The sequence below is a fragment of the Neopelma chrysocephalum genome, unplaced genomic scaffold, assembly GCF_003984885.1.
Source record: "Neopelma chrysocephalum unplaced genomic scaffold, ASM398488v2 Primary Assembly neopelma1_76, whole genome shotgun sequence".
Classification (NCBI taxonomy): Eukaryota; Metazoa; Chordata; class Aves; order Passeriformes; family Pipridae; genus Neopelma; species Neopelma chrysocephalum.
The window spans coordinates 1,471,498-1,543,167 of NW_020897737.1; the positions used below are offsets into that span (position 1 = coordinate 1,471,498).

At 40.0% G+C, this 71,670-nt stretch overlaps 2 protein-coding genes and 2 long non-coding RNA genes across 13 annotated transcripts in view; 2 read left to right on the forward strand and 2 right to left on the reverse strand.

The window, feature by feature from the left end:
- Window positions 1-12,886, forward strand: part of ZRSR2 (zinc finger CCCH-type, RNA binding motif and serine/arginine rich 2) — a 19,427-nt gene extending 6,541 nt beyond the window's left edge. Inside the window, exons 2-11 of the mRNA XM_027689108.1 lie at window positions 226-305; window positions 464-560; window positions 857-965; window positions 1,287-1,373; window positions 3,616-3,654; window positions 5,751-5,866; window positions 8,667-8,880; window positions 11,120-11,175; window positions 11,342-11,451; window positions 12,109-12,886. Coding sequence (XP_027544909.1) covers window positions 226-305; window positions 464-560; window positions 857-965; window positions 1,287-1,373; window positions 3,616-3,654; window positions 5,751-5,866; window positions 8,667-8,880; window positions 11,120-11,175; window positions 11,342-11,451; window positions 12,109-12,590 — 1,390 coding nt within the window. The 3' untranslated portion in view covers window positions 12,591-12,886. The remainder of the gene's footprint in view (window positions 1-225; window positions 306-463; window positions 561-856; window positions 966-1,286; window positions 1,374-3,615; window positions 3,655-5,750; window positions 5,867-8,666; window positions 8,881-11,119; window positions 11,176-11,341; window positions 11,452-12,108) is intronic.
- Window positions 6,470-10,096, reverse strand: LOC113970311. Of its 3 annotated transcripts, XR_003535126.1 has the most exons (4): window positions 9,914-10,096; window positions 9,137-9,228; window positions 8,186-8,236; window positions 6,470-7,290 (listed from the first exon to the last, which is right to left on the reverse strand). It is a non-coding gene; the product is annotated as an uncharacterized LOC113970311 (long non-coding RNA). The 3 variants fall into 3 exon arrangements; XR_003535127.1 differs by lacking the exon at window positions 9,137-9,228; XR_003535125.1 differs by lacking the exon at window positions 9,914-10,096 and having other exon boundaries at window positions 9,137-9,741.
- A 4,360-nt stretch (window positions 12,887-17,246) lies between the features above and the next one.
- Window positions 17,247-48,391, reverse strand: AP1S2 (adaptor related protein complex 1 subunit sigma 2). Of its 8 annotated transcripts, none has more exons than XR_003535120.1 (7): window positions 48,251-48,391; window positions 47,075-47,253; window positions 39,498-39,606; window positions 38,456-38,593; window positions 31,260-31,354; window positions 20,091-20,099; window positions 19,132-19,237 (listed from the first exon to the last, which is right to left on the reverse strand). XR_003535120.1 is itself a non-coding variant. In XM_027689109.1 (6 exons), the coding sequence occupies exons 2-6, from the start codon at window positions 47,251-47,253 to the stop codon at window positions 19,190-19,192; spliced, it is 483 nt and encodes a 160-aa protein (XP_027544910.1). In that variant the 5' UTR covers window positions 48,251-48,391; the 3' UTR covers window positions 17,247-19,189. The 8 variants fall into 8 exon arrangements, 3 of the variants coding, with proteins under 3 accessions (XP_027544910.1, XP_027544911.1, XP_027544912.1); XR_003535122.1 differs by lacking the exons at window positions 19,132-19,237; window positions 20,091-20,099 and adding exons at window positions 22,828-22,989; window positions 30,720-30,934; XR_003535119.1 differs by lacking the exon at window positions 20,091-20,099 and having other exon boundaries at window positions 17,247-19,237.
- A 2,749-nt stretch (window positions 48,392-51,140) lies between these two features.
- On the forward strand, window positions 51,141-54,116 carry LOC113970310. Its single transcript, XR_003535124.1, has 4 exons — window positions 51,141-51,248; window positions 51,760-51,805; window positions 52,159-52,562; window positions 52,723-54,116. It is a non-coding gene; the product is annotated as an uncharacterized LOC113970310 (long non-coding RNA).
- Window positions 54,117-71,670: the final 17,554 nt, after the last annotated feature.

The following is a 71,670-nucleotide window of genomic DNA, read 5'->3' on the forward strand; positions in this document are numbered from 1 at the left end:
GTGGTGTCTTGTTGCTGCTGCCCATGTGCACCTCTAAGAGCACAGCCACAGATCTACAGATTTCATTGTCATGTCAGATGCCGCTGCAGAGTTACTGTTTCATACGAGTGGCTGTTAATTTTGCGTTTTGTGGGATTTTTTTCTGCTGAAGGAAATTAATTGCATGTATGACAGTAAAAATTAGTTGTTTGGCTGTTTTCTCATCTTCATGTTCCTCATCTTCAGCCATCAAAAGTACAGAGCTATTCTGAAGAAAGAGAAGAGGAAAAAAAAGCGGCAGGCGCTTGCCAAACTAAGGGACTCAGGTAACTGTGAAGTGCTTGATGCTGTCAGTGGAACTAGAAGTGATTGGATTTTTTGGTTTTTTCCTTTTTTTTTTTTTTTTAAGGATATAATTCTGTGTATCCTTTGCTGGCTGTAGCATCCAGTTATGTAGATGCATTGTTTTGTGTTTTTTTCTCAGAAGCTACAGAAAAAGATGAATCTGTGTCTGAGGAGGAAGAGGAGGAAGTGGAGAAAGAGGAGGAAGAAGAAGAAGAAAAAAAACTTGAGGCAGAAAGGTGAAAAATCTTGGAAATGGCATATATGCAGTAGACACTTTGGTAGTCAATTCCATTTTTATACTTCGAAAAGTTTGAATATATTCTGTAAAACAGAATATTTCTTAATATTTCAGGCTACACCATTCTTTTCTCTAATGCCTGAATGATTCCATCTGAATTTTCTCTTTTAAGGAAGATTAGATAAGCTGCAGTTATTGCTGGAGCAATAAATTTGAATTGTGTGCATGACAATCGCGTCAGTTCTGGATACTCATTAAATGGAGGGTCTGAGTTGTGTCTGGTTTCCTTGGTAGACAAAAACTACATGAGCAGTGGTTGCTGAGAGAAGAAAAGGCCCAAGAAGAGTTCAAGCTAAAGAAAGAAAAAGAAGAGGCTGCAAGAAAACGGCAAGAAGAAGAAGAGGTGATGTATAAACTGACTGTTACTGTTGTGCCTGGAAATAAGGTAGACTTAGGGTAATATTCTTACTGTTTTGTCGTGGACCTATTTTTCTTGATCCTGGTGTGTTTGAAAGCACAAGCTCTTCTGTCTTTTATTTAGAAGAGCAAACTTGAAAAGGAAGAGAAAACAGCAACTCTTTAAAAGAGTTTTTGTCCAGAGATTTAGTTGCTTGTGATTGGATGGAAACTTAATGATCAAGGAGTTGTTTGGGTCAAACAAGATAGTTTTGACTTGGATTATAAAGCATTATTTCCTTAAATAATTAATTTTTTTATCATAAAGAGGAAGATCAAAGAAGAATGGGAAGAGCAGCAAAGAAAAGAGAGAGAAGTGGCACAGCAGAAGCAACAGGAGAAGAAAGAGAGAGAGGTGATTCCTGGTGGTGGGAGGATAAACATGTTACATATCCTGTTACATGATGAGATGCAACAGTTATGCATGTTGAAGAGGGATTTTGTTATAATTAGCAAATGTATAAATGTGTTGGTTACTCCATTCTATTTGATTTCCTAAAACCGTTAATCACTGTTAAAGAGCATCTAATGAATCCATATAAAGGGTAACTTGTTTTAACACATCTGGTTATCCACAGTATGTATTTGCTTACATCGGTTAAATACGAAGGCACACTGCCAATGCAGGTTCTGATATGTGCACTTTCTGCATCATGTGTTAAAGATGGTCCTTCCTTAATGTCTCAGTTGAACACAGTCAGTGCTGAAGAAAATGCCCAAAGAGGATATGGAATATGGAAGTACATTGCTGCTGTTCCTTAACACAGTTCTTAATCAAAAGATGTGTTACAGCTCTTCTTTACCTGACTCATCCAACAGGACGTATCTTTTTTCAGAGCTCCTTGGGTGGAATAAAAAATTATACTGAAGATACAAGTCATTGATGACGTTTCTGTTAATGATACACTCTTCTTAAGTTTTAGAAGTTCAATGACCTGGATGTAGGATGTCCTGTAGAGAAATCCAGTGTGAGGACTGGCCTGTTATTCCCAGTGAAGGGTGACTGCAGCTTTCTAGGATCTGATCATTTTTGATTCTCCACAATCACAAAAGTTTCGAGTTGTTTCACTGGGAGATGTCTTGCTACTGCATCTGGTAACCACAGCAGGAGAGGAGCCATGAGCAGATAGTTCTGTCTCCCACAGTTAATAGCTGGTTGTGCCACTGATGATGTTACACTTGCATAAGGAATGCCAAAGAACAGCAGTTGTTGTATTTCCTGTCTTACTTCCTCTAGTGTTGAGTCCATTTCTCTCTTTGCAGAATAGGGAGAGAAAACGATGCTTGTGTCCTTGATTTAAGGTTGAGATATAGTTCAAAGAGAGTTGAACCATGGTAACAGCAGGATTTTGTTGCTCCCCTCTCTCCTGGTGCCTGGGTTTGCCCAAGCCCTCAGTGGGATAATTTGGGTCTCTGAACTAGATGGAAGCTGCTTTCTTTTTTGCTTCCTTGTTGGCTTGTTTGCTTTGTGTTTTTCTAGGTTACTGTTTTACTGTTAGTGAGTTAAATTGGCTCATAGAGGGCATTGACAGGTACCCAGAGGGAAACTGATTACCCAGCTAGGAGCGGAGCCACCCATTCCAGCAACAGAGAGTTTTTAATTGATTTTGCCTGTGTCTTGAAACAGCAGTTTATTCAAATTCTAGCAGTGATTTATAAAAGAAACTGATTTCCCTCCCTAAGATGAAAAAATAGATTTTCTGATTTGGTGACTGGTGGTAGTTTGGGGCTTTATTTGTGTTTTTTTGTTTTAGCTTGTTTTTCTGTTTATGTAGTTTGGTTTTTTGTTTGTTTGTTTGTTCTGTTTTGGTTTTCTTTAATAGGATGGATAATATCTGACATACGTGGTGATTAGTACCAGATGCTCTCTGGGTTCTCATCTTGGATTGCATTTTTTAATTTTTATTTGCTCTTTTTTAATTTAATTAATTCTCTTCCAAATTAGAACAGTGCTAGCATATTTTCTTGTTTTGGTTATGTTTAAATGTCTTTTTTTCTTTCAACTTCTTAGAATAATTTGTTATAACCAATTTCCAGCCAGATTTGGAGAGTGATATAGTTTTGCTCAGCCCAGTTAGAAGAAGTAAGGGAAAGAATATCCTCATTGTCTTCCTGTAATTGGAAGGCTAGATACAGTTAACTTATGATGTTTAGGTTTCTTAAGAGTTACATCTTTCGCTTTAACAGAGACTCACTGAGCATTGTGTTTTTCTGTGTGTTACACAGAATGCTGAAGTTAAAAAGTTTAGTGCAACTAAACAATTATGGACTTACCTGTAACTAGGCTGTGTGCTAGAGCAGGAGATACATTTAAATATTCAGTAGTTCAATGACAGTTTTAAAAAAGAAAATTAAACTTCTAAGTTGTCCATTGTTTAGTTTAGAAAATCATCTACATAAGTATGTATCCTTTAATAACTTTGTAGTACATGAACTGCTACAGAGCCAAAGTAAATCTCCTGTTTTTCAAGCAAACCCCATCAAACTTTCATTATGCATAATCACTGAGTATTGTAAATTAGGTTCTTAACTAAAGACAACAGATGTTTTGCGTGTCCTCAGGGTTTTCACTAGTCCTGTGTTTGCACCATTTATAGGCAGCTGTGCAGAGGATGCTGGATCAAGCTGAAAGCCAGGTATGCTCAGAGACTTTTTGAAAAAGAACTGAAAAGTAATTTAATTTCCATCCGGTGTTTGTCTTCTAGCATGCTGTCCATCTGCTCTTGAGAACCTAATGGCCTGAATAAATTTAATATATAGTGGCTTGCATGAGCTGTAAACAATTATTTACTGGGTAGAACATAATTAAGCATATTTCTGGCTGGTTGGTGGCAGTGCAGCTGTGCATGCTGATGACTGTTCAGGAGATCTCAGTCAAAATGAACCTGGAAATACTGCTGTGTGTTGTAAAAAACCACTGTGCATGATGGTTTATTTGTGAATTGTAATTCTAAATAAATCTGTCAGTCCTGGGTGGCAAGACAAACTTGTCTTTTTAAGCAGATGGCAGGCTCTAAATAAGAGGATTCATTGGTAGAGGAGGGCACAGATTCTTAAGGAAAAGAAAAGAAAAAGATCGGGGAGGAAGAAGCTGACTGTTCAGATGCCTGGAAGAGCATGGATCACAAGCTAGCAGTGTGTAGCAAAGAAAACTGCAGTTTTCATTTGAATCTTAGAAATTGCCTTAAAGAATAATTTGGCTTTTTATCTCTGTCATAAAATTAAACTCGTGAGGATTCTAGCTCTGTTTAAACCACTGCATGAATCTGAAAAATAAGTTTTAACCTAGTTAATCCATTGTGTGTTGATCGCCACAGCTACATTTGGTTCCAAATCATGTTTAAACAGTTCTTTAGGTAGGGATCTAACTCTGTTTCGTAATATGTGTAGAAGAATGCTCTGAACTGCTACCTGCCCAGAGCTCAAGATGTATTAGCAGCCATGTCTGCAAAGGAATAGGCAGAAATGTGGTATGTTAAGAGACTGCATTATAGTATCAGTTCAGGGTTCAGTTACTGCTGAAGTAACAGTGCTGTTCTAGTGAGAGTAAATTGTGGCTGCAAGTCATGAGCAGAACTGGTCGCAGGGTCAAATGCTGCTTGTAAATAAACAGTTTTCAGTTGATTTAAAAGGAGAACTGTAAAGCCACTCAGCTTTACAGATTGTTTGGTTAGAATGAAAATTCCCTTTTTAAAATGTGTGTCTTGGTTGTAGTCAGTCAAGGCTTGCAACTTGGTAAGCCTGTTTGGAATTATAGAAATCTTAATGGACCAAAATGACCAGTATGGGCACTTTTACTTCCAGTGCTAACTATGAATTTAATTTTTTTAAATTCCAGCCTTTGGCATGTTGTTTTTATTTTAGCCTTTTCTAGATGCACAGAACAGCAATAATGCTAAGCTTGCTGAGCTTTGAGCTATTGCTCAAACAGGTAAATAGTCCTAGCTTTCTCTCTCCCAGTTGTGCTGGTTTTGGCTGGTTAATGTTCTTCATGGTGGCCAGTATGGGGCTGTGGTTTGGATTTGCACTGAAAATAGGGTTGATAACATAGAGATGTTTTTGTTATTGCTGAGCAGGGCTTACACAGAGCCAAGGCCTTTTATGCTTTTCATGCTGCCACACTGGCAAGGAAGTTGGCGATACATGGGAGGTTGGGAGGAGACACAGCCGGGATAGGTGACCCAAACTGACCAAAGGGATATTCCAGACCATATGACACCATGCTCAGTATATAAACCTGGGGGGAGAAAAAGGAGGAAGGGCACGGGCTTTTGGAGTGATGGTATTTGTCTTCCCAAGTCACCATTACATGTGATGGTGCCCTGCTCTCCTAGAGATGGCTGAACACCTGCCTGCCTTTGGGAAGCACTGAATTAATTCCTTGTTTTGCTTTGCTTGTGTACATGGCTTTTGCTTTCCCTATTAAACTGTCTTTATCTCAACCCATGGGTTTTCCAGCTTTTACCTTTCTTACTTTCTCCCTGATCCAGCTGGTGGGGCAGTGAATGAGCAGCTGTGTGGGGCTTGGTGTCTGGCTGGGGCTAAAGCATGGCACAGGTGTATAAAGCTGCCCAAGGCACTGGGCAGCTTTGAAAACAATGCTGTAAATAGATTCAGCTTGCCTTGTAGCAGCCCAGTGCTCACAATTGCACGTGGATTCAGTTGTCAGTTTTATTTTAGCCATTCCCTTTCTTTTTTCTAACTTCTGTGTATTTTAATGTTTTTTCCACAGCTGGAGAATGGTGTGAGTTGGCATAACCCAGAGCCCCCAGAGAATCTGGGAACAGAGAAGGATAGAGCGAATTGCCCCTTCTATATTAAAACAGGTTCCTGCCGATTTGGAGACAGGTAATCAATTGAATATTTACCAGCATAGAAGTGTTTTGGGGAGATGAAAGGGAGGCAATTTCATTAGGTCATAAGCAAACTGAAGAAAAATTGCTACATAAAATACTTTAATGTATTTGGATGTGGACTGAGAGCAGAAGCGTTGCCTGGCTGGAATTGAGCTATTTTTTATGGCATATTATTGATGGTGGATTCTGGTTACATTGGTCAGACTTAGTTTTCCTTAGCTCTGACACATGCACAGATATATTCAGACAGAGTATATTTGGTTTGTTATTAGTACAGGCCTGAAATGTCAGATTTTGGTTTTTTATGTTGTCTACTTTGCATATGTTGCATTGTCTAAAAGATAAAATTAAATCTCAAATGGACTAAAGCAAGTTAAGGTAAATCTGCACTGTTGTGAAAGCTTCCAGAATTCTCACTATTTAAATGTGTGATACATTAGTTCTTGAGTCTTGTACACTGATAGGGGAGGGAAGTATAGTAAAAGGCAAGAACAGAGAAGGACAACAAGATGATGGGAGATGAGCAACAGCTCTGTAGGAGAAGTCACTGAGTCTAGACTCTTTTTAAAGAAGGGATGGAAGAGGGCTGTGGTAGATGAACAGGAAATTCATGGTAGGATGGAAAGGATTATTTGCAGTTTAATCAAGTGTGTCTGAGTGTTTACCAGCTTTAAAAAAGAAAGGACTTCTCATATGAAACAAATGGCAAAACCTGTTGCCTGAGGACATAGAGAAAGCCAAAAGTGTAAACAGATTCATGGAGTATGAGTTCATGTTCATCAGTGACCAGGAACAATGATGACCCAAATGCAGCATCTGACTAGAAAATACCTGATTTTTTTTTGTTGTTGTGTTTAGGAGGAATAACATCTTAGCAGGGAAGGAGACTGATATTTATTACATGAATCTTCAGCATAAACTAATAAGGCTATTTTACTAACTTGTATCACTTAAATGTGTGTGGTCCAGCTATCATAGTTCTCTTTATCCTAGGAGTAATTTGTTTCAGTGTGATGTATATTGTGAATAATTATGTGATAATTCACCTGTATGGAAGCTTCAAGTCCACATCTTTTTTTTCTATTCTGAAATATGTGTTGAATTCCATAATAAAGATTTGGCCAGCTATTTCACTGCAGACACCATTTTTGCTTTTCAAATGTCTAGGTCTTTGCAGTATTTTTGTTTCAGTGGTCTTTAATAGAGGTAACCTCCATGGATTATTTATGGATTGCACAGAATTCAACTTTGCTTTGAACTGTGAATAATGCTTGGAAAACAAATACTGAGAAACATCATATTCTGCCCTTCTTCTTTCATCCATAGTTGTTGATCTCAGGTACCTCTCCATCTTCCTTCTTTCTCCTCCCATACCTGCTTCCTTCATATTCTGGTCATTTTAACCACTGGTGCTGTCTGTAAGTTGAAGGACAGGTACTGCCAGGGTAAGGACTGGAAGGATGGGTTGGAAGCAGTTGGGAAAAACTAAGAGCCAGTGTTACCAATAAATAATTGTTGAATCTTGTCAAAGCTCACTGTATCTTGAAGAAGCTAAAACTGGCTGAGTTCACTATTATCCATTTCCTCTAATTCAAACCCTAATATTTTGCAGTAATACTGGATTTTTGGGTCATTAATTTCCTTTTGTTCTGTCATGTGCTGTATTCATTTTGTGTACAGGCAATATTGGTTGGATTTAATATTTTGAGTTCTATTATTCAAATTGAACAGCAAAAGGAGGCAGCTTCTAAAATGTAAAAAAAAAATAATCATCAAATTAGTTGTCTCCTGGTTTAGTTTTGGGTTTGGAGATAGGGTGCTTTTTTTAAAGTCTAAAGTGTCAACCAGAAGGTGACTGACTGACTGGGTGCAGAAAGACACTTCATAGCGGAAGTCTAGGTTGGAATTGCCCATTTTGAGACCTGACCTCCCTGCAGTTTGTGCTGTGCTGTGCCAGTGCCAGACGAAGAGGGCAGACTAGTCTGGATGTTTTTCTGAGCATGTCCGGAAAAGGAGAAATGTGTTGGAGAGTGCATGACCCAGTTGCTTGGGGAAGTATGAAATGGAGATCACTGAGCACAATGAAATAAACATGGAGGCCAACATCTGTGTTCTTAGTGGATCTAAAGGTGTCTGGGGGAGAACTGTATTTCAGCATGTGAGGGAGGTAGCTTGAATATGATGGATGGTGAGGGAGACCTAATAGTTTTATGGCTGCAAAGAGGATGCAGATTAAGATAAGACTGACTTAAAGGAGTTTTTTATTTTATTTTATTTTTTAGAAGTGGAAAAATAGCAGTCTTGTACTTACCCAACCACAGGTCTAAACATGCTGTCCTTCCCTCACTCCTTCTCTCCACCCCTATATGATGAGAACAATTTCAGTAAAAGTTGTTTAGTTTGTGGAAAGAAGAGCAGGGATTTGCTTTAAGATGAATTTATAGAAAGAATACTGGCAATCTTTTAAGCTCTTCAGAAATTGGGAACACATTTAACCCTAGTAGCCTAAAAGAAATTACTTTAGCTCTCATTGTGACGCTGATATCTATAGCTTTTGTAGATACGCTTTCTTAGGAACAATGTATTTGTGCATGGCAGGAAGCATTAAGATTATATGCAAACTCACTCCAAAAGATTTGTTTTACTAATTGAAATACACTGATCTCCCACTAATGGATTTTCTTTTATAATAACTGTAACTGAAAATGGCAAGTGTTTGAAGCTTCAACAAATGCATTTTCTGCTGCAAGTGCCAATCTTTCCACTTTTCTTTCTTCTCTACTATTCTCCAGGTGTTCTCGCAAGCATAACTACCCAACATCCAGCAAGACACTCCTCGTCCGAGGGATGTTCATCACCTTTGGCATGGAGCAGTGCCGGAGGGATGACTATGACACAGATGCAAGTCTTGAGTATAGTGATGAGGAGACCTACCAGCAGTTCCTGGAGTTCTATGAGGATGTGCTCCCTGAATTTCAGAATGTGGGGAAGGTTGTTCAGTTCAAGGTATGCATCTAAGTGTGGTTTACAAGCCTTAAGAAAAATTTTGTCCGGCATGCCCTAGCTAAATCCTGTGTGCATTAGGAAACTATAGTGTCCTTACAGCAAGCTGTACATCTCTCATGTCACCTGTAAACTTGCCACTGCTGTTACAGAGCATTGTCTTCCTCTGGGTGAATCTTCTCTCCCATTCCCCTGAACTGTTACATAAGCTTGTGCTTTTATATTGCAAGTTCTTCACATTGCTCAACAGCCCACTTACCTCACAGTCCTTTCTTTATCCTGTGCTAAGCCCCAGAGGGTCCACTGAGATGGTTAGACAGTATAACTACATCTGAGCTACTGTATTTGTGCCTAGGGAATGAAATAGTGGGGGTATGAAATGTATTTGGAGTGTACACCCAAGCAATGTCATTTTAGGACTGGCTGGATAAAATAAAATCAGATTACAAAGAACTGAAAAGCTAGTAGGTATTCCAGTAGGAAGAATTATAAAAAGGTAAATTATGTAAATGGTGTTTAGATTTGTCATCCATCCTTAGTTTGTGCATTTGGTTTGCTGAATGTTTTGTACTGAATTTTTCCCCATTTATATTGTGATTTTCTTATGGGGAAAAACAGGGATCTGTAAATGGAGACCACTGAGATGAACGATGTGTGTTAACAGTCCCATGTTGCCCCAAATTATGCAGCTTGGATGATGAAATCTCCTTGTATCAGAATCTATTGCAGCATCCCTTTCTGCTTGCCATTCCTGAGTGTTTTCTTGCAGTCACCAGGAGGCACATGGTGCCTTTTCTCTTTTGTTTCCATCTACTGACAGCTGCCTCGGGACTGAGGTGGTATTAGCATTTCAAGCAAGAGGAAAGTAGAAAGAGTGAATTTTCAATAGTTGTGTAATGAGCTTTATAGGTAAGAAACCTTCACTTGTTTGGAGAAGTATCCCCTCCGTATTTGGCTCATGGGCTATCAGCAAGCTGTGGTCTGTGCTAGAAGATGGGATGTAGATTCCCTATGGAGGTGGGTTAAAATGTCTTACCAGCAAAGTCAGGTCCTTGACTTTGTATCGTCGTTTTGTGTGGCTGTGCTAAGCTGCACCTACTTGGGTCCCTGTGACTGTGTGGCATTCCTTGGCTTCCAAGGCAATTGTGCAATCACAGGGTGATTCTTATGGACATTTTCATTACATTAGATATGCTTCAGAATGACATGTTGGCTGCAGGGATCTTAACTGTGAGTGAGCTGAGTCTCTGCAACTATTTAGAATCAGATTATACACACCCCTCTTTCAGCTCATTTCCTTTTCCAGTGTAGCCCAAGGTTTTATTCTTGCTGTTCTTTCTGGGAAGCTGCTCCAGAGTCTGGGAGATCCTAATAAAACACTCTTCCTACCCAAAAATGTCTACGCCAAAATCATTCTCAGTTGTTCTTGTGTTGACATTGTTTATCTCAAATAGTTTGACTCCTTCCTGTAATATTTAATTATACAACTGCTTGTTGTTGTGACTGAAGCCCTTTCCTGATCCAGTGCACAAAGAAATATTTCCTGAGGATCAGTCAGGGTTCAGGGATGAAAGGAGCTGCTAGCCTCATCTGTGCAGATACTGGAAGAGGCCTGGGGGCAACAGGGGTTGGGATCGCAGTTCTGCCCTGGGGAACTGTGTTCCACCTGCCTGGGCCTGCCCATCAGAATCTTTTGTAACTAGCAGCAAGCTTTTTGGAAGGTAATTTGTGTATTTTTTGAGAACTTTAGATATACTCTGAATGCTAAATCATTACAAAAAAAGGGTTTTTAGAACCTGTACAGTGAAAGCTGGTGACTTCAGCTTTTCTAACCCATCTCACGGGGATGCTGTGAAGGTAAATTGCTCTAAAGAGTCTCTTACTGTAATGAATCCCACATTTCCACATGAGGATACTACTAATTGTTTTCAGAGCAGATTTGTCTGTTGCACAGACAAAGGGTTGGCCCGGACAAGTGCAAGACAATGGAGTATAAGCTGTCTTGTGGGCTAAGTGAAGCCGAGGTCCCAGAGTTAATCAATGCATAATGCTGGAAACAGTCAAACATAAGCCAGAAGGGCTTTTTTCTTTTTTTTTTGGTTAAAACTAAGTGTTCAGAAGAAAATCATATCTAAGTTGATATGGATGAGCTCTCATAAATGAATGGCCCATCTCAGAATGCAGGAGCTGCTGTACAGCATAAACCTTCCACTGCACTGACTTCGTGTTTCCATCCCCTCAGGTCAGCTGCAACTATGAGCCTCACCTGCGAGGAAATGTCTATGTCCAGTACCAGTCGTAAGTACTTGCAGTCGTACTCAGTGCTAGAGCTAAACTCCAGCATTGAGTAATGAATAAGAAGTGTTTATATAATCCATGTGATTCATTCTCATACTGTAATTGGTAAGTGATATCTGAACTGATTGTGTGATGGTAATGCTGTGTGTCGTTCCGCTTTTTAAAGGGAGAAGGACTGTCAGGCAGCCCTGGCCCTGTTCAGTGGACGATGGTATGCAGGCAGACAGCTTCATTGTGAATTCTGTCCTGTGACGAGGTGGAAAACTGCTATTTGTGGTGAGTCATGTAAACACTTGGAAAAGAGAATAAGTGTTACTCAAAGAGTACTAATGGAAGTGAAAAAGAAGGATTAGTCTGCAGCTTTCAGATCTGCCTAATGTTGTAGTTCATTTCCATTTGGAAAACAAATGTGCTAACTTGCTTGTGTAGATCTAGGAAAGCAAAGGAATATTATACCACGGCATGTAAGTGCCTGAATTGTTTTAGTGGATTTACCTTGGACTGGAAAAGAAAGTTTGGATTCTAGCTTTGGAAATAATAATCTTAGGATGAAACTACATGAAGTACTACTTTATCTCTCAAAAAGCAGCAGCAGTTTCTGAACTATCAACAGTTCTTAGCAGTAGCTATCACATTTAACTTATCTAGATTTACACTCTTAGATAAAGATAAATGAAATTTAATGAAATGAAAAATGAAATTTGTTCTAAGCTAAAACCAAACTTTCATAGCTGTTAAAAAGTTAATTCCAAGAAAAGCACATGGGGAAAATTAATCTTGTGTGAATTAAATTGATAGGTGGTCAGAGGCATGTTTTTCTGTTTGGAGAAGCAAAATTCAGTTTATTAAGTTTCACCCCAGGAGGTACATAATGAAGAAAGAGATTTAATAGATGATCTGGTTCATAAAAAATCAAACCCTACTCTGTTGCAGGCTTATTTGAAAGGCAGAAGTGTCCAAGAGGGAAACACTGCAACTTTCTTCACGTATTCAAAAACCCAAACAATGAGTTTTGGGAGGCCAACAGAGACATACGTATTTCTCCTGAACGGACTAATCAGTTGTCTAAAAACTCTGAAAGGAGAAACAGATCAAGCCATCGTGATGACTATTACAGCCGGTCCAGGAGAAGGGGCAGCCCGAGCCCAGATCATTCTTACCGGAGAAATGGAGAGTCTGAGAGAAAAAAGAACCGCCGCAAAAACAAGAGGCGGCGCCGATCGGGGCGGTCGAGGAGCCGGGAGAGGAGGAGGTCTCACAGCAGGGGGAGAAAGAGGAGAGGCCGCAGTCGCAGCAGAAGTCACAGTCGAACTCGCAGTCGGAGCAGAAGCCGGAGTTCCTCTCGATCCAGGAGCAGGGGTAAAAAGAGATCGAGCAGCAGAGGAAAAAATAGTGAAACTCCCAAAACAAAGTGAGAGTTATTTTTAGAAATCGGTAATTGATCAAAAATAGATCTGACAGAGAAATCTTTGCAATAGGGCACCAGATATATTTTGAGTTTCAAATAAAGTGTTCTTGCACATTAAAATGTTTCTTCCTAATAAAGGAACCTAGTTTATTGTGTGCTAAGCTTCAGAAAATTAAAAGTTTTAAGTCCTATAGAAGGTGTGAACGTCAAGTACTCTAGCTACTCTGTCCCTCCGAACTGCTGCAACACCTGGATACACACTGAGTACAAATAGAGAAGTAAAGCCTCTTTGGTATATGCTTATTTCTGTTATGTGTGTGTTAAGTGTTTCCTGTCTCTGTAGGGAGTTAGTACAGAACAGCAAGTGTGCAGTAAATTCACACCCCAGCACACTGCAGACCAAGGTCTGTGTAGACAACTGCCGTTTGTATTTTTCATCTGTTTATGGGAAATCTCTTTCTAGACAAAGTAAATATAATCGTATTATGAGTTTGAGTAAAGGGATCTCAAAGACATCACTGTTTGATTGTACAGTACTTGCCCAGTAGGAGCTTTGTGGTCATGAGTGTTGGATTTTTCTTTCTCCCCTGACTTGAGCTGCTGGGCTAATTGCCTGTAGGGACTGCAGTAGACTAAAACTGAGTAGGAAGTACACAGAGAAACAATCATTTTATTCCGTACCTTAATCCCCAAGTAAGAGTAGAAACCATGCAACTGCAATCCTCGAGTGAGGATAGAAAATACTTCACATACTTCTTGGCTGCACACCATTTGTAGGTGAAAACAACTTGCTTAACCTGTGCTGGAGGGGTGGAAGTGTCCCATCTGGGAACCAAAGATGCAAATGTGATTGTGAAGGCTCGATCAAGATAGCTGCACAGTGGCTGAAGAAACTGAAGGTTTTATACCTGAAAGAATACTTTGTTTTTGGTAGAGGAGGACTTGACTTTTTATGGTTTTTAGGTTTATTTTACAAACAGTTTTGGGCACCCTACTGCCTCGCTTTCCTACAGCCAATGTGGAGAGTAGGGTACATAAAAATGAAGTTACAGGGACAAAACCTTTTTGAAATGACAGCTGTATTAGTAAAGTACCTGCAGTTAGATAAATCCTTATAAATATTTTTTCACTTTTAAATGAAAGACTTGTGCTGTTAGATGGACTGTACTTCATACAGCTTAACTTCAGATATTTATCATGGACACCTCAGATGCTTGGAGAGAGCAGTTTGTGGGGCTGAAGGTGCAGGTCTGCAGAGATACCTCCCTCTCTTTAGCTTCTCCGAAGAACTTGTCCTCCTGCCTTTAGAATACAGATCAGACCCACGAGTTAGAAGCCTGAAGTAGGCATGAAGTGCTCCCAAATAGGAATTCATTAAGACTCCAATGATGTAACGTACTACCATAGAAAATCTGGATTATCCAAACTTTACCAATAGCATTCCTCACAGCAAGAACGTTTTTTCCCCCCCCAGGATAGTTAAGAGTGAGTGAACCTTGCTTCTGGATAAAATATATATATTTTTGCTTTTCTAAATGCATACTGCACCTAGCATGCTGATTATACATTTTTCCTTCTTTCTTCATGTGTAACTGTTGTCCAGTATGGAGTAATACAACTAAAGTGCTATATATTGATGTTCAGTTCAAACCCAACTTTCACTATATATTGTCATAACTGTAGGCAGAGCTGTAGCTTAGTTAATTTGATTAAATGTTTTAGTTATTAACAGATGTAGGAATTGTAACGGCATAACTTTTAAAATATTAACTTTGAAAGGCGTATTTCAAAGGATAGACAGCACTTATTTTAAATTCCATTTGAGAAATTTGTGACCACCAGTTTCTCATAACATACCTTTTTCTGACTAGACCTTACAGATTTTTCCTGAGGTTTCTGTTTTTCTGTAGATGCTCAATTGTCTCAGTGCTCACTTGTGCAGCATGTGGCAAACTCTGGTTCAGTTCCCTGGAGCAGAACTGAACTGGCATTTCCTGCGTGCAGAGATGTCACCAGCAGGCTGGTATCTTTCTTTCCCTGGGGCTGCCTTGCTTCTCACAGCTCGTGCTGCTGACCCAGCCTGCTGGCCAAGGCTCTCCAGTGGGAGAGCTGCCTTGGGACATCTGCAGACACTGAGCATCCTGTGTCACGCGGCTGGGCTGTGGTGGAGCATTATCCCAGCAAAATCAATTATCGAACTCAAGGAGTGGTGGAGTGGGTGGTGGGAACCTGTGACCTGCTGGGTGAAATAAGCAAACCAGGTCTCTGTGGAATTAGAAGCTAAGTACAAACTCTCACCCATGTGAGAATTCCACAGGTAATTAGGCTCCTTGTCCCTACAGTTTTATAATGGCATCTGGGAAGCTGAGTGGCTGTATTTTTCTTTTTAAAAAAAAGGTTCTTGTAATTAAAAAAAAAGGCTTGCTCAGAGATGCATGTAAAATTTAAATATACTTTATTTCTGCTACTACCATGGCTGAAGCTTCAGCTTGTTTTTCTTGAGGTCTGGACCCAACCATGCTGGCTGTACCTGTGCAGTGTAGGACTGGTAGCTGTGATTATCCTTCACTTTCACCCGCAGTCTGTTTATTACACAGAATTTTAGTGCTGTAGATCTGACATTTAGCTTGCATTTGTCAGCATGAAACCTGGGATCCAACCAGTTTTCTAACTTCAGAGTTCATATTTTTCAGTATTGTTTCTCTACTTCATAGCCTTAAGTAGTGTTATATGCATGGTATTGTGTTTCTTTATTATTAGCTGAGTAAGCTATTTATTCTGGAGAGACAAAGAGACTACAAGTTTTTTAATGTTAAAGCTTAATTCTTTTCTCTCCCAAAGGGGCGAAGCCCCAGAAAAACACATAAAGGATTTAAATTTGCAATGAATAGCCTATTCCCACTGCGTGTTATTCTGCATATTCCACAGAAAAGGACCTTATAAAGTGAACTAATATTGGCCAAGTTTTGGTTTGTTTTTTAATGACTGCTTAAAAGCAGCAGCTTTCAAAATAGATTTTTTCCCTTGTGAATTCTGTAGGGATCACAGAGGTGCTTTGGCGTGATTCTGAGAGCGGGTGCTTATGCAGAGGTTGAGGGTGGCAGTGCCAGAGCCTGCCAGACACCCTGTTTCAGTCAGGATGGGGAGCAAGTTCTGCTCCCGCCTGTCTGTGGGAATAGGAACAGGAACAGCCTCGCCTGGCAGCAAGGCTGCCTTGTTCCAGCAGCACAAGGGGAATAGTGGCACCATGGTGGGAATTCCCATAGGCACAGGCACTGTTGCTGCCCAGCAGAATTAAGGCATCAGGTAACTGGGCTTGCCCCCTTGCAGCACTGCCTTTGTTCCAGCTGCAGCTGGCCCCCCTCTGGGATTTCATTCCCTGCCTGCCTGTCCAGAGTAGCAAACACCCATCACAGCGTGAGGAGGGGTAGCACGTGTCTGTGTGTTGAATGCATGGCATTTCTTATGGAAGGGGAACAAGCGTACCCGGAAAGGCCTTCCCTCTCTGGCCTCTTCCTTTGTGTATAGGGCACATTGTCCAAAATGCATCCCAAGGGACTCCTCTCCCAGCTTTATGCCCTGTGGTGGCAGCATGGCTCTCTTGGATCCGGTTTTGTGTTAGCACGTTCAGTGTATCAGAAACTGCTCTCAAGTGTACCAGTGACATTCCTGTGTGCTAAATAACTTGGAGTTTTTTCTAAAGACATGCAAGAGCCTGCTCAAAGATGCTATTGCTTCCTGTCCTGGATCAGCACTTCTTTCAAAACATGAAAGATGAAAGTCTATGCTAGTTAGTAACCTAACAGCCTAACTTACTTTCTTACATCATCTGAAGAGTGCAGCTCCTTTTGTTTTCACTGTAAGCTTGTTGTAATTAAAATAAACCCCGATATATCAGCTGAATTCAGTATCTATAGTTAAAAACCAAAAACGATGAAACATTGACTGTCTTTGTCAAGCCATGAGACAGACTGTAAAGCAAGCTGTACAAGCATAATCCATGGCACAAGGTAAAGATTTAAGTCAGTGAAGTTGAAGACACTCAAGCCAACAATCAACTTGCCTAAACAATCCAGAAATTCCAATTGATTCTTTAGCTCCCCCCACCCCTTCCCCACAAGACAGAAAATTCAAGAAACAAAATTTTATTTCAAATAATTTCAGAAATGCCCAAAGATGGTAAGTTTTCCCCATGCTTTGCTGACATCATCAACCAGTTCAGTTCTTTTAGAAAGGTGGAGAACAGATTCATCTGAGAAATTTTTGGTTGAGACCACGATTGTGAACGTTGCATTGACTTGCTCAGAATTCCATGAAAGGAACTGAATATTCAATCTGCATTATCTAGAACTCTCTCTGAACATGTGGTTTCTTTTAATTTTCAAATGAAGTGGTACTACCCCACCAATTTAACATCCACTTCAATAAATTTCATGTTTAATGTGGTAAGCCTTCCAAAAACTTGCTAATTTATTGCTTTCTGTACAATTTAAATGGATGTAAATAACTAATCTTGGACACAGTATACTCAACATTTTTTAATGAAGTGCTCAAGAACAGGTTAAGCACTGTAATAAAATTTCCCCTTTTTTTTTAAGCCAGCACTGAGTAGCCTCTTCTTTTCTCTGCAAACACCAGCACTAATTACATATAAACACAGAGCAATGGTGTAAAAATGGACATTTATTACAACTAAATCAATGTGACAGACAGAGGTCAAACAGTTTGTCACAATCACAACAAAGCTTAATTCAGCCAAGCACATACAAGTGACAGTGTAAACTTTAAAAACATGTTTAAAACATATAAAATTGCTTCTGGTTTGAAGTAAAATTACCTTAATTTAAGTCAATCTCACACACAGGGTCATTCCACTGCGATCTCACCCTCACCTATTCCTGCCCACTGTGCACTGGGGAGATGCCCTGGGACAAAAACAGCCTCCAGCAATCTGGAATCTGCAAGTGTAAATCCTAGAACGGGCATAAGTAGACAACTTCTAATGCCCCGAGTTCACGTGTACCACCCCGATACTGCCACAGGAGTAGTACACACAGCCCTGCCCTGGCTGGCCCTTCTGCTGCCACAAGCATTTATGCTGGGATCTGGATCAGGAGCCTTGGAAGTGGCAACACTGCACTTTTCCTGTTCGGTGCTACTTGACTGTGATCCCATCAAGCCCACAGCCCAGCTCTCCAGCTGGCCACGGAAGTGCTGCTGCCATCAGCACTGCCAGAGCCAAGCTTTGTGAAAATGTGGCACTATGCAGTGAACAAGCCACAACTCCTAGAGCAAGATTCCTGGGGAGGGAAGGGATGATCCCACCTCCACGGGGAGCATGAAGACACACAGCAGAACTTGGCAGCTCCCAAGTGCAGCCCTACCTCCTCAAAACCACACGTCAGTGGAATTTCCTCAACCAAAGCAGGTTTAGTTTAGAATTACTGAAAGTCTGCTCAAAGTGTCAAAATATTACTGGATATCAGTTTACATTTGCAATGAATATACTATACAAATCTAATACCTAAGAGCTCTCACTGCAAATTAGTTGGTTCAACTGTATATCACACAGGAGTTTCCTAAGGGATGTGCCACGTTTAAGGTGTAAAACAAGAAAAGCAGTTAAATGACATTGACACTTAGTGTGGCCTTTTTCCTACAGGTACCTATACACCCATTGAAGCTTAACTATAAAACACCAAAAATACAAAGTAATTGGTAAACCTGGAAAGAAAATAATAAAAAGTCCCTTTTGTAAAACTCCGTCTTCCCCATCTTTGAAAGTATTTGATTTTCATCATGCAAATCCCTCTATTCAGTCAGAAAGCTCCTTTCCTGTGTTCATGGTCAGAGAAAGCTAATATCAGACCTAAAAACAGTTTCCTTATTTGTTCTGAGTTTTTTTCCTTCTTTCCTCCATGCATTCCCTTTTGAGTACAGTAACTTGTACAGTTTTGCTCAAGGTAGCTACACTAAAATACACCCTCACGTCTAGTGAGCGAATCACTTTGCAGTTTTCTTGCAAAAAGCAGTTATCACCTTAACAGTTTTTACCAGTTTGATATGCAGATCCTGGCAGGATTCTTTGGTATAATGACAAATTCAGTAGTTAACAGATATTTCCATTCTTTATGCAACAACTGAAATAAGCAGAATTATCATAAGTGGTGACTAAAATGTAGATGAACAAATTCTTTGGTTGCATAAACACAATTTCCACACCATGACATTTCATATTTGGAGTTGTCTGTGTAGTTTCTTTTCATTTAGATATGCTATGCTATGTCATAATAATACATTTATTTCCTGAAGTCAAGTTTCCTTATAAAAAACAGTACACTTATCGAAGTCAAATGCAATTTTCCTATAAATGCAGTGAAGGGAGACACTGAGTCAATTTAAATCTAATTCCCTTTCATTATAAATTTTGAACTTCGGTTTCTTGTTCCCTTTTTAAAAAGAAGTATTTTTTCTTGTAGGCCTGAAAGAAGCAGCTTAGCAAAACAGTAATACTGACAAACAGCATCTTACACCATTAGCTAAACATTACAATGATGGCAGTGAACATTTACAGTATGAAACACTGAGATGGCATCAGCTGAAGATTTATGTCAATCCGATTTCTTCAAGTACACTACGAGGGGTCTCTGCTTCCTACGGAGGGAAAATTTGAGACAGCAGTAAATGAACCCTGTGTTTCTATTGAGCAGCACTGAACATGGGTTAGTATGGAAGATGCTGAATTAAAACAGAAAAGCTGAAAGACACGAAAACATACAAGTACTGCTATTTGCAAACACGGTATTAGCTGCACTTTTCACAGAGCTGTTAATTAGATTGTCATGGTTCACAGGAATAGCTGGTAGATTTTATTGCCCTTAAGCGCAATAAAAATAAAACAATTCAGATGTACTGGCAGGGAACAAATCACAACCAAGTAAAAGAGACAGGAATTGGGGAGGGATGGGGAAGCATCTTGCAATGGAGTCAGTGATTTTTGTGGTGAATTGTTTCACGGGTCTCAAAAATCTGTTAGGGAATAATGAATAAATGGATGAATGAAACTACTGATGCAACTAAGATACAGTATCCCTTAAGCTCTTTATAAAAAGTCTGGGTTTTTTACAGTGATCCCATGCTTAATTCATAAAACCAGGTCAAGGTACCTTGGTATGCCTGGTGTCAAATAAATTCACCCCTTTTAGAAGTAGAGGAATTTCTAAGACAGGAATTTTATTATTCCACACCAGGCATAATGCTTTAGGTTAATTCTAATCTTAAAAAGCTTTCTTTAGATTCAGAGCAAGTTGTTTAATACCAAATTCCAAAGGGTTATCATCAGTTTTATATTCATTATTTCCACAGTATCTCAACAGAAATTGTTTACATGAGAAACATTAGGTTGACCTTTTCCATAATGATTAACAATGCCATAGTAAATACAAGGGGATACTGTGTCCGTATGGAAACAAACAGAGTTTCAATAACAAGAGTATGAATAACTTACTTTAGCATCCTAAAACAAGACATGTCATGCAGCAGAAAAAAAGGCAGATAACAGTTAAGGCAGCCAACAAATTATTTTTCAACTCTTTGTAAATATTTATTAGAAAAAAGTTGTCAGTAAAATACATAATAAAACACTTCAAATCTTGCAAATAACATCCAAACATTGTCTCTCTCTCAACCTTGACTATGTAGCACAAAATGATCAAGTTTAGTATCCTTATTCAGCTCATGTATAAGGTGATTCAGCAGAGAAGGAACAAGCTCTGATACTTTAAAGGCAACCTCATTTAAAAGTCAGTCAGAGCTTGGAACAGGCCTCCTCTGAGCACTTTTAGATGGCTTCCAAAATCCAGCAGCAAGCAAGAAATTGGAAGAAAAAGGCAAGTTAAATCTGGAAACAAGATACTTGGTATATTAAAGATGTAGTGATGGCTTGTTTTTTTTCCCCCTCACTGATGCAATATTTAAATATTCTTAGAACTGCAGTGACCTTGATAAAGCCAGACAGGATAGTAGGATTAAAGATTTACATGTGTATTTTAACACAAATCCCCCAAAAGGAGACACCGATTGAAGAAATGGCTATGTAGCATTTTTAATATAACTTGTTCTATTATATTCCCAGATTACTTTGTTGCATTCGTTTTAGAAGACACACATCTCCTCTATCCACCAACCTAAGGGTTTTACTCAAGAAATCCTACATTGCTAACTAAGTATGGCAACAGAACTCAGGGTATTCTAACAGAACATACCTTCTCAAGCATTTTAGGGTCTTGAAAATATTTGTAATAGATCCACTTTTCAGTTTTAAATTGATTAGACAGCAGTGGACACTTAAGAGTTACTGAGAGGTGAAACAGTATTTAAAAAGTTGCCTCAAAACAAACTTCTCAATAGCTATGAAGAAATACAGAGCACTGCTGCTGCTGTCTTCAGAGCAGTTTAGTACTGTTGTCTCCACTGCCAATTCAAAGTCATAGGTGATTTTCAGCAGGCATATACTTAAATGACTAAATTTCTTGAAGTAAATCAAGGTCATTGGCTAACAATTTAAAGCAACCTATTTCAAGGACACTGGCTACTTGTCCGCAGATATCTCACCCATAAAACACAGTAATATTTTCATTTTTTTTAATACTACAACAGTAAACTTGAGGCAGTCATGCAGTCTTACAGGTTCATCAACATTATAATCTCAAGGAACACCTAAAGGGTAATGTGTTTTGCTAGAGGAATAATTTCATCAATTATGACTTTTAAGAAACAAACAGAATGAATTATGTTTTGTTCACATTATTTGTTTTAGTAAGTGTCAAACATTTCATCCAATTCTAATGGAAAATGTTCTGCAGTATTATACACTACCTGCAGCTCGGAATCACCCAAGGCAAACAATGCAAATTTGAAATATCAGAACACAGATGAGGAAAAAAGTCATTCACATGAGACAAAAGTGCATGCAATACTTTATTTCAAACATGCCAGAAAAGCCAATTCATTACCTAGTCATTTAGAAGCAAGCAGCTGTATACAGATAACAAGAAAAACAGCATCTCATTACAGCTCAATGCACAGCATTTTAAGCCAACAGGCATGAAATAATGCAGGCTAAAGCAGCATTAACCAGACATCCAAACACATTGTTAATGGCTTACAGAAAAAAAGGCAAACTTGGAAATGGAAAACCACTCCTATGATCTTGTTTTCTAAGATTCCAGAATGCTGCAAATCCAATCCAAATCTTTTGTCTAATCCCCTAAATCTCCCATTTTTATGTCAGTTTAACATTTGGAAGGTAGTGCATTACCACATATAGAACTACTGTTCGTGGTTTATCTCAGTAACCACTTCCTTATTAATTACACTAAAACAATTTTCAAAACCAGTACTGGTTTTAGGTTACAAATAGAGGATACAATACATGCCCTCTCACTCTGCCCACTTTTCAATGGAATGCACTTATGTGCAGTGGCAGTTCTCGGATACACAAGGCAGCCTGCACTTAAATCTGGAAATGCCAATTTAAGAGGATATATTTCAAGTATACTGTTAATGGACTTAGATCTTTCCAACCCTAACCATTAATGGTTGGACTCAGTGATCTTAGAGGTCTTTTCCAACTTTGATGATTCTATGATTCTATTATTCATTTGTAAAGCAATGATCTTGTTCTCACCTTCAGTGGCAGCAACCGTTCAACTACTCACAAGAGTGTTTTGAACATTTAAATACAAATGTTCTAGCTTCAAATTTACCTAAGTCATTCTCTTTGACCTAATCAATACTGTCTTTCTCCTCTTTGTAAAGTCAGTCACACTAATGTGCCAGTCTTCAGAAAAGAGTATTGGTATTTTCACCTTTGCGATAACAGTCTGTGTAGAACTGTGTATAACACCATGTAATATTTGTGTGTATACACATTTCACATGATACTACTCCTTCACTGGTTTCTCTGTTAAGTATGAACCTCATCTACAGGTTTTAAGTGTATGCTTAAATACCACCACAACCTATTTGAAAGATAAACACAGGTTGAGTAATGTTACAGTAAGGTGTTACAGTATATAGATGTTTAGCTCAGAAAATGCTACAGAACTTTTAAGCATAAGACTTCAAGCTTACACACAATAAAAAAGTTAAACCATATGCCAACAAGCACAAGTTTTGTTGAAATGAGACGTGAAAAGACAACACTGTAAAACAGAGGGGGAAGAGGAAAGTACAACAGCAGAGAATGGTTGTGGCATTCTATTAGATTCGAGATGACTGGATTCAGCAAGCTGATGATAATGTTCTGTCATGAGTAAGTCACAGGTCTACCTCCTCTGAAACTCTGCATGCATGATGAATGAAGCCATTTAGTACACTGGTACATTAAAGTATTCATGTCGTGGCTACAAAAGAAACGTACATATTCTTATACATAATAAAATGGTGAACAGATATGCAAGAAAACAAAAGTATTATCTCATTATTGTATCTCTGACATTAAAAGGACATTTGATACAGAAATACAATATTGCATTTTTGGCTACTCTAAATTTCCTGGTGGGAGAACCATCATTTTACCCGCCTCTAATTTGCATGCTGGGTCCAACAACACACAGAACAAATTACTGTATAACATAAGCTCAGAGTTTCTTCTCAGCCAAAAAATGTTTGAAGCAGAGAGACTGCTCCAGAGATGGACCACCCTCTCTATTATTTGCACAATTCTTGTCTCTATGGAGACATCAACTGTTGGCCTCTGTCAGAGACGGGCACTGGGCTAAGTGACATCTGACATCACCCATCACAGCTGCTCCAATAAACACACCTTTAGAGGCACCAGGCCTCTCAAACACGGCTATGAGCAGCGCCATGCCAGGGCAGTACAGCTGTGGCACTACTGGTGACAAAAATTACATTTTATAGAAACAGTGTCTGTTTTAAAAACAGGAGGTGTCTGATACACCTCTCACAGCAGGCAAAGTTTTCTTTGCTTTTGAATTATGCCGCTGAATTCAATACACTCTTGTATGATTAGCATACAATGTTAGTACACAATTTGGTGAAAGATGAGCTAGAAATAAAGCAACACTCAGTTTTCTGTATTAAAAATCAGTGCCCTGAAGACAGATGAGGACATTTTTAATGCAGTAATAGCAATTTAGGAGTATCAGCCCCACATATGCCCATACACATCTTCTGAGATGAAAACAAAACACACAAAACTCAACTCTCTCATATCAGTTACCATCTTTCATCATGTGCCCATTACAGTCTTCAATCTATTTCAGTATTCCACTCCTCAGAATTACAGAAGTCTTACAACAGAACTGAGAAAGTTCCCATGACTTCTAAACCCGTCTCCTGTTTATTCGCATCTCAGTTTATTCACATATTCAAGCTTGTGTATTTTTAAATTCTAATCTCAAATTACAAAAAAGAGCATAACAAAAATATCCTAGGAGTTTTACAGTATTTATACTGCTTTTCAGTATCAGTAATCCAAAGATTATCCCACAGTAGTTAGAATTATTCTGACCAAGCTAACTACAAATCCAGTAGTTCAAAAAATAACAGCACCTATATAACTCATACAACTCAGTGACAGTTGCAAATAAGTTCTAGTCTGCTGTGATTTTTGGTAGAATTCAAAAGAATCTGTATATAATACAGAATTACAAATGTGAATTTTAACTCTTAAAACCTCTCATACTGCACAAGTCAGAATTGTCAGCCCACATTAAAAACAAAATGCTGAGGCACATTCCTAACTGGAAAAGGAATTGCATGCTAGTAGTGTACTCCTCAAGGGGTAGAAGTTTTGACTAAAACCAAGAAAGTACTAACTTTAGAACTCCTGCAGCCTCCACAGACAACAGACTCCCAGAGAGATCCTTACAGAAAACTCCTGCTTTACTTACACTGCTGGCATGATATAGATTCATGAAGACAACTGAAAAACAGGCATACTGCAACAATCTAAAATGCCCAATTTTTACCTGGAAATAGATGTACACATGTGATTCCCCTCCTCCTTGAAAATAACACTTATGTCTTCCAGTGTTTCACCCTTGGAAACCTGGAGCCATCAGTGTCTTCACTGAAATGCCTATCAAATCTCAGAACATATTTAATTTTACATTAGTTCTCTGGACAGAAAGAAGAAGGAGAGCAGCTCATTTTCTAGCAGTCTTATGAGGCTGATTATAATCCGCTGTTGTTGTGTTCAAAGATTATCCCAGGCTGCACACATTCTTTAGCACACTCTTTGGCCCAGAAAGAGTGACCATGTCCCCTTTTACATAACTGGTATCAACTAATAAGGACATGGAAGTGTTCATTTCATGTTTATCTACTTGTTACTTTTTCAGTACTTTCCAAAATTCTACTCTCCCACACAGTCCTGGGGTATTCCCCACCCTGTTTGTATTTTCAGTGGTTTATAACTTCAGGAATTCACTGTCTTTGCCATGAAAAACATGGTACAGAAAATTATATGATTGACTCAAGTCATTATGAAATTAGTGCCTCATCTTGACAGAAACTTCTTATCTACTGATAAAGCAAGACAGATTGTCAGATAACAACAGGACAAAAGTGGTTATTTGGCTCCTGGCAGCTTTTTAGTTTACAGGACATGTAAACACCACCTGCAACTGGACTAGACAAACAAACTTTGTAGAAGTGAAGCTAAAGGATTAAATGGCAGGCAACAAGTAACAGAGATATGAAGGATAACACAGCAATAGTGAGAAGGAAAACACTGCAGTTTCAGGGAGATTTCTGTACCCCACCAAGGACCTCTGGGACCACCCCACACAGAGGGCCTAGCACTATGGGCAGCCTGACAAACAACTGAAAGGAAAATAAAGTTTAGACAAATTGTTTGCCATCAGACAACTACAGTTTCAAGTTTCAACTGACTTTTTCCTTTTTTGGTGTTCCCTGCTACACTGTCTCCAGAGCAGTTGGCCTGCTGGTCTGAATACCAGAATAGACAAAGTGGGTTAGGGACAAATGTCAAATTCCACAAACAGTATCTATGCTACCTTGCCTTCCTTTGGTGGGACTGTGCAGACCTCAGGGATATGCTTCACAGGCTCAGATGTTGTCTAAGATAACAATCTAGATCTAACAAGTTTATAAATTAGTTGAAGAGGCAATGGTGTCCTTACAGCATAATACACAATGGCAAACTAACATGAAATATTACCTCTGAAAAATCATCACTTATTTAAAAATATAAACTGTTTATCTGACTTTAACACATAGGTCTTAAATCCCAGTTCTGCCAAAGCAGTAACAGCTCTACAAAACAAGCTGCACATTGCAATTCCTCAATGTTTTAAAGTTACTAGAATTCATCTTTTTCAAACTGACATCTGTGTTTACAACTCATTTTAAAAAGCTAATAATACTCTCTGAAATTGTCAGCCTGAGTCATTAGGGATTTTTAAATTAGAAAAATGGTAGAGTTGATTTGAGTAAACAAAACTATTCAGTCAGTCCAACTCAACTGATATTTTCTCAGCCAACTTTGTCATGACCCAATCTAATTAAAAATCATAACCAAAATCAAATTAGAAGGGGCTTCATTTAATCCAGTCCTCCAAACAGCATACTTATAACTTTCCTGAGAAATATTCAATCTGTTAAAAGCATCCAGTGATGCCTTTTTACTGTGCCCCAGGCAATCTACTTAAATGCTATATTATCATCACTACTGCAAAATTTGCCTAACATCTATTTTGAAATTATTTTCTTGCTGCAATTTAAGGTATTTTAAGTCTGTAGTGGACAAGAAAACACTTATTTCCTCAGGCAAGAGAGATAATAAATTATTTATGCCTACACCAAACTGTCTTAAGTTCAGTGTTTTGCAGTGCTGCCATTTACTGACAACATCTCATGGCAGTGAGAGACTTCATCAATACTTCGCATAACTTCTTTTTCAGGGAATATTTGCTTAGGTTATTGTTTTAATTTATTTCCCATTAAACCCAGGACAAAGCCTATGAAGGTGAGCCATGTTAAACTGCAGGAAAAAATTCTAACTTCTACCTTTCGATAAAGATCTGGCTTCCCCCCTCACCCCAGCATTTACAAAAACCCTAGCAAGAACAAGAAGATGCAGGACCATGGAGCATACGGAAGTTTTGGAAGAATTCTACAGGAACAGGCTATGGGAAAGTGAGGGGATGAGGGCTTCTATTTAGAAACATGAAGTTCTTACAGCAGGAAAAGATTAACATTTAACAAGCCCTTCTTTAGCAATGCTTCAGAAGCACTTACTTTTACACTCTACTTCTGAATCTTTTTTAGGAAATATTTCTAATGAAAGGTTGCTTTAGGAAATTGCTGCTGTTTACTTGCCCTTCCAAGAATTTCAAAACAGTGGAGTATCTGTTTCCTAATCTTTGGTTAGCCAGCTATTTAATAACTCCAATTAGATAGAAGGGTTTGGGTTGGAAGGGATCTTTTAGATCTAGTTCCAAACCTCTTGCCATGGGCAGGGACACCCTCCACTATACCAGGCTGTTTAGTACCCCATCCAGCCTGACCTTGAATACGTCCAGGGATGGACCATTGGGAAAATTCTATTTTACTTTTAAAGGAGAACAAAGTGTTTTCTCAGAGAGCCTAGAAACACTCATAAGGTTTTGAACATCTTCAAAGACAAGTATTAACTATGGTGCTCTTCAAAAACAAAAAATAATCCTATATCAATAACAACTCCAAGTCAAGATCTTGTCTGCAGCTTCCTATAGAGACAAAAAAAATAAAAACATCTTCAAAACTGGTGTAAATTTGTCAACACAATTCTCAACTAGAGTCTGAAACAGCAACAGTCATCACGCAAGTGTTATTCAGCAGAGCATCCTAGCATACGTACACCCTTTGGCTCTAAAACATCACCTCAACACACCAGAGCAGATATGACATAAGATCAGCAGTGGCCTTCCTGTCTCCCCGCCAAAAGTAGAAGTAAAAATATCAGTGGAAACTTCATGTACTGTAACTGGATAATAGTGGGTTGGTTCTTCCTGCTTCTGAGCTGCTATTCTGATCTGCTGGATCAGGGGTGATAATCGCTCTGGGAGGCTGTGCTCCGTACGTGCCAATCAGCTGCTACGCAGTGAGCTATGAAGAATCAACAGCCTAACCCTTCAGGACAAGGATGGTTCCCAGAATCCACCAGAGGCTCCTCTCTGCCATCATAAAAACACAAATGCTTTAAGCACATACTGTGGCTGAATACTTTGTATTGTGAAGTTAGAGCCACAATTATTACAGATCACAGAGTTCTCTAGCAGATAATCCCACAGTGTCTGTATGTTTGGCAAACTGCCAAACCACGCACATAAGGATTCAGTAACGTTTGCTTCCAGCACTGCAGATACAGGTTTGCATTACTTAGTCTCCTTTACTTAAGAAAGCGTTTCTTAAACTGCAGGGCTGTATCTTTGAAGGGATGACCACAATATACTGCTGCAACAAGCCATGTCACGTCCAATATCGTTCGGCTTCCATGGCAATGGCATTTAAGCATTTCCCTTCCTTCCTGGTCCTGCAGCACTTTGCCTTCTTATAAGTGTTTGGACAAATGTTTTCAGCATGAGTTGTAAACATGGAAAAAAAAAGCTGCTGACTATATATTTTTAGAAACGAGCAATTTAAATTGGATCAGTTTAAATGGATCTGAAATCCAGTTCTAGAATGGTCATATAAATAGTTCTTCTGGCACAAAGGAAAGAGGGAAAGGAGAACTGAAAACTCCTTAAGTCAACACTGCTGCTAAAGCTCCTTGCTACACTCCTATGACTCAGGCCAACAGCAGGAGTGCAGCATCAGACAGGTAAATTAGAACTTATCTATGCTGGCTGACTTGGGGGTTCACAGCAGACATTGAGTCAGGACAAGAGATGTGTGTGTGGAACAGTGGCTTTTAAAACACTTAGATACTGGAATTTTTAAAAATAAGATGTAATTAAAGTTACACTACTAGCTTTAGCAAAAGTCCTGGACTGCAAAAGCAGCTGCCTTTTACTTCCCTTTTCAATGCCACTGCTTTCTTCCTTCCGGCACTTCCCTCATGCTGCCCTACATGTGCTCAAATTTTAGCTAACAAACTGGGAGCCACATAACCACAGGGCAAGTGGATCAATACAACACGAAGGTGGCAGTAGGAATGGATCTGGTCTTCTCAACAAGAGTTACTGCCAGCATGGTTTTGGGTGATGAGTAAACTGCACCCTGACTTCACTACCTGTGAGCTACTCTCAATAAAACTCAAAGTTCTACACAGCAGAACTTAAATGTTCAATATAAAGATTTCACCCAGTCTAGATGTGTACCACTAAGCCTAGTATAATATTGAAAAACCTAAAACTTCCCCAAATTCTGTATGCAGCTGACTACTTCTGAATATGTGGCTTATTACTACTGCCACACAGCACATGTAGAACTTGACACCCTCGTTTACAGGCAAATTTCTCTGAAACAGCTCTCAAAAACTCCACATTCTAGTCATTCACTGCTTGTTTATGCCTCAGAGAGTAACAAGGATTAAGTAATTTGAAGATGCATAACCTATCACTTAAATATCAGGTTAATCCAAGCACCAAAGCTATGAGTCAAACTCCTCCCCTTGTCTGAAGACAACCTTCCTTTACCTCAAGATCTTTCTTTAAGACATATGATCTTCGTTCCTCTATAATCTGCGGTTCCTTATGGCAGGCAAACTATCCCCCATCTCTTGTTAGAGGCGACCTCATCACTCTCTTCAACTACCTGAAGGGAGGTTATAGCCAGGCGGGGGTTGGTCTCTTCTCCCGGGCAACCAACAATAGGACAAGGGGACATGGGCTCAAGCTCTGCCAGGGGAGGTTTAGGTTAGATGTTAGGAAGAAATTCTTTACAGAGAGGGTTATCAGGCATTGGAACGGCCTACCCAGAGAGGTGGTGGATTCACCATCCCTGGAGGTTTTTAAAAAGAGATTGGACGTGGCCCTTAGTGCCATGATATAGTAATTGGAGTTGGATCGGGGTTGGACTTGATGATCTTGGAGGTCTCTTCCAACCCTACCTATTCTATGATTCTATGATTGTTATGTGTAACATTCATCTGTCCTCTCCACTTACCCCAGCAGACACCATCTCCATTTCTCCATATTCTGAGGAGTCATAACAACCTTGTAAATTAGCTCTGAACAGAGTGATTACTCCTTCACTCCTTCCAGGGAACAGTACAGGCCAAGAAGTAACATCTCATGGGCATCAGATAATGCCACTGTGTTTGGTTTAGTGGGTACAAAGCACATTTCTTCAACACTGAGCCCATACATAGAATTCATCTGGGACACAGTCTAGGCAAGTAAACTGGAGTCACACAGAATTCTCTAAGTCTGAGCTTGTATGTGCTAGAATTGGTCTTTGTAGCCATCTAAGACAACAACAATAGAAAGATTAAGACTCATAAGTAAAAGCTCTGTTCTTAGCACAGGTCCCAAACAACACAGATAACTTTTAAAGTTTTTAATCACAAGAAAAGTTTTACAGTTGCAGTATTAATACTAACCTCACCATGAGAATCACACTGTACATGAATTTATCGTGAAGAGGAGAGAAAAAGAAATAAACATGGGGGGGAAATGTGGAAAGTATCCAGCTTGAGCATTTAGTTTTTTCCTAGTTGTTTTAGGATATGTCCAAGCTCATATAAGAAATTCTGTTTTCAACAAATGACTTGTTGGCTGCCCTAGTTCTACAGGTCCAATCAAAAGCAGATTACTGGTTACTCCCCACTTCCAAACACAGATCAATGGCTGCATCATATACTAGGAAACTCTTAGATGGTAAAAACACCCATACACCAACAGTGAATTTGATTTTGAACACGTAACATATATTTTTTGTGTACTATAATTATTTTCTTTTAACTAGAAACTAAATCCTGGCATTTATAAAGCGGTGTATGAAATTAGATCTATTACCGCAGTTCCACATTACAAAAGCTATTTTGTTTACTCAACTACTTGTTTATCATTATATCAAATAAGCAGCAGACTAATTAAGTTTTCACCAGCAAATCATTTTCATGTGTTTTGAACTTGCCTTATACAAAATAAAATCTTACCTTTATTAGTAGGACTGCCACAATGTATTCCACTTATGCTTTGGACAAAAATATGTTGCAATGCACTATGTATGCAAATAAGCTTTGTTCTGTCATGCAGCATCCGGCACTTGATATATAGTCAATTGCAGCAGCACCCAGTCTTTTTAGGGCCCATTTTCTTTGCATAGCAGATGTAAACAGCTCATTTTCCAATAAATACATGTTTACATGGGCTGATTGTAAGTAAACAAAGCCAAACATCTGTTTAGGTATTAGTTTTGGTATCCATTTCTCTAACTTGCATTATCCCACTTAATTATCAACACCAAAGAAAGCCAGTAGAAGTCAGACACTTCAAGTTGATGCGGTTAGTACATAAAAGGAAAATAAAAGGAAACACTCAAAGCACTCTTCAAAGACCATCATGCAAGTGTTGCAGAAAGTTAAGCCCATCACCCATTTTCTGTTTACCCTTGCAAGGACTTAATTACACGTGCAGCAGTTTTTGCATAGCACCCATTTAATCCATGCCACCAAAATGGTAAACTTGGTAGTTACCAATCATTTAGATGGGGGTCAAAAGGGCTAATGCCTTAGAATGCTCTTAATCATAAGATATCCTCAGACAAACCTCCCCAGTCTTCATTCTGGCTCTACAAACACAAAATCAAGCAGCAGTGAAAATATAATACCAACTACTAAATTAAAAAAATAAATAAATAAAAAACCAACCAAACAAAAAAAAAACCCCAACATCCACCAATCATGTACAGCTCATTTCCATTAACAATAAGACTTAGAAATATTCTAAACTACATACAAAAATTCAGTTATTACACTCAAATCTGTTTCACTTATTGTTATTCTTTAAGTTAATACAATTTTAAGTCTTCCTAAAGGTCCACTGCTAAGAAAGTAAACAGAAATGCATCAGTAGAAAACATCTGTTCAAAGACTCCAAGCAGATGGATTAAAAAACCTCCTAAGTTTATTTTTCATTTCTCAACCAGATAAAGGATACTGGTACCTTAAAAGAATAAGTTGTAGAGAGTTGTTTAGAAAGCTTCACTTGTGCTTGAAAGAATATTAATTCAAAGACTTTTTTGTAAAGGGAACTTAAGATCAGTTGTTCATTATTATAACAGATTGAGAGCATAATAGAATAGGATGCTACAAAATTTACATATATTTAATTCAGTGATTAACTGCCACACAGTATTATTACTAACATTGATATTAAATAATACTTGTTCCATGAAGAAAAATAACTATCATTCAACATATTTGCCGTCCTTGAAGTAATTTAAACAATGTAATTCAAGAGCTACAAAATTATGTTTAATAAGTCACATTGCTGAACAGTCATCTTCATGTAGTAATGCTTAGAGCAAAAAGCTGGACATTTTCATTTTCTTCAATCCATCTGTTAATCAAAGTTTTCTCAAAGAACTGGGAACAATAGGTCTTCTCAGACTTTTTTTGCTTTTTAATATCAAATTTTCAGTGTAAAATTTAATATATACACTTTCATTGTATCTTGATATCCATCACCAGAACTACTTCTGTTGCTAGACAGCTTGGCAACAAAAAACATAGCTTCTCCCTTAAAAATAACAAATAAAAGCCCCAAAACACATCCCAGCAACGTGCCCGACATCTGTACAACACACAGATAAGACCACAAAGAAATGAGAATCTAAAACCAAACACAACAGGATGCCTCCGAGGGGCATTCTTATTCTTTTCACCTAATATTCTCTAGCACTCTACAACCATCCTCACAGGTAGTGAAAATTCTAGGAAAGGGTAGTAGCACTGCAACATGACACATCATCTCAGACACCAGGGTGAAAATGGAATTTTCTCCTCGCAATCTCAAGATCCAAACATTAGCATCACTCTTTTCAGCATTCTGCCACATGCAATGAACTTGTTCTATTAAAATGCAGATTAATGTGCACATTTAGAAAGCACCTAATTTTGAAGATAAGATACTCCTTACTGTCAAGCAGCCTTCTGCAATTGTTCATTGAATTTGCTATGTTTATTGACGAGAAGCACGTGACTAAACTCCTGAAAACAGCTATGGCATATGGAGCAGTGTTAAAATTTTCATTGTATCACCCTGACACAGTGCTTCTACTGCCAACGACAGAAGAATATCTCTGGAGAGGAATCTATCAGTTCAGTGCACAGATAATAAATATGACCTAAAGAGAATTATAATCTACGAAGAGTTTGGTGTGCTGTTAATATACCCTCAACAGCTCTACAAGAATTGCTCATATCAATGAATGATCAAATTCCCAGTTAGGTTTGTGAAGTGATCACAACAGAGAGGGTACTGAACAGTTATGAGACAGCAAGGACTTCCCTTACGCTAATTTGTCTTGTAATTGAAACTTTCTAATGTTTCAATTTGCAAAGCTCAATGAATGCATATTTAACACTTATATGGAAGACTCCTTCCTCAACTTGCTGAGTCTTAAGAACTTCTAATTTTGATTTATTTTTATTTCTTGATTGTAATAAGATTAATCACATCTTATGTGTAAATCTATGGTAAGTCCTAAACATCATGACACATCCAGAAAAGCAAGAAACTTGACAAAGAACATTAAGATACTGAACTGCATTTTTCCAAAAAGAATCAAACAACTCACATACAAACCAGAAAAATATTCAAGTTACTAGGATTAAAAAAACACAAAAAGCAGATTGAGAATGGGAAGAGGTTGAAGCATGATACAGTAACTTCCTGGATACTCAATGCTACCTTTTCAAGAAGACATTTAAATCTGGAAAAATTAACTTCTCCTCCCCCAATTACTGTTTTGGAAAAATAGATAAAGGTTCTACTATTTATTTTCTGGAATAATTCCTTTTTCTTTAAACATAAGAGTATGATTTGCTAAGTATTTGCAGGAAAGCCTACTTCAACATTACAAGAAGGACAGTTCAAAAAGATCTAATAAAAATACGGAAACATATCTGATATCAAGGTTTACAGAGCTGTCTGCTACTATTAAATCTACAGCTGGTTCTTACAGAGGGTTGTTCCTTGGAGCTGGATGCAGCACTCCAGGTGGGGTCTCATAAGAGCAGAGCAGAGGGGCAGAATCACACCTCTTGACCTGCTGCCCACACTACTTTGGATGTAGCCTAGGCCATGTCTGGTGTTCGTTCCATGAGCGCACATTGCCGGCTCATGTCCAGCCTCTCATCCACCAGCACCCTCAAGTCCTTCTCAGCTGCTCTTTATCTGTTCACCCCCAGCCTGTATCAATACTGTGGGTTGCCCCAAACCAGGTATAGCACCTTGCACTTGGTCTTATTGAACTTCATGAGTTTCCCATGGGTCCACTTCTCGAGCTTGTCCAGGTCCCCCTGGATGGTATCTCATCCTTCAGGTGTCTACCACACCACTCAGCTTGGTGCCACCTACAAACTTATGAAGGGTGCACTCAATCCCTCTCTCTGTGTCATTAATGAAGACATTAAACAGCACTGGTCCCATTACAGACCCCTGGGGAACCCCACTTGTCACTGATATTCACTGGGACACCAAGCCATTGACCACTACCCTCTGGCTGTAACTGTCCAACCACTTCTTGATCTACTGAACAGTCCACCCATCAAATAATGAACTAACAACATATCCCTTTCTCGTTCATGGTGCCTCTCATGGGACCCTATATGTATCTTCTAAAATGTTACTGTAGATCATTGTCTGTGCTTAAAATCAAGCACATACAATCTTAAGAACTGCAGTGATGAACTGACCAACCAAGCTGACTGCCTGCAGCTGAGGCAGAAGTTACACAAGAAGAGCAGACAGAAATCATGGCAGGCAGATCTCCATTATAATAAAGATTCCACTATTCATTCTTGTTTCACACTGAGCAAGACACAGGTATGGCCAAGGCAAATAATGCCACTGCCAACTCAGGAAGGCAGTCTATTTCAATAGTCTATATTTAAGAGATAACATTAAGTGAAGACTGAATTAATTGCATTAATTATGGTAAGTTTCTCAGGCAACTAGTATGAAACAGCTGCTCACAAAGGCTGTTTCCCAAAGCATACAAAACCCCTTATGCTCCCACCTACTGCATTTTTTTGTTACTGATAATACCAACATTATTGTATCTCAAGGACAACCTAATACCTACTATTACGCATACCTTCAAACATAGTTTCCAATCAGCACATTTCATCTCCAAGAAGAAAATTTTCATGGCATGAGCTGGAAACTCAATGAATTTTCATTTCCAAAGATGCTCATTCTAAAACCACAAGCTTAAATCTACACAGCAACCCTAAGCATCTAGCACAAGTCAGCGAACATGAACACTGTAAGCACCCTTCTGGATATAGGATGAGGCAAGGGCTTGAAACAGCAAAGAAAGTAAGGTTAATTGATAGCCTATCTCTTATTCTTCATTTGGAAGGACTAGTAAATACTGCCTGAGGCCAAAAGGCAAGAGCATAAGAAAAAAAACCATTCACATAGCTTTTAGATTTTTATTGCCAAAATAGTGATGGAAACAAGTGTGATTTGTTGACAGAACCATTGGCCTTTTTATCATGACTTTTCTAAAAATATATATATTTTTAAGTATTTAGATGTTCTGCAATCAACTACTAAAAAAATACATAAACACCCTACAAAATAATAGTAGTGGACAAAAGCAGGGATAATTTCCAAAACACTTTTATAAAATTTACATAGGATAATCAACAAGAAGAATTTTCACTCAAAGTCAATGTTTATGAACTTTTTCCTATTTCAAATGAAGATGAGCAATTCTGTATAGATTTACTTAAAATATATACATGACTGCTTGTTTTAGATATTAGAATTATTAACTCCTTGATTTTAGTGCTTTAGCACAGTAAATTACTACAAACTTCCAAGCACCATACTGAATTATTCAAACCATCAAATAAAACCACAGCAATTAGATTTTTGAGAGAAATAAATCAAATCCCCTCTTTTGCATAGAAGATCTATTGTTGGTAGTTTCATGTCTTAAAAAATTTAAATATCATAAAATTATGCACAGGGTTACCTTTTAGCTGTTCTACACACTGCATGTGTGTATATACATATAAAAACATATGTAAGGCGTGCAACAACACACTGCATCTGCCAATTTTCTTCTCTCAGTATAATTGACTTGTTCAGACAGGCAAAAACCACCTTTACAGCAGTGAAGATGGGAATGGTTTAAAAAGTTAGTGTGTTTCAGTCACACGTACTCTACCAGTTAGCAAGTGGACCACACAGCATCAAGAACTTAATGACAAATTGAAGTAGGTGCTCAGACACAGAAGTACATCCCGGAAAACTGCCACAGAAAATACAAGTAGCCAAGGCTATTAAGAACTAATTCACTACTCAGCAATTTGGGCCTCTGCATATTTCCTTTCAACATCACACAAGTAGCCACTTAATGTATTTGTAATGATTTTGCTTTGTATAAGTACTCTGTAAAGCTCTTCATCTTTAAGGTACTTCATACTTTAATGTATGTGGCATTACTAATTAATAATGTTGTGCATTCAACACTGATTAATATATATGTTTGGCAATATGAGTATTCAAGGCCAAATAAAAGTCACTTTGCACATAATTAAAATCTGACATGGTCAAAACTAAACTCATGACAACCCTGCTAGAAATATGTTTTGCATTTGGAATCACATCATGTTTCATTCTGGTAGTTTTGAAGTATTCTGGGAAGCAGACACTAACTGAAAGTACCAGAAAGTCTCCAGATGTGACCAGCTGTTATTTTAACAACTCTCTTCATCAAAAACTCAGCATGCATATAGCAGCAGTTGATACAAAACCAAACTTCTGCAGGAAGAGCCCAAATGTATTGGAAGCTCAATATAAATATGACCCCAGACTTTTCCAGGGTTTATAAACTAAAAATCAGATTTATGGACTAGGTTTAGAATTGATCAACAGTCAATATAACTAAGAATAAAAAATATAGAAGTCCAACATAGGACTACTATGGTGCTGTGATAAATGGTTACATTCCAATTAGTAAGAAATTATTTAATAAACCTTGAAAACAGAAAATCTCCCAGAGAGGGGGAAGTCAGGGCAAAACTATCAGGGCAAGGGAAAAGTGGTATTTCCTTTTGCATAAAATTTTTAACTTGAAGTAATATTAATATTAAATTATATTCTCTGTAAAAAATGAATGTTAGTTGCTTGGATAGAAAATCAGAAATGAATTCCTAGAAGTAGAATACATTTTTGCTTTAGAAGAGTCCTACAAAAATGGCGAAAATAAAATTCAAGACCAGTAAGAATGAGAAAGAATACAGTAATTCTATAATTAACTGCATTTGCAGGAGACAGACTGGAATATACAGCTAATCTGTTATATCTGTTTTCATATAAAGAGCAAAAGATTTTAAGAGAATAAACAGATTATTTTTCTCCCCTCTTTGTAAAGTGCAACAGGACTTCTGGTTAAGATAATTTCTTCTAAAAGTAAAGAAGAGCTTAACAAAAATTGAATCAGAACACAAAAAGTAAGTGCACGTACTTCCTTTCTAGACGAATAGGGTGGCAAATCTGTGTGCAATGGCTGACCTTGTCCCTGACACTAACCAGCTGGTGACAAACAAGAACTTTAATGTGCAGCAGATCTGCCTGAAAGGATTACAAACACAACTACAAGGGTAAAGAATGTTTCCCCATCCTATTAATACTACGCTCAACAAAGACAAACAAGTGAAACACAGAGTGATTATAAGAGAATTAAGCAATTAACTCATAGAACAAAATAGCAAATTGAAGGTTCACATTGGGGGAAAAAATAGAGCAGCTTAGATCAATATCAAATCTGAGCAGTGAACCTCAGTACATTTAAAAAAATTAAGGTTCATCATGCCTGTTAAACCATATGTTCCACTGATTTGCACACAAGGCTGATGATTTCCCCAGTACACCAGTACTTTGCGACTTCCATTTAGATATTCAAGAACCTTAACACTGACCACAATTCAGTAAGAAAAAAACAACCAAACAAAACCAAACGAACACAAAATAACAAGCATAGGATGGAGAAACAACACTAAGTTTTTCTATACCATTGAACTTCTTCACATCAGAAGTTTTTAAAAGAATGGTAGAGATGCAATCTTTCTTCTACAGTAGTAATAAAAAACAAAAGCATTCAAAGTGAAAAAACAATGTTCTTATACTTTATTCTGTATGTTTCTATGGCACTACTATTACTGCTTTGTCAACACAGAAGTTCTCCAGAGTAAGCAAACTATAGCAGAAAAGCAGGTCTAAGAACTAATAAGAACTATACCTGAACGAGTCTCAAAGAAGAGAGTCTACCTTCTGGATTTCAGCAATGAAACAGTAAAGAAGTGAACATGCATCAGGTATGAACAGAAAAACTTATGATTAATTAATAAAAGGAAGAAATGAAAGACACATGAACAACACTTAGTTAAACCAACATGAACTACAATTATCTAAAATAGCCACTTGCAGTTACTAGCAGAACACAAAGTCACAGTGGGTTAAAACATACACGTGCCAAACAAAACAAAAAGAGCAGGATAACATCATCCTATTGCACAATTAGGACAACTAACTCAAAACTACATGCTAAGCATGCTAAAAAGTACCTTCTACGAGCTTAGAGAAACAGGAGTTTTTTTAGGTCACAGCCTACCATGCTGACAGTTTGGCCAGAGAAGCTGAATTTGCTTACCTCCTGTAAAAGATCTGCTTGTTCGATGGCTTTAAGAACATTTTTCTTGGAAGTCTCCTGAACTTCCCCTCCTAAAAGGAACTCATCCAGAATGAAATAGGCTTTTTCAAAATTGAAGATGATATCAAGTTCACATACCTAAAAAGAACATCAAGTATTATTGCAAAGCGGGAGGATACTCTCACTTGAGGTACATCCTCTCACAAAACTTAACTTGTTCACAGTTTCACCAAACTTCACCAAATCATTACCTAAGGCTATAGCCTTGTACAAAATGGGGCAACAACAAAAATCAGTCCTTGGAGGGGGAAAAAAATTAAAAAAATTTTTTGCTTGAGTTAGAAACAGTTACAGCAACCTCTGAAAAACACTTCCATCATTGTTAAAAAGGGTTCAATTCACAACCATCTGTATTATGCAGCTCTTCAAGAGGCAAGAGAACATCCCTATAAAAGTTGTCTTCTTGACTGCAGTATCTAAAGGCAGGCCACGCAATCGTACAGAAAAATGTGAAGACAATCTCAAATTTTTTACTCATCCTGTGCATTCCCTAGTCAGACTTAGAAGGCAGAAGAATAAGCAGCAGTTTTTCTATAAGTGTTAATGTACAGTATGACAGTTTTTCTGTGTTTGCTGTTTGGGTAAGCAGATGTCTGTCTTGTCTTTCCTTACCGTTCCTGCTACTTCACAACCAACTGCCTCCTTTGGAAGCAGATGTAAGAAGTGCTCACACACTAGAGCAGTGCCAGAAGGAAAGCTGCCTAAACAGAAAGCTAAGATTTTATCTGACCTCAAGTGAAACTACTATGAAATGAAATAAGTACAGGCAATTACCACCAGATTAATAACAGTTCTTCTCCCAAATCAATAATTTAATTCTGTATTTGAACAGTTATATAGGCAACCATCAGTTTAGCTTGGCCAAGCAAGCCACATAAAATGTGTTTGTTAGATGCACCTTTTCAACAGCTAGTTGGTTATGTTTTTATAAAAGTCCTGTGGGCATAAAACAAAATGATAAAATATAAAGAAACTAACTCACACTGCCAAAATACTTGTCAAGAAGTTCTACATAGCGATGAATTATTTCCAGAGTTATTAGTTCGTTGTCCTGATCTTCAATAGCACAGCAGAAATAGAGACTTGCATATCTGTAATAACAAAATAATCCTGATGTGAGCATAGGAGCATGAGCAAAATGAATGTACTTGAGGAGTATCACATTCTCAGCTGCCTTTCATACTCAAGTTTAGCATATTGTTCCTCTAAATCAACAGCCAAGCAAGTCACAGAATCACAGAATATGTGGAGTTGGAAGGGACCCACAAGGCTCATCAAGTCCAACTCCTGGCCGTGCACAGGATCATCCCCAAGAGTCACACCCTGTGCCTGAGAACATTGTCCAAACGCTTCTTGAACTCTGTCAGGCTTGGTGCTGTGACCACTTCCCTGGGGAGCCTGTTCCAGTGCTCAACCACATTCTGGGTGAAGAACCTCTTTCTAATATCCAACCTAAACCTCCTACCAAAGAGCAGCTGAAAGACCAGAAGACACATGTACAAACGGGATCTGTCTCCTTGAGTCCAGCATGACTTCAGTCTTCACCATCCTTTAGGTGACAGAAATAAATTAGCCAAAGAAGTGGCTGGAAAAGGAAATGTATTTGATTTTCTGGTCTCCTGGCAGAGTTCTGAGGCATGATATTATCTCTACTGTCTGTAACATCCAAGCACCAGTATACTAATCAACAGACTCAATCTTAAATCTTTATCACACAAGCTACACACAGAAATATTAAAAACTACAGAAAATGCCTTGAGAAAGACAAATTGAATTAGCAATTAAGATTTGGTCTTTAAAGAGAATTTAACAAATTCAAAAAACTCCAAAACCAACACTAATGTCATATGCCCCAACTACTATTAAGCCAACAACTAATTCACTACCAACTGTCCTGGCATCAGATTAATGAGAGGCCATCAAATAGTTTCTAGCAATCCACTTCCATCTTGGAAGACAGAATTCTTCACATATGATAGGGTTCCACTTTAATAAAAAGACCATCCAATACCACTGTGCTCTACCATACATTTGTCCAAGTCATGTTTAAAAAAGCTGATTAAAAAAATCAAAACAGGAATGAAAACTGAAAACCCCATTTAGTCTTTTCTAAAGTGCTCAGTCACACATGGCACAAACCAGACTTCAAGTACCACCTGTTGTAACTGCTAATTTACATGAATCAGAAACGGCTTTTGTTTGCCTCTTCAGAGGGGACAATTCAACACAAACAGTCTTAGAAGGCAGCCTTACCGAGAAAGAAGTCATTCAGATGTGAATGCCAAATTTAAGGTGCGTATTTGTTTCCCATACAGCAAAATCCATGCAGTTTTTAAACATTACACATATTTTAGCAGGTGGAACTTTGTAAACCCCTAAAGAAATCGTCAAGAGGTTTTGGCTAGAAGTTCTGCAAAAAAATGCTGTATTTTGAGGTATGTTCAAATTTGTCTTCCAGACACTCATCCAGTACCATTTACCACCAGAAAGTGTTCCCCCCTCCCCCCACTCTGCTCTGAGTCAAATTGCCATGGCTTCATCATGAAGGATTAATCAGAATAACTTTTATACAAAAGCTTTAAACTATAATAAAATGTTACTCCCTGTGATTTTTTCCATCCTACCACAAAACGTGATGTGAGAAGAGACAAAGACACTTCCACTGAAGGACAACATTTTCATTCCCTCGCTCCTTCATCTCTTCACCATGGGGACTTGTGAGCCCATCAGAAGTCCTATCTGAGCACAGTTCTTTTCATTTTACACTTTGTGCCCCACTAAATTTCAAGGACATTTACAGTCACTGTAGTAGTTTGTAAGATTCAATCTGTACAGGAAATCGAAACTATTTTAAAGAGTACTGGGAAGCGATACTATACAGAAAAAACATGCTTTCAAACCTACTGAGGAATTCATTAGTCAAACTCCATGTTACCATATTTCACTGTAGAAAAAAAGAGCTTCGACACACTATTTGACATTTACACTAATCACCAGCACTCAGGCCAAATCCATCTAAACAAAGCTTTCATCACTTTCAGATGAGCAGTACTGATTATGATGATGTGCAGTTAAACTGCTTCCTTACAATGTTTAAACACAAGTTGAACCACATACCAACAGACCTTATCAAATCAAATCTGACTCAAATATTTTAAGTTTATCCACATGGGACAGACCTTTTGTGCTTTCTATTACTTAAGAGTTAGTTTCGATGCAAAGAACTATTTTATGGAAAAAAAAAATCAAAACAAAAGAAGGGGGCTGGGGAGGGAGACTAACATAAAATACTTTCCCAGAAAGTAGCCTGCTCTCAGTGTCCTCATTTAAAAGAGAATGCAACATACTTTGGAAAGCCTGTATTTGGCAGCTAGTGAGTGAGTAGACTACACATTCAAGCTCTGCCAACTGCAGTTCTGGAGAAATAATACTAAGAAACAAAAACTCCTCAGAGGGTATCAACACAAAATGGAGGCCTGGGTATCTATTATTACATGCAGATAATATTTTTCCATGTATTTTTCAAGTACCAACCTTGATTAACAGATCACTACTCAACAAAAGAAAACAAATGCAGATTTAATAAGCCTAAATGGAAAACAGCAGAAGAGTATAAACAAGTCAGCCATCATTGCAAAGGGCATGAGCATACCACAAAGGAATGCTTCAGACCCAAATTGATCTCAGAGGCAATAGTTTATTGTAATTTTTTTCCCCTGCAGGCCAGGGCTTCAGAAAAAGGTGTCCACTTACAGTCTAGAGCAGACACCAAAAGTTTTGCCAAGTGCAGAAGTTTACATGGAGAGTACCCACACAAACACGAGTAAATTACTGTACTCAGGCTGTAAAAGATTTCTGCTCTGCACGAGCAGATTCTTCATTATGAGCCTGACAGAGACCTGTCTTTCACATGCATCCAATAAAAAGGCAAATTCCGATAGTAAAGCACACACCTACAAGCAAATACAGTGCCGTCTAGAAAAAACATTTTGCCTTTTTTATTCCTATTGCAATTACGGTCTTTTTTTCTCACTAATTATTAACAGAATCTTCAAGCTCAGCTCAGCTGCTTACCCTCATTTAGGAAAATATTTTATGATAAATATCCTTCACTTGTCAGAAAGGGAATGAAAACCAGAGAGACCAAAAGCAGTTTGGACAAAATCACAGAAATTTTGACCTAAAATGTAATATGGAATTAAAGACCAAAAAGGTAACACAGCAGGTATAAGCACTTATACAAATTCCTGCCTTCAGACAGACAGCCTTAGGATTTTTTTTGTGCTAGGAAACAAATCCATGCATCTCCCTCTCAATAGTTCAGTATTGGGAAGCCTCACAACAGGCTGGCAATGCTTCAGCAGAATTCTCCACTACTCTGCTCACAGCCAGGTTCAGTAACTCTGCTGCAAGATCAGGTCTCTGCGGGGCAGAGAAAATCCTGCCAGCTCAGTGACATTCTCCTACTAGGTGAGACAACACCTGCTTGAAGTCATCCCTGGAAGTTTGTCACCAGGTAAACTTGCAAACAAGCCATAAGTCTGTCAGCATGAGTCACTTCGCATGTAGATCCTAACTGCAAAAGTTTAAAGCTTAGAGAGTTTGGCACAATCAGAACCAAACTGTAAATGACAAACAAGGGGCACATAGGTGCTTAAGGGAGCCCAAGTATCTGTGGTTTGGTGATATTTGCCCAAATGAAAACTAGGACCACTACTATGTTGTGCCTAACAAAAGATTTTTTCTCGTCCCAAAAATTTACACATTTCTTTAACAAAACAAGAACTTCTGAGACTCCAGGACAGAGTCTACCAAAGCTAAGCATTTCTTTTACAGTTTCTCATTTCAGCAAGGCTATACTCCCCAGTAGTTTTAAAAATGAACAAGAACATGATACTGATAGTTCTCGAAAAAAACCCTGCTGTTTCTTGATGCTGAGGTCCTTCCAGTGCCACATGAACAAGAATCCTGTACAAAGAAGGCCTGATCTAATTAAAATTATCAAACCCAAGTATCCAATTCACTATAAACGCTGCATTCAGCCAGTTTTACAAAGCTATCTAATCAACATCATAATAGCAATTTTAACAGATATATCTGGCAGCTAAGTTGTACATAAAGTAAAACAGGGATCATGCCAACTCCTGGGCACATCCCACTGGCCACATGGCTGTACCTTCCATTCATAACACTCAGAGTGAAAAGGCACACTACCTGCACAAGGGGCTCTTCCATTGCTACTTTCATTGCAGAGAGGGTAGAAAGAAAGTTCTAAAACTCAATCTGCTGCAAGTCTTTAACATAAACTATGATATTGGTTATGTCATGCTAAAGTAAAAGGAAATTGCCACAACATCAAGGGCAGTAATGACAGTTTTGTAATTTCATATTGCAAACACAGTTCCAAACTGACACATAAAAAGGAAGCCACAACCCTTAATCAAATAACCAATCAACAATAACTAAATCCCATGACGCAATTAACCAAATGTTAACAAAGTAAAATTTATATAAAATCAGTTATTCTCTGATTTCTGATTTTGACTGCATTATACTACACAATGAAAATAACTCATACTGCCAGATGCCAAAATAGTGAACAGATGAGGTCTTCAAATAAAAAAAAATTACATTCTAAGTTCCTTTTTTTTAGTAAAATTATAAATTTTAACATTTAACATATTTTTTCTGCCACAGGGAGAAAGTTTCTAATTTGTTGTCTGCAGATGATTCCCCCCTCTATTTTCATGAAGTGCAGGTTTTTTGGTTTCCCATATTTATTTTATTTTCTTTTTCCCAGCAAGTCACTTAAAATCTCTCTGATTCTTCAAGTTAGAAGCTCACATCCTTTTTTAATCTTCTGTTGCCTATCTGCCTGAAAAACACTCTTCCAATCCAGCTACAGAATATGTATAACCCAATTCATGAACCATGACAAAAGCAGGGTACTTTTCCATCTTGTTTTGTAGTGCTAAAGGAAAAAAATTAAGAAGGCAATGACTGAGCCTATGTTGCAAATGTTATCAATGCTCATGTATGAAACCAAGCAAAATAAAAGTTACGCCACACATGTTCAGATGGATTTTAAGTTCTGCTTTCTTGAAGATTCATTCAGAAAACATTCTATAAAAATAAAACACTACAGAGCTAAGGAGGCTAATCAAAATAGTTTAGCTGTCTTAATAAATGTTAAGTATCATAAGGAAGCTAAAGCTACAGTCTTGCCAATTTTGCAATTGAGTTCATTCTGTTCTTGCAAAAAGGTACAATGATGAGACTCTTGAGTATACTTCCAATCATGCCAACCATTCTTTGAGCAGCAATATCTAGGTCAATTCTCCTACATGTGGACAATAAATACACTCTAAAAACAAAAATGGCACAAATTGCAGCAATTCAAGATTCATAACAGCAATATGCACATGCAACATGTGCCATAGCACTGTGCACGTACTTTTATAAATTGTACTGAAAAACATTTGCACCAGCAGGTTCAGATCCTTTCCAGCAATAGATCAGACATCAGCAGATCTCAGTAAATATGCTCAAGAGCCTCTTGTCTGTGAGCATTTGGGAGCACCTTTTGCAATTTCACAAAGCACACAAAGTTCCAGCAGGTGTGTTTCTCTTTAAGCCACTCACCTTTTCAGCTACAAAAAAATAACCCTTTTCAAAGAAATCACACTAGCTGGTACTCATCATCTTTAGTTATGGTGTGGTGATTGGAAGAAGTCCCACAAATGTAAAAGCTGTCGGTGTTATCAGACAGGAATTTAAACTATCACTTCTTATAGCTAGTCCTTCTGGTGATGTTTTAGAAAAAAAAAAACCAAACTAAAAGTAAGGCAAGATTTGAGATGTTCATTAGCTTGGTACAAGCTCATCTTTAGCAATTTCATAGGCTCCCTGTGCCAGATTGGTCTGCAGACACTGAAATAAGCTACTGCAGTCAGCTGTGCACACCAGCAGTCCAGCAGACAGACTGCAGTCTACGTCCGGTCAAAAATACTCTAAATACATCTCCCAGCAAATTTCTTCACTCTCCTTGACCACAGGACCCACAACACACTACTGAGATGCAAGAACACCACAACTTTCAGTAACTCAAATGGTCATACCCACCAGCTACCTAAACACAAAAGGGTATGGCAAGTAGTTGTTAACAGCAATAAAAACGGGGGAAAAGCACTTGTGTGGAATCATCCCCAGAACAGCTACTGCTGTTCCAGACTGGGCAAGGAAGGGAACAGACAGCCCTACTCATGCCTCATTTTTGTAATCTAGTCTCATGGAAGCCCAGCTGGAAAAGCACTTCCAGGCATTATCACTTAAGGAAACATACCAAGTGTTTGAGCGAGCTGGTCTACATGCATGTACAAGAAGTTTTGTGAGGAAATTGAGAGGCAGAAAAAAACCCTGTCCATGCTTTCTTCCAGCACAGCCTCATGCGTTGCTCCTCTTTCCTCCTCGTGTTAAAAAGCACACGCAAGTAATATTCAGACCAGCAATATTCACATGTGTGACATTACACACACCAATGTCTGTATGAAAACAGGACTTAAAACATCTAAACATATTTGATTCTACTCATTCCAACTCAGAATATTCTGTGATTCTGTGATTTATTACAGTGGAAAAGTTACAAACTCTTCATTTTGGCTCCAGTTCTCTCTGTCCTAACTACAGAGAATACAACAGTGTTTAGTGTAGGGCACAAATTACCTACCATTTCAAAGAGAAAACAAGAACACATAAACCTTCTGAAGTTTATAACTAACTAGGGAATGAAGATAACTCAAGAGCTTGTAGCAGCAGCTTTACCTGGAAGAGATGTATCCTACCACATCAGGAGGTGGATTACTGCTTTGTGGAGAAAATTATGTTCACACTATCACATTTTGATACATTCTAAAGATTAGCACAAAGATAAAAAATGCATGCCAAATACTCCTAGAAAGGTTAGGGAACAACTGAAAAATGAATCTACTGCAAAGAAACTGATATAGTTTCTTTTAGTACTTGCACTAAAACACAGCTAGCCATGATTCCTTCAATTAGAAGAAGTCCCTTTTTGTGTTCATAGCCAAAAAAAAAATAAAATTCAAATAAACCAAACTAAACTCTGAAAAATTTCCTTATTTCTATGAGCCTTAAAAAGCAAGTTATATTTTCATGTGATTTACGAAGTCATTGGCTGAGGTGTACATTTAGAAAATTTTTTTATCACCTATTACATCTGAAATGCCTACCAATATGAAGCATGTATGGACTATGTGAACCTAAGCAGAGTACCAAGAACTGCCACTCCTTATGAAAGTAGAAGAAAAGCTCATTTCTTTTCTTCAGTACATTTCTAAATGCATGAGTGATTTTCCATACATGACTGATTCCTACTTGGTTATCAAATCAGATTCAAGGGAAAAGTCACTCTTCTCTGTAATCAGCAGAGGGAAGGAAAAAAAAACAACACCAAAACAAATCAAAACACAAACAATCTTCATTATTTTCCTTCTACTTTTGTGATGTATGGCAATTACGAGGTTAGTGAGACAGAACAACCTTTTGTAGACAATCTTCAGGTCTCTCCATTCGAGGAAACTGCACATTTTCGGTTTGCGGGCTAATACCGTTTGAACAAGTTCCCTTGTGATTTTCTTCTTTTCTTTGTCAGATAATGGGACATACCACTTCTGGAGTCTCAGTTTCCCCTGGCGACTAAAAAGCAACATAAACTGCATCTGTTGAATTACAAGGAGGAAAAAAAAAAAGCAGCATTAATCTCAGTCTCTGAGTTTTAAAAAGATATCTGTGAGAAAAACCAAACAGGAAGGAGGACAGACATCCAAAAACCCTAACTGTATTTCTATAGCACTGGCAGATGTTATACAAGATCTGGAAGTACCAATAATACAAAGGATTCCGCTGAGCAAGGTCAGTCAAGCCAAAGGCAGTAGAAAGCGCACACAAGTTTCAAAAGCAGATGTCAGAACCATCGGGTGGCGAGTGAATACACCCAGATTTCAGACAAGCCACGTCCAGTACCGGCATGGTTGCATTTCCGAAAACGACAGAAAAAAACCCAGCACAGCAGTCTCTTCAATACCCAAACTCATTTTCAATTCACCGGATCAGAGCCTTACAGCAGCAGCAATTTGCACCTAAGATCTTTCCGAAAAGCCCCGGAATACTTTAAAAGGTATTAAACATCCCAGCGGAGAGTCCTACGGCACAGAAAAGCCAAGTCTTTTCCCAGGTTACACAAAAGGAGGAGAGATTAAGTGCTTTCCCTGCGGTCCTATGTTCCAGGTCTCGTTTCCTCCAAAGGAGTGATGTTGCAATTATATTTTAAGAGGAACTTGCAGGGCTGTGTTTTTTTCAGCAGCTGTAACATTAAAGGAAATGGGCTTTTTTGGTCTTTTTTTTTTGTCTTTTTTTTTTCTTTGCGTTTTTACTCAAAGTTGTATCGCGCTGGGGAAGTTTCCCAGGCAATGTGACAGATATGAAATAGGACGAGAAAGCCCAGCCTAGTCCCGGGTGACAAGTGCGACCAAGCGCCAGCCGCGACGAGCGGCGGCCGCGCCCGCAGCGGCTCCGCGGGGCCGGGGCGGGGGCAGAGCCGCGCAGCCCCTTCAGCCCCACAACATCCCTCCCGCCCCACCCGCCGGCCACAGCACCGCCCCGGCTCCCCACACGCGGAGAGGGAGGCGAGCCCAGCTCCGCGCGGCGTGTGCTCACCGTGCCCGGGGGATAGCGGAGCTGAGGAGGAAGAGGAGGATGAGGCAGCGCTACCCAGAGCGGCTCCGGCTCCGCGGGTGCTGCCGCGGCGGCCGCCAAGCGGGACTGAGGGAGGGGACGGCGGAGGACGGGAGGTGCCGCCGGCGCGAGCGCGCGCGCGCCCCAACGGCCGCCGCTCCCCCCCGCCCGCGCGGGCAGGGCGGGGGCGGGGCCACGCTCCCGGGGGGGCGGGGCCGGGAGATGAAGGAGGCGTGGTCCGGGCGCCTCCGAACAAAACTTTATGAGGGGCCACCGCGGGGGGGGACGAGGGCGGGGCTGTCACCCAGGGAGCTGGGCCATTACCCAATCAGAGCAGTGACAGGGGGCGGAGAGAAGTGAGCACTGACCAATGGGAGAGAGGGAAACGCGGCAGTGGGCGGGGCCGGGACCGGAGGCGGGGCCAGGGACCCTAATCCTCGTGGCCCGAAATGGGATAGGCCAGCGGCCCGCGCGGCAACAGCCAACCAGGCGGCGCGGCGCACATAGCGGTCCGCGGGCAGCCAATGGGCGGGCGCGGCGCGGGGCCGGGCAAATGACATCAGTCAATCAGGCGCCCGGAGACCGAGACCCCGCCCGCGGCCCCTCCGGCCCCCAGCGAGGCGGGGGGAGGGAGGCAGGGGCGGCTGGGCCGCGCATGCGCCGTGCGGTGTTTGCTTCCAGCACGTGCGCGCCCGGGGGGGCGGGGGCTCAGGGAGCGCGCGCTGGGTGGGGGCGCTGCCCGTGCGGGGACGGGCCCTGAGGGGTGACTGAGCCTGTGAGGGACCGGCCCCGGGAGGGGAAGGTGTTTCCACTAAAGTCACCTTGATTATCAGATGTAATTAGATCGTCAGGAGCAGCCGCCGACATAGACTTAGCGGTGTTGCGTTTCGCTAATGCTTTGTTTATGAAATTATCATTCATGTGTATCTACAGAGGTTTTCTGTGCCAAAACAGCCCCGATTTGGGGGTTTGATTGGCTGGTTGGCCGGTTTCGGGTTCTTGTGGGTTGCTTTGGTATTAAAATTCTAATGAAGATGGGGCTGAAAATACATAGTGTTTCCACCGGTGTTAGGTGGAAGAAAGAGCGGTGTCTCTCCAAGCCGAAGTTGAAACACCTTATAATAAAAAACCTTATAATAAAAAAACTTGTAATAAAAAAAATAAAAATTAAAAAACCTAAAAAAAATAAAAATCAACCAAAGACCACAGATAGGAAAAAAAAACAAAAAAAACAAAAACAAAAAACCAAACCAACAAACAAAAAAACCCACTAAAGCTCTCAGCATCATCTGTGTTCACCCCCACTCCCAGAGTAAATGATCGGCAGCACTGACCTGACCGCGCTGATCCGATAATAGTGTGACAGGGATCGCCAGATTCCGGGAAAGGGTCGTGCTCCCGCCGCCGCTCCCTCAGGAGCAGCTCTCAGAGCCTCGGGATGTGTCACGCTTTTATTACTTTCTATTATTGACACTTAAAAAAAAAAAAAGCCCATTCTTTTGGCTGCGAAACGGCTGTGGCAGCAGAAACCGGCACTGGAAATGCTTTTGTGTAAAAAATGTGCATGATCTGAAAGGAAAGCCAATTTTCTGGCGTTTCAAGGAATGCTGTAGTCAATTGTACTTGAGGAAAAGTGCAAATATATTGCTGCGTTTATAGTAGAGATTATAAATGTAAGAGAAAAGTGTCATGAGCACAAGGAGTGAAACCAAGCTGAATGGATAAGGCAATTGGAGTATTAGAGGTCGTGTAGAAAGTGAGAACTGCTGTTGTAGGGGCTTGTTCCTGTCACATTTAATGTTTGTTGAGCAGCCGTCCCGTTCTCATCTGAACCTGCCTTCCATCAAGCACAGGAACAGATGTGTGTGGATCTGATACCTCACAGAGTCTCCCCTTACACCAGGGTGTTACTTTGTCCTCCATAGTTGCCATGCATTGCAGTTCTGCCTGTTTCCTGTGAGGTCTAAAATATCCTGCTTTTCAGAAAGCTTTCATAAATGATCTCTTTCCTAAGCTGCCCACTATTCTTGAATTCAGCATATCCCATGATTCTCCGTGCACACACACTTCAGGGGCTTTGAGTTCTTCTAACTCATGATTTAAGCCAGCAGCCAACTTTTATTTCTCTTCATCTGAGTGACTTACAGTTTATTAGCATTGTTATGGTAATGGGAGCTCCAAAATTAATTTCTGAACGAGTCACATCAGACCTGTGTTATGATTTGTCACTTCCCATCTCAGTGAAATATTTCTGCATATGGATCAAACCACACATTCTGCAAACACAGTTGACTGGAATCAGGTGAACTACCCAGATGGTTCAAGAAATGTCTGTGTTTTGGTGGCATAAAGCCTCAAAGCTCCAGTGATTCTTTTTTTTTTTAATCTTGTATCTTTGTTTCATTTTTTGGTCAGATTTTACTGTTCATTTTCAGTGTATGGTTTCATGCAGTGATACAAGGGTAATTGTTCCACTATTTTCCTCCCTCCTCTCTTTTACTTGGCTGGATTTCTTCAGACCGTAACCTGGAGTTTCTTCATTAAATCGCCTGGGCAGAATCACTCTGCTATATGCAGTTTCAGGTGGTATGATAAGGCATGTGTCTAGCCAGATCCAACTCAGAGGAATCTTTCTGTCTTCCTCAGCCTGTCCCGCCTTCTTATCCCTGCTTCAGACAGAGGGGGCAATGTTCTCAAGCCTGCCCGAATCACCACCCACGCACTTCCTTAAGTCATTTCTCTCAAAATGACCTGGCTTATTTTAAGCAGTTTAAGGTGTGATTCCATGTCAGTTTCAAGTGATCTAAATCCTGAGTTCTCCCACCCACTCCTCCCATTTCCAGCTCCATGTTCCCATCTCTTTTCCTGTGCAGGCGCTTTGCTGCAGCTCACGTTGCCAACAAGGCTGGTTTCAGCTGTACAGGTGACTGAGGGAGTCGACTTCAGGACTGAGCACCTATGTTGTGAGGCAGTGACAGAGGTAATGCTGTCTCTTCTGTTTGTCCTGTTTCTTTCAGGAACTTCAGAAGACTTACCGTTTGCTTTTTTTTTTCAGTGTTGCAATTTGTACCAATTACACTGACTCCATCGTTTGTTCCTGTAAGAAATTATCCTGTCGCTTACCCATTGAACTAGCAATACACTGAATTAGCTGTATTTATCAAATTGATAAAGAGATATATGATGCTTAAAACAATAATATAATAGCCTCTGAGTATTCCACAAACCCGTGACAATGCAGATGTCAATGCAGTCTAATTTTAGACATAACACAGTGAGTCTTCTGTTCATTAGCTTTTGTTCGTTGTCTTATATCCAGCTTGATGATAACCCCCTGGTTCATTTTGGATGGGGTTTCTTTTCAGCTGCTATAGTTGTAGAATCCTTGGTATTCCATTTTAGATGTAAGGCAAGTCTTCAGGGGATATATTCATTGACCATAAGACATTTGGGGTCCTCAGCCAAGACTTTGCTTTTTAAATTATTTCCAGCATGACTTCAGACACAGAAGAGAACTGCCTGGAGCTGGGGAGAGAGGTAGGAAGGAAGCTTACATCAAATAAGCTTACATAATTAAATTTTTGGGTGTTTGATGGTATGGTTTATGTCAAATTTTGAGGTTTAGTTTGTTTGTTTTTAATTAATTAGACTACAGTTGGTTCTCTGGAAAACTGGGTCTTATACAAAAATTAATAAGGCCAACATCCTGGCATTTGGCACTTCATGCATGTTATTGCCAAATCTGAAGCTCGTGAAAGAATTTTATTGTGTTTTCACTGTTAGCCAAATGATTGGTAAACCAAAAGGCCTTTATAACATGAACTAGTCATTAATTCCAATGGAAAATTTGCTTACTAAATTTTAACAGCTTTTTTTGTTTCTTCACACAGTATTTAGTAAAGAAAGGGTTTGCTCCTGCCTCCCTTTCAGCCATCTCAGCAACTTAAAGAGGAGAGCAACATACTTTAAGAGTGCATGCTGTGTCTTTGCAGTCCACCACTGACGTAGGTGGATGTGTGAGTAAGACTCATTTTGTTGTTAATTTATCTTCTTGATGCTCAATATCAGACTCCATTTGCATTGACTGAATAACTGTGGAGTCGTTATGAAAGCTATACGAACTGTGTTACTACCCTTGGAAGTGATTACTGCTGAATTTTTGCCTCTTAAGCCTCCAAACAGGATATTACATTATTATATGCAATTCTCTTCCCTGATGTACTGTCTGAGTATTGGCCAAACCATCAGTGTACCACTGTGATTCATGCAGAACACTAATCTCAATGGAGCCGAAGTAAGTATACGTAAGACTGTAAATGATTTTCATTGTTATGTCCCCCCTTTTTTTTACTTGATGAAATACTATTAGGTGCAATGTAGCAGCCAGATTGCTAGATGCTATTAAATCATCAGATCATGGCTGATGTCCTTACTCGCCTGTCTTTTCTGTGTAGGGGTTACAGGTTTGCCTGTTGGAGACTTGTGGACATTGGAATTCTTTTAAACATGATTGGTTTCCAGCAGACACATATGGCTCTCAGACACATGGATATCAGTCCACATGTGTGATAGGTAGAACTACAAAACGAGTGTCACAGATGTTCATCCTTGAAGTTGAATTTTCAGAGCTGAAGGAATAGTTCAAAGCTGAAGTTGGTCTTCCAACCCAGTTATGAGAATTACAGAGTCTAAACCATGCCTTACATGCGTCATTTGCTTTGGAAAATAAAAACCTGCTTTTGAAAGTATTCGAATATGCGGAAATGAGGAGTGTGGTACATGCCAGTCAGTGAGGGCTTCCTCTTAGTTGCTGTGTTTATTAGCCTGAGCCTGGTGCAAGGCACAGCAGCCATTTGAATAAGACACACACAAGCCAGCTGGTAGCATTGGGTGTGTTGGGCTAGTGAGCAGCAGATTTCTTTCTTACTTAGGTCATGTTCTTATCTTTTGCTTGTCCATGTTTATATTGGAGTAGCACTCAGAGGCTCCAGAACTGAAGAAAATAACTGCACTGCAGACATTTTTAAAGAAGTTGTTATGACTGCTAATGCTTCTTCCTGCTCCACTGCTACAAACTCTGCCATAGTGCAGCAAAGAACTGAATGATTTCTGAAAGAAGTGTGTGATGAAACGTGAGGAAGTGGCTGGAAGGAATGGAGAGAAGAAAAGAGGCTGGGATTTCTGAGAATGCATCAGTACTTTAAGGAGTTGTTGAATACAGCATCTCACCTATATCTTGCTCATCCTGCTGCCACTGCCATTTCTGAAGTGGCTGATGCTGCAGGTTAAGCTGTATGTGCTTGCTGGATCCATCCCCTCAGATGAAGGAGTATTTGGACAGGCTTGTGTGGTGCTACTCAATTTTGCCCAGGATGAAGAAATCTTTTTAATATGCCAGAGCATGGTATAGATATATAGGATTCTGGATAGGCCACCTGTGAAGTCAGACACATTCAGAGGAAGACAGCGCGTGGATTTTCCGATGCACAGTCTGGTCATCCTAAATCCATTGAAGTCCTCATTTAGGCATATATTGCTCTTCTGTCCTTGCTCTTAGACACGCCCAACTGATGATCCTGTAAGGCCTCTTGATCTGTCTGTGTGTGGAGACTGATCTAACATATCTCAGGATATACTGGCTTTTGCACCAAAGAGATAATCCAGCTTCCAACTTCGGACTTTCCCAGACTGACACATTGCGTTGTGTAGCCAGGAAAGAAGATACAGACTTCCACAACAAGTGTCTTAATTTTCAGCACATAGAAACTTTTCATGAAAACTTGGAAACTGCTCTGAATCTGAGATGGCAACCTGAAACCAGAATGTTTCATGTTATAATCAAACCATAAATCTCCCAAACTTCCACATTGATTCTGCAGTATAACACTAAGTTTTCATTTCAAATCCTTCTGGAAGACTAGTATAACTTCCTGTGTTGTTTTAGAGAAAATATATTGTATGATCTGACTAGTTTTTACCACTACTATAAAGGGGTGACACAATCTGTAAGGCTTTCCTTTATTGTAATTTTCTTTTTCAGCTGAATTGTTTTAAGAGGAGGAAACTGGGACAGCCAAGGCCTGTAAACCATTTATTGCCCAGTTTTAAAGGCTCAAGAAGAATTTAAATGATGCATAGGTTTTGTGCTGGCTGTGTCCACTTGTGACAATTTTATCCCTGTGAATTCTCATTCAAGCTGTCTAGACCCACTCTGTTGCCATGGCTTTGTGAAGCCTATCTTTGCAGTGCCACCTTTGGCCTTTCTTAAAGCTGCTGAACAGCAATCACAGCAAACATTTTTGCCAGGGGGACATGTGGATCGTTTACCTGGGAAGTCTATGTTTTGGATCCCTAAGTTTTGAAGGATTTTAAAGAACTAAAGTGCATAGAAAATGAGTGTGATAGAGCTCAGCATGAGGTCTTAGGGAAGCGGAATGTGATTTTATAAACAAAATCTCTGCAAAATACTGTTCTGACTGACTGACTGACTGTTTCTCTTTATGTTTCACACCCACATACTTGGAAACATCAAAACGTGTGTGTTCAAATGGCCTGGTCAACATCACATGTGTGATCACACAGAGGATAAGGATATTGTCTGTTGTGTCCTCATTGTGCCTCTGGGCTTCTTGATTGGCAAGTAAACTGATTTTGGAATTGCTTTTTATACTCTCTAGGAGGGAATGGTGTAAAGAATACTTTGTCTCACTGTTTTGTTTCACTCTTCAGAAATCCATGAATGTCATGAATGTTTGTTGCCTTTGTGTATTTTATGGCCCTGCATTTGTTCTTTGTCTTGTTTGATACCTTATCTTTAGGTCACTTTGTTCTTTCTCTTCGTTCAGATACCTTTTTAACACGTTCTGCTGCTTCATCGGGCACTTTCACGTACACACACAGGAACACTTCCACTCAGACCCTGTTAATGCCAATCTTAATATTTGTTTCAAATCGCTGCAAAAGAACCAAGTAGCTCCTCGTTTTTCCCAAAACACTTTGTTCTTTAAGAGCAAGCCTCACTTTTTATTTTGTCTGTACAGCAGGATATCAAATACACTTAGAAACCTAGCCCAGTAAGAAGACCCCATTTACTCTCTGACTTTAGGATTCTTCCCTAATCTAGAGGGTCATTAGTGGAACAGAGCCAAAAGGACATTCAATTATTTGCTCAAGTCTGAAAGGCCAGTGTTTCACAACTGCAGAGTGGGCTATTAACAAGGATGAATCCTTTGGCAGTGAATCCTTTCTACTGCAAAATACTTGCCGTGTGGAACCTAAGACCCTTATTACAAATTCATGAATGATTTTAATACATCCTGGCAGCTTTCATAAGCATTGCAGTCATCTGGAAGCAAGTAAAAAAAAAAAAGATTGTTGGTTTGTGGAAAATAATATAGCTATGCTCATATTTGATCTAGCTCTCTAGTGGGAAAGGAATACTTGAACTTTTTTTAAAAATTAAGAGACATTTCTACAACATTACGTCTCACCAGTGGATTTAGAAATCATGTTCACATAAGAGATAATAACTCAATGTAGATCATCAATAAAAGAAAAAAGATGTCTAAAATGAGCACACTCCTTGGTGTGTTGGAGGAGTTGTAAAATCATGTTGTAAAACTAAACATTGTCAGAAAGTAACACTCTAATAGGAAAATCTGGCTATCAAGAAGTCCTTTCATTTCTTCATTATATTTTAAAAAAATTTCCACAAATTGTGAGTTTCCCTTTGAGCACTCCTAGCTCGGAGGCACTGTTTGTGCAAAGACAAAGCTGTCAAGAAAGGAAAGCAGATCTGAGAGTGAGCAGCTTTTATTTCCTTGGGGCACTATGATGCAAAATGATAGCAACAGTCAACAAGTAACATTTTATGTGCTAGAGGCTTGAAGAAGTATCCAATAGCTGATTTCTACTACAGTTTTCATAATATTATTTTTCCCAGTAAGCAACTGTTATGGAAACGAGATATTGTGCGATCACAAGTCAGAGAGGAAGCTTTGAAGAGGATGCATTGAAATGAGGAGTGTTTGTATCCGGACGAAGTTGGGATGTTATTATTTTTTGGTCTGTGTTTGGCCCTAGCCACCTGCAGAAGTTTACGTTTTTCTCCTGCCAAGTGCTCTGATAAAGCAGTGAACTTGGCCTTGGAGGGAGAACTTCTGTGTAAACTGTTTTAATTGGTCTGTTGTGATTGGTCAATTGCTCGTCAAGGGCAGTTGGAGGACAAAGTGATGAGGAGGGGAGGAAGGCTCACCCCCAGACTCAATTAAGAAAGACCCCCAAAACATACTGCGCCTGCGTGAGGGGATTTCCAAAGTCCTCACGCATGCGCAGAAGAGATGCACTTACATAACCGGGAGGTGGGATTGAGGGCCTCTGGCTGGGCGGTGCTGGCCACACCTGGAAGGTTGTGGTCACTCAGTTAATTGTATAAAAGTAGATAGTGCTTGCTTGGAGGGGAGCTAACTTCACACCAAGGACAACGTTGCCTTTTGACGGGGACACCTGCCAGTTTGTGAACTTACTGACTCTCCAAGGATGCCACTTCTGCTATGGGTAATTATAGGCACGCTGGGTCGGTAAGATAACGTTATGGGCAACAGCTGGGTAACTGAAGCTTATTTCTCTCCTCCTTCCTCCCTTTTGGGTCTGTTCGTTTTGTTGGCCACTCTCTCGGTAATAAATCTTGGTTTTTGTTAAGCTTTCAACGGTGTCATGGTTTCAAGCTTCAGTATATCCTTGAACCTCCTCCTCCTCCCTAATACAGTGTTCTAGAGCTGCTGTGTATAACACAGTGATATAAAGTCAAAACTAAAGATTCGGACTTTCAAAATTCCATCTCTTATTCCTATAGAGTCAAACACAGCTGTGGTTTGCATAAGGCTCCTAAATGCTTTGAAATCTCTTCCTTCAGTAACGAGAACAGGTTTGTCCCACTTGCTCAGATTTGCCTAATAAATTCACATAAAGAAAGCTTACAATTAATCCCTCTAATCAGTCTGCCATGAAGAATTTACAGTTTAACAGTTTACTTTGCCACTGATAAATAATATCAATAATCATCATCATCAGAATTAGGCATCTTCCCTCTCTGTTCAGTCATGTGTAATTTGCATTCAGGGATACCAAAGAACAGTGTAGTGAAATCACCCCCAGGCAGCTAAACAGTCTGAAGAAATTAAGCTTGTGCATAAACTACATGTAGATTAAGAAAAAATCCTCTAAAAAGAGACCCATGCCTGAAACAGAGCAACAAACCAGGAAATATTTAGGTTGGTTTATATTTATTTACAAATGTTGGTAGCAGATGGTTACCAACATTTCATCAGTGTGGCTGTTTAAGCAACTTAAAAGCTGTGACAAACAGCCCAATTTATGTACCAGCTCGCCTGCTTTAGCCCACTCTTACTTGCATTACCCAGAACTACTCCCATTACAATTCATCACACAGCTAAGCAGCTAAAAAAGGAAATAGATGCAAGTGCAAAACCAGAAAAGCAGCATGGTTGTCCAAAGCTAAAGATCAGTGGTTTCTCCATCACGGATGCCTGCTTTGAGTGATGTGCACAAACAATCGTTTTCAGAAGATTTCTCACTCTCCTGAGTACAGAGTGTACCTTGGTTATTAAGGCTTGTAGAAACTACAGATGCAGATGCTACCTTAGCTGCTGCTTAGGCATAATTTATCACAGTACTTTCTTTTTAAGAAAATGTATTTAGCAGATGAATTAAACTAGTCTGATCTTTTCCCACATTACCCTCCTTTTCATACTACAGCCAAGGTGGCTAGGATGAGGTGATGGCTGACAGATGAAGGTGGCTAGTCAAATGGATGTCTATAATACATATTGGTTTAAAAATACTGTCTAAAGAAAGCAAATACAAATGGGAATCTCAGCTGAATTTCCCCCAAAGAAGGCCTCACACCTAAGAATATTGCATCTGGAATTGTCATACAGGATATACAGTTTTTGTACATCCTCCATTGAACAGAGTTGGGCTCCTCTTTCTCAGATACCTAATTCATTCACATATTCAAGAATAAAGATTATGTTTTCATAGGTAGCTGGATAGAACTGCTTGTGATACCAAAGTATAGACAGAAGCAAACATCAATTTTATCACCATAAAAAGGATGGACAATATAATGAGCAAACAGTGATTTACAAATGGAAACAGGAATGCTTGCTTTGTAAATATTGTGAACCTGACTTTCCCGTTCCTGTTCTAGTAAGAGGTGAGGATCAGAGTAGTTACTGGTTAAGGAGAATGTCACTGCAGATGGCCCAGAGAAGAGCTTACGACTATCATTTCATTGTCTGACTTGGCCTCAGGGCCTGGCTGGTGTCAGAAACCTCTACTCAGCAAGAGCTCAAAGTGTGAGTGTGCACATCAGCATCTGAGAAAGTGTTACTGACTGTATATTTGCAAATTGGAAAGCTGCTGACTACACTTACTTGTTCCTTCCTGGGAAAATTCTTTCAACAGTGACAATATGAAACATCATACGAACCAGATGGAGTCTGAACTGGAAATGGGTGTAGTTTATGTGGATTTAATTGAGTACATTAAAATTACTAAGATGCTGAGAAATTTTTTTCCCCTTTTCTATCTTTAATTTGTATGTAGTAAATGCTCGAAACAACTTTTATGAGAAAAATCTCCTCAATTGGGAGTGATTTGCTTTTTAAAAAAGTCTTACCATGTGACATGGCATGTTCCACAGGAAGTCTTATTTATGACAGGATGTGAATGTTTAGATCCGATGCTTGCAGGGTATATGCACACTATACACTTCTGAGGTCCTCCCTCAGAGTGGAGCAGCTCTGAGCTTACACATTAGGCCTCCGTGGGAACATTTCCATGTCACAGCTTGACTGATGCTCCCATCGACTCATTGTTCCTGAACCCGTTCATGTGTATTGGAGCATGGAGCAGTAACTCTCTGTGTGACAGGGCCTGCCATTGTGCCACCCACAGGAGCCCTGGTGTGCCCAGGGGTGGCAGAGGAGACTAAGGATGCAGGGCTACTGGTGCTCTGGTTTTCCAGTGCCCTCACTGCAGCTCCACTCAGTCCTAGAAACAGAGAGGTGCTAAGTTAGTTTTGGGCATTAAAGCAGTGCCAGACTGAAATCGCCAGACTGAGGAGTGGATGATGGATGTGTGCAGGCTGCAAACTGGCTGAGAGCCCTGAGTAGCTCTCCAGTGTAGACATCAACACACTGGGGGAGGCTTTGGCAGCATCTCCACTTACCTTGCACCAAGTGCTGAATCATCCTGCTTAGCTGGAATGAGCAGCACCTGGCCAGGGAAGGCGCACCAGGAATGCTGCTGTGCTAAGGAGCTGTGCCTGACTGGAGCTCAGGGAGAGTTTTGGGGTTTGGGACACTCTTGGTTCCTGGGCGCAGGCACAGCTGCCTTCCCACCTGTAGCTGTTCGAGGGGTTTCTGGGGGGTCACTGCCGGCCGCTCTGTGAAGGTTTTCAGGGCTGGGATCACCCCCCCGCCGCCCGTCCCTTGTGGCAGGGACAGGCGGCGGAGGTACTTAAGCCAGGAAACAGAGACCACGTAGCACGCAAGGAATCCAGCAGCGAAGAGAGCTTTATTCAAATTTCCCGCAGCTTATAAGGGCTGCTGGGCAAAGGAGGGGATTGGCCATTTGGCTAGCCAATGCAAGGAGACAATATAATAACTGGCAACACAGAAACCAATGGTAGACAAGTGAGTTAACAACTTCAAAACCCCGGCACCCACCCACACAGGGCTGATGTCTCCAGAACCAGACAGAGCCAGATGTTCAGGGTTCACCTATGAGAAAACAGCAGATTCTTCAGACACCAGGCACATAGATTTATGTGGTTGCCCTTTTCTCCCTGTGCTGCAGAGTGGAGCCAGTGCCTCACGATCTTTCAGTGGATCTTGCTGGTGGTGGATGCAACCAGTGCTGTTAGACTTGTCCTAGAAGTTGCTAGGAATGACATACTTAGGTTACAGCAGAACACATTTTCATTAGGTGGTGCTGCTTCTGGAGAGAGAGGAGTGCTGAGTAGTAATCATTATTATTGCTTTAACAGATTGTATCTGTGCATATCTGCCACCTGCCACTCTAAGTACTGTGCTGTAAAGAGACCCCTGGTTTTAAATCCTAGTGGGTGACCTTATTATCGGTTCCATGTTTACCAAGCCCTCAGAAACCTAGACCCAAATTATGGAATTTCAAAATAAATACATTGAAGGATTCCTTTGCCTTGTGGTTTGGCTTCTGGGTCTTTATCATCCATATAGGTAATTTTTCATTTTTCTCTCTACAGCAGGCTAAGATTTTAGTTGCAGGAAGAAGGGAAGGAAGGGAGGAAGAGGGTAGGAAAGGACACAAGAAATAAAGGAGAAGAGGGAAGAAGGGGAAGAAGAAGAGGGAGAAGGGAAAGGAGAAATGGAAGAATAGCAAGCAAGAAGAAGAGAAAAAGAAAAAAAATTCTACAGAACAACACCAGGAACTCTACCTTTAAGAAAAGTAACAGGTAAACTAAGTTTCACATAAAACCAGACACAATAGTTCTGTCAAGATGTGGCTTGCTAAACAAGAGTGAAAGGCAAAGTGAATGTATTTTATCTAGCAATAGCTTGTCAGCTCAAAATTATCCATGCCAGCGTGGACATTAACAGGGTTGTAAAGCCACCCCATTCCCTGCTCATAAATTCTCTGGCTTGAATTAGTGAGCTTGAGATTTCTTGTCCTCTTGGTACTCGTGATCCTTGGGACTCTAACCCACAGCAGTCTAGGTATTTGGTTACCTTGGTACTGAATTTTATTTTATTTTATTTATTTTATGAAGTGAGAGATCTGGGATGTCAGGCTTTTCAGGCTTTTTCTTTTTCAGTGTAAAACACTTGAGTACTACCTTTACTTTCTGGGCTATTTAATATGCAGGTGCAGAAGGACAGAGTAATTTGGGATCTCTGGTTTCTCTAGCTGGCTGAGGGTCACAGATGTGATATCAGAAAAGGAGTTAAGACCGAGGGGGAGCCGGGAATAACTGTCTGAGTGATGCTATGAAAGTACGAAATTATTTTGGGCAAAAGACAGTGCTCTGAGCTTTGTCTGGAGGACCAACCTCCTTAAGACCTGTCCAGGCAGTCACCTGGGTCAGCATGAGATATGGCATAGATTGTGTTGAAAGTGTGGCTTTGGACCCTAATGCTGTGTAAGTCCCTACATTCACCGATTTAATAGAGATATCCAAGTATACACCACTGGCAAGTTTGGCCATGTCTTTAATTTATAATCCAAGGACTTTGTCACAAATCTGGAGAAAGTTACTCCAAAATGTGATCCTCAACACAGGGAACAGTGTCTTTTTAACGCAAACTGTGAATTGACCGTGGTCAAAGGTTTGTGGTATGCATTGCTTCAGTTTTAAATGTGTGTAGGAAGAATTGATTTTGTAGTTGAAAGGCTGATAATGCTGTTATCCTTGTTCAATTTTTTAGCACCATCTGTTCTTCCCAAGTAGAAATTCCTGACAAATCATAGGAGCAAAAGCTGACTTTATTTCTCCATGCAGCAGGCGAACCATTAGAATTACCAAAATCTGGTTGGGCAAAGAAATACATTTATAAAATGATTGGTTTAAGTCTTTGTTGTCTGAGAAAATGACTTTTTAATGTACTGACAGCTGTCTCCCTCTGGCATGTTTTCAGTTTAACAGTTTATGCTGGAGCCAGATCATTTGTTTCATAACTGTCTGTGGCGTAACAAACAGCACTTTAAAATCTCCCATCAGCCCACATATCGCATAAATGTTATCTGTCCCAATTGGGATACTTTTCCAATCACTACATTTCCTTAGTTGTGCCTGAAAAATACTTAAATAATATGGTCACACGATAATCCTCTTTTAAGTCACATAGAGTTGACTGAAACATTTGGATATTTTTATTAGATCATTTTAACTTAGAGTCACAGAAGCTACCCAGCACATTAATGCTGGGCAAATAAATAAATAAATTTATTTGCTAAAATAGTTCTATAAATCTTATTTAAATCCTACCTAGAAAACAAATACTCTTATTTTCTGGTCCCTAGACTTCCAAAACCCAGTGTGTTGGGCACTGTGCAAATAGAGTCTGGATGCTTACAGGCTAAATCAGGGTTTCATTTAAATGTCTTCATAGTTTGCTTTCAGATATGAGAGCACTGTGCTTCATGGTCTAATTCTTCCATCTGTATCCAGTGGTGTCCAGATGGACCCAGGCTGGTTTTGTGAGTGCAGAGGTCTGCACACAGTTAGCTGTCCATGCTCCCGTCCTTTGAGCATCATACAGGACATCCTCACCACCACTTTGGTGCAACACCTGCACCTTGGATTGAAAATTGCAGTCTGAACACTGAAATCAAGTCACAGCAGAGGCAGCTGGAAACAAAACAGAGGGAGGTTCTCTTCATTTCCATCTAAAGTAAACTTCTGACATAATTTGATCTCCTTAATGGTATATCATGGGCATGGCACCCACGTCAACATTGGATTACTATTTTGTTCTTGGCAGTGTGGTGCTCCCTCTCCCTCTTTTGTAGGGAAAAGAGAAGATTATAGGCTACCTGATCTGTAGGGGAGCCTGTGTCCCATGATGCCACTGATACTCATTTCATAAGGGTTCCTTACACCGTTTTGAAGAGATGTGACTGATTTTACTAATTGATTAGATACACTCATTGTGGAACCAGAACAATGCTCAAGCATCTTCTCAAGGCGTAAATATGTTCTTTGCTTGTAACAATAGCATTTGTACCATTTCCTAAATCCCATTCTTCAAATAAATTTTGCAGCCAAGTTGGGAAGGATCTACTGTAAGTAGAAAATTTTCTTGCTAACCACACAGTGAATGTTACCAGTCCCTGATGTATTTCTGAGACACATCTGTGTCCGAGATCTGTCCCTAGGCTGTGTGCATTGAGAACCGAAACATTGATTTTGTGTCACAATAACGTGCTTATAGACCGTGTAGAAACACAACAAATATTAAAACCTTTGCAAGTCTTATACCACAAATGAATAGATGCATAAAGAGGGAAAAATACAAGCTCTGTGTAGAAAAAGGTGTCTGGATAAAACATCTGTAAGGGAAAATATTCATGGAGGATGGCTTTTGAGGTGAAAAAAAGAAGTCCCATTAAATAAGTATTTGTTGGCAGGCTGCTGGAAGTTGCAGCCATGGGAAGAAGAGGTGGTCTTCTAACCTGTGGCTTCCAAGATTCTCACTATAATCTGTGACAGTACTAGTGTGACACCCAAATGAAACGTGGGGCTACAAAGGCAGTACACAATGTACTGTCTATGCATTGCATGGCTTCCTTCCCTTTCCCTTCCCCTTAACAGCTGCCAAATCTGAATTAGCTCTGATTCAAGGTAAAGGCTGGATATCATGACTGCATTGGACCCTGGGAGTCTCACTGAACACTGAGTGCTGGTCGCAATGCTAGAGCAAACTGCACCATGTGGAGCCACCTGAGGAGTCTGGGGATAAGGGAGAAAGAGAGTTAAGATGTTCTTTTGGCAGGAGGTATGAAGAATGGGAAGATCCTTTAACCACAAGGACTTGCCATGTCAGGTAGGCTGATGTTCAATGGCAAAAGAAGTGTAAAGGTCAGAAGAGGAGCTATGTGAATATCTTAGATGACTCAGTTCCAACTTGAAGAAATACTAAGTTATAGAAGTACATGTTACTTTTGTTGTTTATTCTATCTCTTTGCATTATTTGGATAACCTTAGCAAACATCCATTCGTTTTGGAATCTGAGAAGCCTGAATGTATTATATTCTATGTATGTCATATGTCTTTTAGAACGTGGACTGATATTATTGAAACTCCGGGAAAACCTTCCATTTAAGCTATTTAAGCTGAAGTTGCAGCTCTATTTACCTCCAGATACATCGCAGCTCTCATCTGATCATTCTGTCTGTGGGAACCAGAGTGGAGGAGAGATGCCAGTTCATAGTTGGTTCCTGCTCTAGTTCAGGCACCAGAACTCCACACTGCTCCCAGATTTGGTAACAGAGCCAGGGTTATCTTCATGGCTAGGCAGTTTTATTGTGAAGTCCCAGCTTTCAGATGTTAGTAAATGAAGGAACTGGTCCAAAGATCTCAAATCTGGCTCACTCTTGCTTCCTCTCTGGCTTGGGAAACTCAGACTCGTGGTATGGAGGCAAAGCAGTCATGTCTTCCCAAGCAGTGTTCAGTGCTGGGAGCTCTGCTGACATAGTCAATGTGGGCTTTTCTCCAAGCATAGCACAAGATGGAACATAGCTCTCCTAGGTAAAAGGAGTGCAGAGAAGAAAGCTGAAATTAAGCCACAATGCTAGGAACAAAATATTAATAATTCTGAGTACAAGCTTACTAATTAATTTTATCAAAAAAATCCCCCTAAAACTTGATTCTGTGTTTTAAATTGTGATAGTTCTTGCAAGATGCTTTCAGCTCTAAAGTGTGTCCTAAAGCATTTTTTCAGGAATTTAGATGGCAGCGGAGTGTCAGGAATGTCACATAATGTGTGTGCAGATATGTAATAGCATTCATGAGCTTCTGTGATGACACAGGCTTTGTTGAAGCTCTCTGACTGTAAGAGATCTCAAATAAGTGATTGTTCTGAATAAATTGTCTACACTATTGTTTTCCCACTGCAAACAGAATAGATCCATTTTTAAACAGGCTGGATAAAAATGACACAGAATTCAATGGAGGGGAAAGAACAATTTCAATTATATTTTCCCTGATATTTCCCAAACACTTCTCATAATTATTTTTTTTTTAATTGCATGGTTCTTTCAGTTCAAGAACAGACAGAACTTTGGAAAGTGTTGCCTCACACTAATAAACATGGGAGTAGTACACAATCATTCACTTAAAGTTTTGGAACAAGGAGTCTCTTACACAGCTACAAAAGGGGCAGAGCTTGGGAAAACTTTGATAAGGCATTTCTCCAAGCCATAGCTGAAGAGAGCTGTGCTTTTGTTTCTTAGATTTCGGATGCTAATTGCAGCAGGATACTTGTCCAATGCATTAGTGAAAGCCTCCAGTAGGACAAAGGTGCTTCAGCAGTCAATATTCACAGTTCATCAGATGAGCTGAAGCCTCAGTATTTTACTGAGAAACATGGTACTGTCTGCCTGATGAGCCATTGTGGTGGGTTCATGACCTCTCATGGTCATTACAGAGCCCATGTAAATTTTTGTGAAGAGGTGCCGTCAATCCAATACAGATGATAGCTGCCAGACTCCTGAAACTCTCACTGTAGTTTCAGCCAGATGCAGCATTTTTGCTGTCTCCAATTGTGATTTACAGGACATTTACAAGATATTTCACTTTAGAGCAAGCAGAACAGTGGCAGCAAGCAGGGCAGTGTGCCTGAGCAAGGTCTAATGTACACATACCCTTAGAGGAACAGCCTTTGGAAGAACTGTGATTTACATGACACTCTTTTGTCCAAATAGGCTGATGTTTTGGGGGATTTCACAGTTGAATCTACGCACTTTCAGTGCATCTGCTTTCTGTCTGCTTGCCCACACTCCCCTGCTCTCGGGGCTGCCTGTAACCTCATCTGCCACCAGCGCAGAGAGGCACAACCCAGGCCAGGAGAGAGATTTCAGTCACCTTCTACCTGGCACGCGACCACTTCTTCTCTACCATGTCCCTCATCAGATGCTGCTATTTAAACCCTAGCTGAAACCAGGCGGTGGTGAATACGCTGCTGCTGATGATGATGCCATGAAGCAGAAGGCAGTCTGGAGGGAGCCTTACTGCCTTTTCTCTCCCTCTGCTCTTGGGGCATGTCCCCCATAGCACTGGGGACCCTGGGGCACTGCTGCTGGTGCAAAGGGGCGTAGTTTTACTCTGGGAGAAGAAATGTCTTAGGCCAGAGAGAATTCACATTCATGTTCTTAATTCATACAGTGCTTTGAGACTGGAAAGGACACATAAGAAATAAAATACATTTATTTTTAAAGCCTTCTGTTTTAAACAGCAGTGTTGGCTAAAATGTTCATATTTTTAAATTTAGCTTTCATACTATATCAGTTCCAGAGCCAATCACGTTTTCCCTGTGGTAATATTACTGATGTAATTCTCAAATGAGTCTGTAGCTTTATTTTGTGTCTCATCACTCTTTGATAACTGGAAACATACCACAGATATTAGGCATGTACTGAGGATGAGCTGTCTCATCCTTGAGAATGACGAAGTCTTTTGCTGTTAAGAACATCAGCCACAGACTGTCTTTTGGAGTAATTCACAATCAAAAGGTTCTCAAAACAGTTTTAGTGATCAGCCTTCCCTTTAAAAGCCCCAAAGTGCCTGCATTGCATTCATGATGTATTCAGACTTTTTTTTTTCTCTTTCAATTGCAGCAATTAAGAACATTAGATCACAATTTTCATTAGGACCTGTAACTAGAAGAAACCACAGTTTGGGTGGGGTGAGAGGAAGATATGCTCATTGCTCCACATTTTCTTACTTCAATCTTATACCAGCCCTATGCTGGGCAGCACTATGAGCAAATTTCCTGTCTAAAATGGTTTTGGTTTACTGAAATACCCATCACCGCTTCATTTTCTTTTCAGAAATATTCCTGCCCATTACTGGATGTTAGTGTGAGAAAGAGATGCCATCTTGTGGTCGGATTTTCATCTCACAAACCTGAGCTTGCTTTTCTGAGAATCTAGTTCAATTGTCTCTCCAGCTTGAGAATTTAAAATAACTAAACCAACATTTTCAGATTTCATTATAAACTGAAGTCCTTCACCAAGACCTATGGGCTTTTGCAAAAAAAAAAAAGGACAGTTTCAAGGTAAAATTGCCTGTTATCAATTATTACCTAGAATACGACATTTGGAGATAATAATTTTTTAAGTTATCAAAACAAAATGCTTATGTGTGCATATTATTTTTTCCAAAGTCGAGCAAACATATTAATTTTGTGAAGTGTAATGATTTTGTGCAGCTGCTCAGAAAAAGGTGGTGCAAGCACTATTCAAAATAAAGCTTATATTTTCCATAACTTAAGGTGATATAAATAGCAGTTGGGACTACCTGATATTTTCCATCTTGCTTCTCAACCTCAGGTACAAAGCTGAATAATAAGAATACCAAAAGGCAAAATCTGCCTGGAGTACAAAACTTATAGACTTTGGGAGCAATGATTTTTGTCCAGTTAGTTATTCAAGGATTGCCCATGAAGTTAATATGCAATCTATTACTTTTGAGAAGCTACTCACAGGGCTATGATATGTTTTGTGCAACATAAAGATCCTCTTTCTTACGCCAGCTTCTTCAGTAAACAAAGGAAAAACAAAGGTTATGGTTGCAGAAATCTCCTAGCAATAGAGGATAACTGCTATCAAGGTTTCTTCGCAAGGACTGTACCACAAGCTCTGTAGGCAGAGCAACAGAGCCCTAATTATGTCAGAAACAACTCCAGTCTCTGGAACAACTGAGGAATGAAAGCAATAAAATGGATGTGACAGTGCTTTACCTCCCACTCTTTTTGGGATAAAAGTTCAGTCCAGCTTGATTTTGAAAAACAGTGTTTACATCTGTTGGACCTGCTCTCAGGGTGCAGCTCCACCGTCTGCGTAGAGACATTGGCTGTGTCAGTGCAATACGGACTGACAGACATGCTGACCATGGCCGTGTGTCTATACTCATAAGTAAAGAATGCCCAGAAACTTCCCTGGCCATCAGGACTGACTGCTTTGGGACAGACTGTGTCGGTGCCAGTTCACCATCTGGCTGGCAGATGGAGGCAGCTGTAGGCACGCTGCCTGGTAGCGTCAGCCCCCCTGCTGCCTTCACTGACAGACTGTTCCTTGAAGCTGCTCTGCAGAGCACTAGCTCAGCCAAAATGGGAGTCGGGGCACGTCAGGGTAGGTACTTGTGGTCCTGTGCTCAGGGACCTGCTTGGATGGACAAACATCGAGTAGAAAAGGTGTGAAGTATGCAGCCAGGGGAGGAACGGAGCAACATGGACTGTTACGGGCTATTTATTTGTTATTTGATGTAATACTGTACATTACACAGCAGAAGAAAAGACCTCCATACCTGAGGAGCTTGCAGGATGAGGGAGGGGAGAAAGGCAAAGGCTCAGTGATGGGAAATCTGCCCTTGGCAGTGCTGTTACCAAAATTAACCGGCAGGAAGGGGAACCCGAAGCCAGTTCCCACTGGTGCCACTTGCCCAGCCAGCTCCTTGCCTGGTGCCCCGACGGAGCAGAGGGATGTGTGGAGGTCTTGCTACCTCCATGTCATATCCACCTCCATGCTGAAAGGCAGGTGACCAAGGCAAGTTAGGAGAATAGGGGAGCTCTCCCAGCACCAAATGACTTATGTCAGTTAAGACCATGTCTTAACTGGTATCCATTTGTGGAGGAACATAACAAAGTAAGAGTGCGAGTGTAAGCAGGGGGTACAGTGAAAAGTGAGCCTCTGTACTGCTGCAGATTGATTTTTTTTTTTGGCAGCAAAGAGACTTTTATTCTCACTGCATCGCAATGAGGGCTTCAAAGCCCATTTAAGTGCCTGTTTGCCTTTCCTTTTGCTCTGCATTGCAGCTGGCATGCCCAGGAAAAACAGCTTGCTCTGAATGCACATTAAGGTTTGGCCAGTGTGTGTGTAAAGCAGAAGTGATAAAGCATCATTTCATAGCCAGCAGGCATCAGGATCAGAGAGTACAGCAGAGGACATGATGGCATTTCCATTTCTCCTGTGTGCATCCTCATCCATGTCAGCCAAGGCACAGACATCGGCGCTCTGGGCTTTGCTCAGATGTGCTGCATGGAAAGGGATGGAAGTGAATGAGATGCAAACTGCCAGAGCTGGTTATTGAGATCTGAGTGACCTCTTTCTTCTGTAGAATTTCTCTACATCCACGTATTTATTTTGAAAATTTTACCACATAGGCATGAACTTTTGTACTGGATTTTGGTTCTTTTCTCTCTGTCCTTTTTTTTTCTTTATTCCTTTTTTTTTTTTTTAATCAGCTGCTCCACTGATTGACATTAGAAAAGTGAGGAGAAGGCATTTTTTTTCTTCTTTGCAAATGATGTATTCCCCTCCTCCCTGTATCTGCCAAATTTGACAAGTAGCAAATAGAGCAGCACCACATCCTGCCTCGAGACAGCTCAGGAACAGACACTACTGCAAAGTCAGCATGATCAGGAACCAAAGTGTCTATAAACATCAGGTGTATCTTTCATAGATTGTACAGGTGAAAGGAACCCCTGTGTTTTTTCACTCTGGTCTCCTGCGTAAACAGGTCATTGAGCTGTTCTCTGCAACTGGATAACAGGCTGTTTGGAAAGACACTTAATTTCATTTTAAGAGCCTGTGCGTTTCCCCTGACAAATCATTCCAGCTGTTAATTTCCTTATTTCAAGGACATTGTGTCCTATTTCAAGTCTGAATTTATCTGGGAGAGTTCAGCTTCTAGCTGCTGAATCCTGGTAACCTGCTGTCTGCAGGATGGAAGAGGCAGGCTGGAGGAGCTGCACAGTTTTCTGTGGGAGGAAGGGGAAATGTGTAGGTGTTGCTCCTGTGTCACTAAAAAGCAAATGCACAGCTCCAGCCAGTGCTGATAGCAGATTGCAACCCTGTTAAAGTTCTCCTCCTCCCTTTTTGCCAGGAATTCATGCCTGTAAAAGTAACCCCTAAACCAGCACTTTTTCATATGTAAATATCCATCTAAAATGATTTTAAGACCTCTCACCCTTTCTTGAATAAGCTGAATAACTCCTAAGAATCCCTTCCCCATTCTGGATCATTTTCTGTGTCCATCCTTTAATCCCTCCTCTCAGACATCGTCCCTGACAACACACTATCCTAGCAGCAGTCTTACAATTGCCACATACAGAGCCAAGATAACTTTTGAGCCCTAGCTTGACATTTCTTTTTATGTATTGATTTTTCTGTGTTATAGCGATCGCCAAGCCCTTTCCCAACTCACTGCTTTCTGTGAGAAGCATTCTGTCCCTCAGCTAACAGATACATCAACATACCTCCTACAGGGTAGGTGCAAAGTCTCTCCAAAGACAGACCTGCCTTCAGCAGGGTGGCTCTCCCCAGGCCAGGCCTGGAGCATTTTCCATGCTCTGACATCCTCAGTCCTCCTTTGTCTGGTCACCCAGAGCAGTCAGTGCAGGTCTTGGTCCCAGGTGATCTCTCTAACAAGTTAAGCCCCTCAGATGTTTCTGCAGAAGTTTCCACAGAAGTTTCCATTTCTGGTTATCTCTGAATCCCAATATCCCGTCACTGACTATGAGTTCAAACTTATGTATTGATACTAGGAAGAAATTCTTTACTGTGAGGATGGTGAGAGACTGGAACAGGTTGCCCAGAGAAGCTGTGAATGTCCCATCCCTGGAAGTGTTTGAGGCCAGGTTGGATGGAGCTCGGAGCAACCTGATCCAGTGAAGGATGTCTCTGCCAATAGCAGAGAGGTTGTAGTAGATGGCCTTTAAAAGTCCCTCCCATTGTGTGATTTTATGATTTATGAAAGGTTGCATGAGCCTTATTAAGTGGCCTAGGAAGTTTTAGCAGTCCAAAAATGGAGAAAAATACTTAATGTGAGTGCTACCAGCACGCAGTATCCTGGAGAACTCCCAGCCTCTTGCACCCAGACACCAACCACAGCTCCCAAGGGGAATTCCTGTGGCAAAGTAACCTGAGTATAGTCACATAGCTTGTAGCAGACCCAACCCTGCTTACAATTTAGTTTGCAGAAGTTGGTCAGGATTACTTTGCTACTCTAACAGCCTGGATGATACTAACAAGACTCTGCTGCAGCATCTCAGTAGCTCTCTCTGAAATAACACTCCTGGATAGATCAAAACAGCAGACAAAGATTAATTGAAAACTCGTGATGCTGCTACCATCCCCCACATGCTAGAACAGACTTCTTGTTCCCACTAGTTAGATTTCCTGGGTAAAAAACCATCCCAAACTAGTTTCAGATTTTTTTGTCAAGTAAAATTAAAAAAACAAACCAATGTATATAAAAAAATTTCAATAATGTTTATCTACAATGTTTTATAACTGCCAAATATGGAACAGTGCTTAAGAACTGGAAAATTTCCTCTTATTCCCACTTTATGTTCTGACAAAAAAGTCTGTCCATTTCGAATATCAAATAGGCATCCAGTTCCCTGCTTTCACCTCAGAGGTATAAAAAAATATTGCACTGTCAGTTCTACTCAGACACGGCATGAAAGGCTTGTCTCTTGCTGTACCTGCTCACAGTCCAAGCTAATCCTTTTGTTGCACTGCTCTGTTAATATTTAACAGGCTCCAACATGCTCAGATTCAGTGACCAAAACTGGCTCTTATAAAGTCATCCTGTAGCTGGATTCTTTTTTAGTTTC

Bases quoted from the DNA above. Each gene is read 5' to 3' on its own strand.
- AP1S2 (XM_027689109.1), bottom strand. From the start codon at position 47,253: ATGCAGTTTATGTTGCTTTTTAGTCGCCAGGGGAAACTGAGACTCCAG. The intron at 39,607-47,074 runs GTTGTTCTGTCT...TTGTTATTACAG, and splicing joins CTGAAGATTGTCTACAAAAG to ATATGCAAGTCTCTATTTCT. The intron at 38,594-39,497 runs GTGAGTTAGTTT...TGTTCTTTTTAG, and splicing joins TTGACAAGTATTTTGGCAGT to GTATGTGAACTTGATATCAT.